This window comes from Rhincodon typus, chromosome 27 (assembly GCF_021869965.1).
Source record: "Rhincodon typus isolate 14 chromosome 27, sRhiTyp1.1, whole genome shotgun sequence".
In the NCBI taxonomy this organism is placed as follows: domain Eukaryota; kingdom Metazoa; phylum Chordata; class Chondrichthyes; order Orectolobiformes; family Rhincodontidae; genus Rhincodon; species Rhincodon typus.
In genome coordinates, this window is record NC_063358.1 from 29,499,551 (window position 1) to 29,571,639 (window position 72,089).

At 41.9% G+C, this 72,089-nt stretch overlaps 1 protein-coding gene across 2 annotated transcripts; it reads right to left on the reverse strand.

The window, feature by feature from the left end:
• Positions 1-7,348: 7,348 nt before the first annotated feature.
• LOC109930675 (gap junction beta-4 protein-like) lies at positions 7,349-37,201 on the reverse strand. 2 transcript variants are annotated; one of them, XM_020530131.2, is made up of 3 exons: positions 37,030-37,201; positions 18,717-18,887; positions 7,349-11,594 (listed from the first exon to the last, which is right to left on the reverse strand). In XM_020530131.2, the coding sequence occupies exon 3, from the start codon at positions 11,567-11,569 to the stop codon at positions 10,769-10,771; it is 801 nt and encodes a 266-aa protein (XP_020385720.1). In that variant the 5' UTR covers positions 11,570-11,594; positions 18,717-18,887; positions 37,030-37,201; the 3' UTR covers positions 7,349-10,768. The 2 variants fall into 2 exon arrangements, with proteins under 2 accessions (XP_020385720.1, XP_048469214.1); XM_048613257.1 differs by lacking the exon at positions 18,717-18,887.
• Between the last annotated feature and the right edge of the window lie 34,888 nt (positions 37,202-72,089).

Consider the following 72,089-nt stretch of genomic DNA (forward strand, 5'->3'; position numbering starts at 1 on the left):
GGCTTGATGATAATGGTAAAGTGAGGAATAGGTCAGATTAGGATGTCTGGTCAGCACAGACGAGTTGGACTGAAGGGTCTGTTTCCATGCTGTATGACTCTATAACTTTATAACTGTAGAGTGGAATAATGTTTATGGTGGAATACTATACTGCAGTTGTAGATAGTTAACAGTGCATCAGTAAAGGTCAAATGTGAGCAATCTTTTCATATGATTTTACTTCCGTCTGTTGGGGCACTTGAATCCTGTAAGCAAAAGTGCAGAATGTCACTGATTTGTGTTGTGTGATGTTCAGTTGACCCTAGTTCAATATCGAGAGATACGTGGGGGCAGTGAGGAATGGATTTAAGGCTGGCCTCATCTGTATGTATAAGAGGGTGATGTGTTGTATTAGAATGGAAGACAATAATCCTGAGTGCTAGGGAATGTGCTGAATGAGTGGAATATGCTGCATTGACAAACAGGAGAAGCTGGTGATTGGTGGGTGGGGAATATCTGTTGAAACTGTAGTACTGATGTTAAATGTCTGCATGTGGCCGTTAAACTCCCACATGCCCTACTGCGAATGCTCGGGGTCAGATTTTGGGAGCTCACCTTCTTGGACATTAATTTCCAAACCTTTCAGATGACATTCCTTGAGGGCCTCCTTGTACCTATGGAATCATGGTGTCTCTCTTCTTTTCCACTTCCAGTGCCACACGTCTTTCTGCCCTAATACTCCAATTCCATTCTCTTCAGTTACGATAGTGACAGTCAACAACAGCTTCCCTTCATTTACTGTTGAGGGATAGACTTCCTTTAAGTGTTAGAGAAGAGATGGAACAAGTATTAGCCTCACACACTATTTAGTTCCAGCTGTCAACTGTGTAGCCAGCCAGATGTGTGGGTTGTCTTGTGCTGCATGCTGAAATAATCAAAATAAGGAAATATCCTCAAAGTTTAGTGTGTGGCCCACCTCAAGCTGCCTCAAAATCTCTCTGGTTCACTAATATCCTTCAGGGAAGAAAATCTGCCATCCTCACCTGGTCTGGCCTACATGTGACTCCAGACCCACAGCAATGTGGTTGACTCTCAATTGCCCTCTGAAATGGCCATTCAGTTGTACTAATCACAACAAAGTCTCAAAAAAATAAAACCAGATGGATCACCTGGCATCGACTGAAGCATCGAAAAAGACAACAGCAGTAACAGCCCTGTCAACACTGCAAATTCCTCCTTAGTAGCATCTGGGGGCTAAAATTCGGAGACCTGTCTCACAGACTGGTCAAGCAATTGCCTAACATAGTCATACTCATGGAATCATACCTTACAGACAATCGCCCAGCCAGAGACCACCATCACCATCCCTGGATATGTCCTATCTCACCAGCAGGACAGACCCAGCAGAGAGGGCGGCACAGTGGTATACAGGCGGGAGGGAATTGCCTGGGAATCCTCAACGTTGACTCCAAACCCCATGAAGTCTCATGGCTTCATGTTAAACATGGGCAAGGAAACCTCTTGCTGATTACCACATACTGTCCTCCCTCAGCTGATGAATCAGTATTCCTCCATGTTGAACAACACTTGACGGAAGCACTGAGGATGGCAAGGGCACAAAATCTACTCTGGGTAGGGGATTTCAAGGACCACATGCAAGAGTGACTCAGCAGCAGCATTACTGATCGAGCTGATCGGAGCTGAAAGGTCATAGCTGCTAGACTGGGTCTGCAGCAGGTGGTGAGGGAAACAAGAGGGAAAAACATACTTGACCTCATCCTTACCAATCTGCCAGCTGCAGATGCATCTGTCCATGACAGTATCGGTAATTGTGACCACCGCACAGTCCTTGTGGAGACTAAGTCCCGCCTTCACGTTGAGAAATAAACTCCATCATATTGTGCGGCACTATCACCATGCTAAATGGGACAGACTTCGCTCAGATCTAGCCACACAAGACTGGGCATCCATGAGGCACTGTGGGCCATCAACAGCAGCAAAATTGTACTCCATCACAATCTGCAACCTCATGCCCCAGCATATCCCCCATTTAACCATTACCATCAAGCCAGGGGATCAACCCTGGTTCAATGAAGAGTGCAGGAAGGCATGCCAGGAACAGCATCAGGCATACCTGAAAATGAGGTATCAACGTGGTTGAGCTGCCAAGCAGGCCTATTTGCATGCCAAACAGCATAAGCAGCAAGTGATAGACAGAGCTAAGCGATCCCACAACCAATGGATCAGATCTAAGCTCTGCAGTCCTGCCACATCCAGTCATGAATGCTGCTGACCAATTAGACAACTCATTGAAGGAGGAGGCTCCATAAATATCGCCATCCTCAATGATGGAAGAGTCCAGCATATCAGTGCAAAAGATAAGGCTGAAGCTTTCACAGCAATCTTTAGCCACAAGGGCCGAGTGGATGATACACCTTGGCCTACTCCAGTGGTTCCCAGTCTTCAGCCAATTCAATTCACTCCACATGATATCAAGAAACAGTAGGAGGCACTGGGTACAGCAAAGGCTACGGGGTCTGACAAACTTCTGGTAATAATATTGAAGGCCTGTGCTCCAAAACTTGTTGCTTCCCTAGCAAAGCTCTTCCAATACAGTTACAACACTGATATCTACCAACAATGTGAAAAATTGCCCACCTATATCCTGTACACAAAAAGCGACAAATCCAACCTGGCCAATTACCACACCATCAGTCTACTATTGATCGTCAGTAAAGTGATGGAAGGTATCATCAACAGCGCTATCAAGCAGCACCTGCTCAGCAATAACCTGCTCAGTGACGCCCAGTTTAGGTTCCACCAGGATCACTCAGCTCCTGACCTAATTACAACCTTAGTTTGAAGATGGACAGAAGAGCTGAATTCCAGAGGGGAGGTGAGAGTGAGAGCGTTTGTCATAGGCTGCACTCGACTGAGTTTGGCCTCAAGGAGCCCTAACAAAACTTGAATCAATGGGTATTAGCAGGCAAACTCTGTGCTGGTTGGAGTCCTACCTGGCACATAGAAAGATGGTTGTGGTTTTTAGGGGTCAATCATCCCAGCTCCAGGACATCTCTGCAGGAGATCCTTAAGGTAGTTTCCTAGGCCCAACCATCTTTAGCTGCTTTATCAATGACGTTCCCTCCATTATAAGGTCAGAAATGGGGATGTTTGCTATTGATTGCATAATGTTCAGCATCATTTGTGGTTCCTCAGAAGCTGAAGCAGTCCATGTTCAAATGCAACAAATATCTGAACAATATCCAGGCTTGGGATGACAAGTGACAAGCATCATTCACGCCACTCAAATGCCAGACTATGACCATCACCAAGAAGAGACAATCTAACCACCTTCACTTAACATTCAATGGTATAACCATCACTGAATCCCCCACTCCAAACATCCTGGGGGTTACCATTGACCAGAAACTCAACTGCATTTGCCACAAAAACACAAGGTTACAAAAACAGGCTAGAGACTAGGAATCTGTGGTGAATAATTCACCTTCTGCTTTCCAAAGTCTGTCCATCCGCAAGGCACAAGTCAGGAGTATGATGAAATACTCTCCACTTGCCTGGATGGGTACAGCGTCAAAAATATTCAAGAAGCTGGACACCATCCAGGACAAAGCAGCCCACTAGATTGGCATCACATCCGTAAACATCCACTCCCTCCACCACCAACGCTCAGTAGCAGCAGTGTGTACTGCAGAACTCACCAAAGATCCTCAGACTGCACTTCCCAAAATCCCTACCACTTCCATCCAGAAGAACAAGGGCAGCAGATACATGGGAACCCCACCACCTTCAAGTTCCCCTCAAAGCCAGTCACCATCCTGACTTGGAAATATATTGCTGTTTCTTCAGTGTCACTGGGTCAAAATCCTGGAATTCCCTCCCTCGGGGCATTGTGGGTCAACCTACAGCTGGTGGACTGCAAAGGTTCAAGGAGGCAGCTCACCACCATCTTCTCAAGGGCAACTAGGGATGGGTAACAAATACTGGCCAGCCACAGTGCCCACAACCAACAAAACAAAAGAATTTTAAAAAAGGAGAATTGGACCAGGTAGATCATAAATCATGACTCCTGCATTCTAAAATACGTGCAAACAAAATTTTAGCTGCATCTGTTTTAGTGATTTTGGTTACAGATAAGTAGGGCTCCCCTATTCTTTGTCAATATAGAGTAATAAGATTTTTGTCTTTCTGACAGGTTGGATAATGCCTCAAAACTATGTCTTATCAGAAAGATATCTCCTCAGGTGAGAAAATACCAACACTGAGTCATAGTGATTGCTGTAATCAATGTTTGAGTGCATAGCTGGACATTGTGTTATTTTGTACTTACCAGCAGCAGAAGTAATCACTACTGTGGGGGTCTTCAGGGCTTTCGGGCACTGCCATTGTATTTAAAACCCATCTGTGCACCAGTTCAGTCATAGAAAATAGGAGCAGGAGTAAACCAGTGAGCCCTTCAAGCTCACTCTGCTATTTAATATGGTCATAGCTGATCATCCAACACAACACCCAATTGCTGCCGGTCACCAGCTGCCAGCTGTTTACATGTTGAGGGAGGGCAATGAGAAAGAGAAACTTCTGATGATACATAGATGGTATTGATGATATTCCATTGGAAAAAGAAACTCACACTGATAAATGCACTGCCACTTTGTGTCTTCATTAGAGATTCACTAAATTGATTCCAGAAGTGAGGGGTTTGTCTTATGAAGAGAGGTTGAGCAGTTTAGGCCTGTACTCTCTGGAGTTTAGAAGAATGAAAGGAGATCTAATTGAGATATATAAGATGCCAATGGGGATTGACAGTCGATTAATGTAAACGTAGAAAGGATGTGTCCTCTTGTGAGGCAATCTAGAATGAGATGCCATAGTTCTAAGATAAAGAATAGAAATTCAAAATAAAGATGAAGAGAAAATACTTCTCTCAAAGGGTTGTGAGTCTGTGGAATTCATGACCCTAGAGTGTGGTGGATGCTAGGACACTGAGTAAATTTAAGGAGGAGGTGGACAGATTTTCATATAATAATGTGTTGAAGGAGGATGTGGAGCAGGCAGGAAAGTGGAGTTGAGGCCAAAATGAGATCAGCCATGATTGTATTGAATGGCGGAGCAGGCTTGAGGGGCTGAATGGGCCATTCCTGCTCCTTGTTCTTATGTTCTTATCACCTGGCTGTCTAATAGTTCCAGTGACTGCAGCTTTAAGAATCAAGACACGCAGGCTACCTGTCTTTAGTGCCATGCTGTGTTGGAACCCTGTCTGAGGGAGTGCTACTCTTTCCTTAACACACATCATAACACAACATTTAAAAAAAAAATACTCATTCAGGTACATGAGTGGCACTGCCTGGACCAGCACTTATTGCCCACCCTTCATTGCCCTTGAGATCTTATCATTACTCAGGACTAACCAGGCCCACGTGTGTGACCAACTTGGAAAGTCAGCCCCAAATGATGAGTGATTAGACTCCTGACTTATCTTTGTGCAGCATCTGACTGACATACCATGTATCTCCTATCTCGCTGCACTAGACATGCAGGACTGACCATGGCCCATTCCCCAGACTATAATGATATGAAAACCTCAATCCTATCTGTCTCAAGTGCTCACCTAACTGTTGGAATGATATTGGCTAATGCCCTTCACTTACTGTGCAGGTATAACTTGAATGACAATCCCACTTGACTTGACTGAGATCTATTCCCCTTACACTTTGAGACATGGTCATTTGGTTGAAGCATGTGCAGTGTGTTTGCTATGTGAGTTTCTGGCACAGGCTGTCAGTGTGACATTGACATGGCATAGTGCCGTGCAGCACATGTCCGTGACTAATCACTGCCGACAAACATGAAAGCTGCTAGGGTTTGTGTCTGCATTAAGAAGCAAGTCAAGTTGGAAAGTCTGTGGGGCTATATGTTTCTGAACGAAACAGCAATGTGTGAAAAATGGAAGGCAAGGCAAGTCAGAGTTGCCGCAAACATCCAAATAGGAGAGACCAAATTGATGCTAAAAGCAAAATCAAAGAGTTTTGAGATGGATCCTGCTCCGGTCTATCAGATGTGTGCCTGCTCTTGTGCACAAAGTGGCCTGCTAGCGACCTTTGCAAAGCAAGGTGTCAGTTCCCTCCAAGGCACAGCATTGAAGTGGAAAACTATATTCTAAGTGAGTCAAAGTAATGCCTTGATGTGATGAGGCTTGTGCATCTCTGATGGTAGCCTTCATAGATGGTGGTACAAGCATTGCTGCAGTAGAGTATGTCCTGAGAGGTAGGGTGGCATGTTGACTCAGTGGTTGGTACTGCTGCCTCACAGCACTCGGGACTTGGGTTCGATTCCCCCCTTGGGTCGCTGTCTGTGTGGAGTTTGCATATCCTCCCTCTGTCTGTGTGCGTTTGCTCTGGTTTCCTCCCCTAGCCCAAACATGTGCATTTTAGGTGGATTGGCCATGCTAAATTGCTCACAGTGTCCAGGGGTGTGATGGCTAGGTGTATTGGCCATGGGAAATGCAGGACTAGAGGGATGGGTTGGATCTGAGTGGGATACTCTTTGGAGGTTCAGTGTGGACTCAATGGATCAAATAACCTGTTTCCACACTGTAGGGATTCTACGTTGGAGTCCAAGACAAAGGAGCATGTGGCGAGCTGGTTCTACTAGTCAACAGGTAACTTTGATTTTGAGAATTGTCACTGTCTAGTTTTTCTCCCTTGCTTGAGATAATAACAAATTGCATACAAATGAGGCAAAAAAAGGTAATAAGGATAAGTTAATACATGCAAGTGTATTTCTTGTCGCTCACTTGCGAGATTCCTGTCATGCTGTTTGAACCTTGCGTACAAAATTAAATATTATTTTTCTCAATCTCACAAATCTTGATTTTCTGATCTCACCATACTTTCTCAACTGACTCACCAGTGCCTACATCATTCAGTCATTTTAATTCTGGATGTGCAAATCCAGAAAACCAGGTAAAAATCTGATTCGATGTTGGCGAATTATATTGACCTATGATAGGTCAGTGCCACATAAGTAGTAGCAGCTGTCTCTTAGCGGGAAAAAGATCAATGATTAATTTCAGATTTTGTCCTTCAACTTGTCACTGGAATATAAACACCAGTAAATTGCAATGTAGTGACGGGGTTTTTAAAGTTAATTTGGCTGTACAATGACTTTGTGACAACTTGTGTTGTCTATGTGAACACGATTTACAAAACCCTGAAATACTGATCCCTTTTTACTCACAGCTTTAATACCAGCCCAGTTTAAAATTCTGTCTGGTTCATTACATAGTTATAATAAGACATACATAAATCTTGAGCCTTTAATGCAGCATACGCAAAATATTGTGACACAAAGCTTTGAAAAAGATTGACATTTTTAATAAGTTAAGTCATTTTCGAGTACAGTAAACAAAGGAAGAATACATCTTTTAAAGGGATTTTTTTTAGCTCAGGTTCAGTTCCTGCAACAAGTAGGAACAAGCCTGTTCAAAGCATTTCCCTGCAAGCCATCATATTTCAGCGAACATAATTAAACCTCTGTGAAATGAAAACTTTATCAATCATTGTACTGTTATTATTTTGCTGAATTGACTACAGTAAGTTTGCACGCTTTTTTTACCCAGAGAGTGTGTCCCTTTTAATGTGCAAAAATACCATTCTTTTTCGTTGATATTATTTGCACAAAGAAACTAATTGCCCAAAGAATATATCCCCACTATTTATTGTGGGTAAGGTGAATTGAACATTCCTGTTCACACTGCGAAGTTCACACTTATATAAAGTATTAATCATTGTAATAGTCTCAGGCAAATTAGAAGCTTCTGAAAGGGTTTCAAACAAAAACCCTGTTTTTAAACAGATAGATTTTAGCTCAATTCATTTCAATAAAAAGTTAATCTTTTCTTCTAAAGGACAGATCTCAATAAAAGCTCGAAAATCGGGAAGTTGACACCAGAATAATATTCAATGGAGATTTTTTTATTGCAATTTGGAAAGACTTTGCCATATTCTTCAGGCATTCCATTGCATATTGGAGCATAAGACCCGAGATTAAAGTTGCTTTATTCCCCTCAATACAATGAATGTCTGTGCTAAAAGGGACTGCATTACTACTGGTGGCACATGCATGTTGTGCATATATATAAAACACATGGATATACAAGATACAAGATACAAATCTCTAGTACATGTGCTATATGGTGAACCATTATGGGTTATCACGGTAGCGAATAAAGCACTATTCAAAATCTGTAATCAATGAAATGTTTAATTGATCTAGTATGTTCCAACTTTTTGACAGAACTATTTGGTATTACATTCTATAAATGATGGAATAAAATGTAAAACCAAGTATTACTGATCCATACCATTTTATAATGCATTATTTCATGACTTGTATTAATATTTGAAAATAATCCTGAAGAATCCCAAGCAAATTGAGCATATAGCCACAAATACAATGCATTGAAGTAGTTTAAAAATTTACGGCATGGAAACAAGTCCATGTCAGCAATTACCATCCACGCAAGTAAGTAGTTCTATTTACTGAATGCTATGTATTAATTTATTCACCCTGTTTCCATATTCCTCAATCCCTTTTCCTTCATCCACCTGTTTATGTTAATCTTTAATTTTGACACAATCTCTGCCTTGAACAAGAATCTTGAATATCAACTCCAAAGACTTAAGAATTTCTCCTGTTTTCTGTTCTAAACCTCTTGAATTTAATCCTGTGTCTATGGTCCCACATTCTTGAGCCCATAACTACTGCAAACAGTCTGATCCTATCTTTCTCCATGTGTTCATGTTACTAAATATTTCTGTTATAGCACCACATAGTTCTAAAGGTTTGGTAAATAAATATGCCCAGTGGTCTAACTAGTGGTAAATGTTCTGTTCAGTGCTGACTTGTTTAATCTTAATGGAAGGTGTTTGCTGACGGGAGGCATAGTGGGTTACAACAATTGACTTTAATGCAGTTTTGCACTCCCAAGTACGATGAAAAGTGGTGAGTAATTGCTAGGGGTGAGTCAATAGCAAACAAGCTTGACCTAGATCAAGAAAAATACAGATGTTTTTGATTTGTGAGTAGCAGCATATGCATTCAATTTGCAGTGTCAAATGACATCAAGAGCTGGAAACAATTTGGCACAGTTAAAAAAATCTAAAATTTACTATTGGATTCAGATTGAAACAATAATGCAACCAGCTGCTGAGCAGCTGCCCCACAAAGCTTTAGGACATGGGGTTGGGGGGTTTGGGGTGGAAGATGCAGTTCATATTCAGCCCATGTTAATGTATTGAAACATCAATGAAAGAACACATAACAGTGAAATGTTCAGGGAGTGCTTCTTAACAATCAGGAGTGTGCTACAAGTTTGGATAATCTCAGTTTTACAGGATTTTGTTGTGAAAACCATGTTCACGGTGCTGTTCTTGGTCTCCAATGGCATCTATGATTGTCCAAGTTGTAGCATTGTGGAGAAGCACTGGAGAACCACTGCGCAACAGATTCTGAGTTTAATTTCATGTCTGTTATTACAATACTGAAAAGATTCATTTAGCTCGTGGATTTGGTGCTGTCCCTCTTCATCAACATTCACTCTTTGGGATAGAAAGCTTCCGAGATATGGGAAGTGAGGTTAGTTTTCCAGCACTTTCTTAATAATCTTAATTGAAGGTGTTGGATTTGATGTGGGTTGGTAGTGGACCTTTGGTCTTCCTAAAGTTCCATGCTCTTCTAGATTTTGGTGTATACATTAACAAGCTGTTGAAATAGTTCTTAAGGGTGAGAACTAACTTGAGCATCATCAATATATTGTAATTCTATTACAGAAGTGGTATCTTTGCTTTGACTTTAGCTGGTAATGTTGAAGAACTTACCGTCAGCGTAACACAGTGTCAACAGATGTCAGGGAGGGCTGTCAAGTCATGAGCTGCAGCTTTAGTGCATTAAAAATCATAACTAGCATTGACAGCAAGTCAGTTTTGATGCTTGTTTTGACAGAGGAGTTGCTGTGTTCTGGAGACATTGCATAGTAAGGTTATAGCATGCTATCATGGAGGAGACAGATTGTATTTGTGAACTTCCTGCATTTGACCTGCTTTTGTAACAATGTCACTTATGTCACTGATCCAGGTGAGTTTCTATTCCATGCTAACAACCCTCCCATGAATGTTGGAGAGTTCAATGATGATAATATGCGTCAAGGCATGTTGGTTAGATTCTTAGATTCTTCCTTGTTGGAGGTGGTCAATGCTTTGCATGTCTCTCTTAATTCCATTATATAATTGCTTCAATAGTCTTCACTTATAACTCTGTCCCTTAAACTTCTCTCTTAATTGAAAAGATTTTGTATAATCTTCCTTCTTACTCTCCTCAACATCCTATAGTTTTATTTATGAACCTTGCTATTGGAATGCTCATCAGCTAGCATGGATCGACTGATCAAAAAAAAGGCCAGATTGAATTTAATCTGACATCAAAGTAATATCACTCTACCTGCTAATTAAATATTATGCTCAGCGACACAGAAAGTCAGTATTTTTTGGAGCAGAGACTGGAGATGAACTGGATAATGTGAAGACCTTCTAAAAGTGACTTATATTGTGATAAGGCAGCATTATTGTCATAAAAGATGGTGCCCGCTCGAGGATTGCTTGTTGAGTTCTAGTATTCATTAGATGGACAAAAATACTTTGCAAGAAGTTGCCGTACATAATTAGTTCAAATAGTTCTGCACATTCAAATGGAAATAACTTTTGACTTGGAATCTTCAGGAATTCAAATGAATGATAACATTTGGACTTTGATTTCCAGCAACTGACTTATCTTCTGGATTGACGTTTGCACTGGATGGCTTTTCAAATAAGGTGGTTGGGCCCCTTGTGGATTGACTTGAATGCCTTCGCTTGCCTGAGGAACAGCAACTGGATACAATTCTCTTACTTACAAGGTATGTGAACTCACAGACATTTATAAGAACACACAAGGCTGCAGTAACAACCATAAAAATAGTGAAGATTGTTTTCTCAGTCGGCCTGGCAATGAAGCAATCCACAGTGTTAGGGCAAGGGGCTAATTCGCATTTAACAAGGCGGGGCAATTCAAAGTCTTTATAGATGGTGTAAAGTATGTATAGGAACCCACTATCAATCCCTGCTTTAAATACAAGGCTGATAACGTAAGTCCACCACAGTCCTCCTATCTTTTTCCCTGTGTCATTGTAAATACTGCGACAGGTCTCCCCATTTTTCAGCTTGTTCTTCCTCTCCCTTTCTTCTCTATAAGCTACATGCATGACCACCAGCAGGGATGGAGTGGATACAAATATGAGCTGCAGAGCCCACAGTCGGATGTGGGAGACAGGAAAGTAGTAATCGAAGCAGACATTTTCACAACCAGGTTGCTTGACATTGCACTCAAAGTCTTTTTGGTCGTCTCCCCAAACTCTTTCTGCTGCTACCACGTAAACCAAGACTCGGAAGAGGAAGAGGACGGACAACCATATCCGGCCAAATCCTGTGGAGTATTTATTCACCCCACTGAGCAGGCCTTGAAGAAAAGCCCAATTCATTGTGTTAGGAGGTCTGCAATTATACCTGAAAGGAAGCAAAGAATAATCAAATATTATTGGATATGTAACAACTTTAAAACCATTGCATTCAGAATGACGACAAATGAGTTAATTTTAAAAATTAGCAATGCTTCAACAAAATTGCATCCTTTCAATGACTAATCTACTCACTGTCTCCCAAGAAGTGTGTTAATTCATGTATATGAAGAGGAAACAATTAAGAGGCAGCTGTCTTCCCAGGGTTGCCCTGATAAGAATGTGATTGACAAACCTCTTGGAGCAACATGGTAGTATCAAGTTGAGTTTTAAAAAGCTTTTCTTCACTAAGACTCTGTATCTCTCCATTGGAAGGAATGCACGTGAAAAGGTTCCTGTTTTTGTATGTCACCAAAGTTTCCAATGGTTTACTGCTTTTCAGAGACAGCCGTTACATCGGTTTTTCATCATAGCAGCAGTCTCCCAATTTCTGACATTAATTGGAACACAGATCCAATAAAAATCAAATTGCAGTTTGTAATCAGTTGAAGATGTACACTGGAACTTTCAGGAGACTGGCAGAGTGGACTGGTCATCCGTTAAACACACTACCCTATTTTTGATAAGTCAAAGAAAAAAAGAATCTATCCCAAGTGCCCAGAAATAGATATTTTTAATCAATCTGTTTAGATGTATTATGACACACTTTTGGAGCTAGTGGGACATGAGCTCAAGGTCTTCTAGCTCAGAGGTAGGGATACTACCACTGCACCACAAAAGTCCATAAGTGCCCATAAACATACTGCCTTTAAATTCAGCTCAGAACTAGCATCAGCAGGGTGGGAGCATTGCTAATCGAAGAAGTTTAGGATATATTCACAAATGTAAAACACTTTATGCGTGATGGAAGAGCCACATTTAAAGACATTTCAAGGCAGCTGCTGAGTGTAACGTTTGGCTGTACTGGAATTTACAAGGTACCCCATGACAGTCATTGCTCGAATAGTGGGCTGCATCACAAAAGCTCTGTTTTTTTAACTGGCAATTCACTCTAATTATAACATGGGTGCTGCAGTAGCTCAGTGGTTAGGACTACTGCCTCATGAAGCCAGGGACCCAGGTTCAATTCCAACCTTGGGTTTGTGTGTCTAGGGATGTAATTTCTAGGACCAAAGGACAAATTAAGTGGTGCTGTGGTTAGTATTGATAGCAACTCCATCAATAGCTATACAGCTGGATTTTGACTTCTAATAATGGCAAATCAGTAACCCATATTCCATCCCTTCTGATTTTGAATTCCATTGGCTTCAGAGCCCAGACTTACCTTAATGAGTAAGACATGCATCTCGATTTGCACATGGTGTAATAATATAGTCACAATAAATGCTGAAAGGCATTTTACTGGACAGTAACAAAAGAGTTTGAAGTCATTGTGAACTGAGATATTTTGGTCTACCTCATTAATCTGCTGGAATTCTTTGAGGAATAATTACATTTTTAGGGAGTCTATCTAGCAACAGGAACATACTTGGTTTATAGGAATTATTTAATCTACATGTAATAACTGAAAAGAAGATGACACCTCTTAGAATTAATGGTGTTTTATTTCTTTTAAAAGTTGACTTTACCACAGGAAGCAGAAAGTCCTCTTCAAAAAATGTAAAAATCTCTGGCTGAAAACTCTGATTAATCGAGTTCCTGGGGACAATCTGCTGAGTTGGATAAGGAAGAAACACACTTGGAAAATATTGCTTAAGAGGAAACGTAATCATCAGAATGTCTGGCTGTTTGATTCTGGTGTGGCCTTGATTTCTACATTAATATTGATTTTTTTAATCGAAATGTAAGCAATAGTTGACATAGTATCAGTAAGATCTGACGTACTGTTATACTGGTCCCACATTGCCAAAAACTTTGGGTGGAATCTTGTTGAAGTATGGGGGTAGGGTGGGATCTTGGTGGAAAGCCAGTGAGAGACTCATGCTGCCTCGTTTTGGGGAGGCCCAGGGAACTGCATGACAATTAGACGGTGAAGAGGTCACTTCCAGCCCTTACCTGGAATCAGTACCCTGGGGGCAAAAGTCTTGCCTACCAATTGGAGCCAATTGTTGGCTGCCAATGTTGCTGCTGGAAAGGTAGGCACTTGACTCCCAAAGTTGCAGTATTACCCAGTCCAAGGGTATATAATGTGATGGTGGGGGTGAGGTTCATTGAGATGCGTTGGTGGGGGTGGGGCCTGTGCGGGTTACAGTGAAAAGGGACGGATGGGGTTCAACAGCAAAAGCAGTGGCCTTCAATGGGTCCTTTCCATCCGGAGACAAATGTCTCAACTGAGATTCCCTCCTCCTGACCCTCACCACCACCACTGGTAGTGACACTTTGGTGATACAGCTTTAGCAAGAATGCATGCATTAGGCTAATACCAGAGCTGTGGGATGAGACTCTTCATCAGCTCAGTAATTGGCCACTTAAGGGCCTCAGTTGGTGGTGGGATGGGAGTTTAACCATGGGTCTTCACCCAGAATTTAACTCTAGTGGAGATGACAAGTGGCAATGTTTAGATACCTCACTGTCCCGTCTAATTACATGCCCTCCACACTCACCACCAGGGAGAGCAGGTTATTGTATCCTTTGTCTCAATCCATTTACACACTGATACGCAGGATTTCAATTTTAAAATCTGCCATTTGGTATATTTTTTGTTTAGAAATTAGAAGGCAATGGGGTGACTTAATTGGAATTTTTAGACTCATAAAGAAGTTTGAATATGTAGACTTAGAGGAATCATTTTCACTTTGTGGGAGACAAAACCTCAGGGGAATAAATTTAAGATAATCACTCACAGGTTCAATAAGGAATTCCAGAATGATAAATTTATTCATATGGATGGTTAGACTGTGGAACACACTGTAACACAATGTGGTTAAGGTGAATAGATTAGATGCATTTATGGTACAGTGAGGTCATTTGGCCCGTTGTGGCTGAGCCAGTTGAAAACCCCTGAATACAAGACCAAGAATGTATTGCTGCAGCTCTATAAGGCTCTGGTCAGACCACATTTGCAATATTGTAAGCATTCTTGGCACTGTATTTAGGGGACGATGTGTTGGCTTTGGAAGGGGTCCATACGAGGTTTACAAGAATGATACGAGGGATGAAGAGCTTTTCATATGAGGAGCAGTTGAGGACTCTGGGTCTGTACTCAATAGAGTTTAGAAAGATGGGGTGGGGGGTGTTCTCATTGAAACTTACAAAATACTGAGAGGCCTGGATAGAGTGGATATGGAGAAGATGTTTCCACTACTAGGAGAGACTAGGACCTGAAGGTGTAGCCTCAAAATGAAGGGCTGATCTTTTAGAACTGAGATGATGAAGAATTTCTTCGGCTAAAGGGTGGTTAATCTATGGAACTTATTGCCGCAGAGGGCTGTGGAGACCAAGTCATTGAGTATATTTAAGACAGAGGTAGATAGGTTCTTGATTGGTAAGGGCGTCAACGATTATGGATAGAAGGCAGGAGAGTGGTGTTCAGAAGCATATTAGGTGTGATCAAATGGCAGGAAGACTTGATGAGCCAAGTAGCCTAATTCTGCTCCCTTATCTAATGGTCTGATGAAAATATTATTTAGCCTAATCACACTTTCAAGCTTCTAATTGGTCCATTGTCAAATAACTCCATAGAGGGCAGTACCCCATCACCAAGTCTCCCTTTATTTACATGTGGAAAGTCCTTGCCACTGATCCAGCTCCCTCAGAGCCAGCTCTCAGTGAACAGGATGCTTGACATTCCTGTTTATATCTGTCAGCCAGGCCTCCCTGATTGAACCAGATTATCAGCCCCAATTAGGGAATTCATATTCTGTGAGATCCACCTGGTTGGTCTCATTACAATTACTGAACATAGTTCTGTGGGTTAAGCATATTCAAGTTTTTTTTTAAATATGATGACTAGTATGTATTCATCTGCAGGGAGTTGTTCTCTGCAAATGAGGAATAGTTTGGAGCTTTGGAGCTTGGGGAGCTTATAATTTACCCATTGTTTTTTCCCTGGCAATGTCTCGAAGAATCAGAGTCAATTTGAAAATAAATCAGCATCCTTTCTGGTGTGGTATAAGTTGTTGTGATTGTTTGAAATTTGACACTCTTGGCTTTGTCATGATTTCCACAAGAAGGGCCTGAAAAAGGGTCACTGGTCTCAAAATATTCATTGCATTTTCTCTTCACAGATGATGCCAGACCCGCTGAGTTTCTCCAGCAATTTCTGTTCTTGTTTCAATTTTCCAGCCTCCGCAGATCTTTGTTTTGTTTAGTCCTGACATGAAACCTGGTTCAATCCATGAGCTGAGCGCCTGTCATACTTGCACATTGCAATGCAAAGTGCTGGTGCACTCCAAACTGCAACTATCAGCAGGTCAGAGACTGGCCATAAGGTTAAAGTAAGGCTGGTACATATTCAATGCTAATGTCTGTGGGCATGGCATGCATACAGTCACTCCCTGTAGAGTGCCTTCTGAGATGTTGGTGTCCATGGTGACTGTCTGGGGGAACAAACACTGAGCAGGTACTCACATAGACTTTCACGTTAGGAAATCTTAGTGTCTCGTTTCTATCCAACATCTACTCAAATAACAAACTGCATGCTAATGAGGCAAACTTCAATGGTTATGAGGGTGATAATGAGCAATAAGTCCTGTTCATAGACTTCTTGGCGTTCTCAAGTGAGAAGCTCATCCCACCATCCGGCTGGAAAATGTGACTTTGTCTTCCTGATGTTGGGAAAGGCCGGGCACCTCGTGTAGTTCTCCCAGACTTCTCACTGTAGCCTACATTGCTCAGGGACTGAGAAAATTCTGCCTCCGGTGTTTCTACACATGCATTTCTCTTCTTCTTTACAGCCCCTCAAGCCTGATCCACCATTCAATGAGATCATGGCTGCCCTGTGGCCTCACTATATCTGCATTTGGCCTATATCCCTTACTACCTTTGCCTCGTACAAAAATGCATCCATTAAATTAAAAGCGAAGAACTGCAGATGCTGGAAAAATGGAAATTGCTGGAGAAACTCAGCAGGTCTGAGAGAGAAGCAAAGTTAACACTAGGGGTCCTGAACTGTTGACTCTGCTATCTCGCCTAACATTAGGGCATTCTACTATCTTTCCCAAAAGTCTGGCCCTAATTCTTAGACTATGCCTCCTGGTTTTAGAATCCCCAACCAGTGGAAATAGTTTATCCTTATCTAAATTGTCTGTTACAGTTAATATCTTGAGGAGTTTAATCAGATCACCCCCTAACCTTTTATATTTGAGAGAAAACCAGCCTAATTTGGATAATCTTTCCTCATGACTTAATCCCTAAAGTCCAGGTGTCATTCTTTAAACCTACATTGTACTCCCTCCAAGGCCAATATATCATTCATAAGGTGTGGAGCCCAGATCTGCTCATAGTATTCCAAGGATGTTGTATAACTGTAGCATAAATTCTGCATCCTTGTACTCCTAGATATAATGGCTAACATTCATTAACTTCTTTGATTATTTTCAGCACTGTTTGTGATATTTTAAAGATCTATGCACATGAAACCCCAAGTCTCTTTGGAAACCCACTCTATTTAACTTCATATCATCTAGAAAGCACCATGACCTATCCTTTATCAGTCCAAAATGTTTGCATTGAACTCCATCATTTTGTCTATTCGCTTAGTCTATCAATATCCTTTCATAATTTTATGCTATCATTGTCTACAATGCCACCTATTTTTGTGTCATCACCAAATTATTATTTAATGTACATTTTAATCCCAGTTCTCTACAACAGTAGATGCTCCTGTATTGAATTGGATTTCCTTCTATTCATTAACAGGATGAGGGCATCTCTGGCTAGGCAGCACTTATTGCCCAGCCCTAATTCAGTTCAGAGTCAACCACATTGCTGTGGGTCTGGAGTCACATGTAGGTCAGACCAGTTGAGAATGGCAGTTTCCTCCCTAAAGGACCATTAGTGAACCGGATGGGTTTCTCCTGACAATCGACTCATGGTCATCATTAAACTCTTAATTCCATATATTTTATCAAATTCAAATTCCACCATCTGCTGTGGCAGGATTCAAAACCCAGGTCTCTCGAACATTGTCTGGGTCTCTGGATTACAGTCCCATGATAATACCCATTAGGCCATCACCTTGCATATTTGTTTAAATGAGTGTGCCACATATCAGACCATTTCCCTCGGCTGTGCATGTCCTCTGACAGTCTCCTGAGTTCTGCTTCACAGTTTGCTGTGCCCTCTGGCAAACAGCAAAGTAAGACTAACTTGAAACACACTTTTTAAAAACACATCTGAGTGCCTTCGGCAAAAATCCAACCAAATCAGTTCCTGGTATGCCTGGAGAAAAAATTAGTCAGAGCTGCAGGCTTGCTAAAAGGAAAGACCATAAGTGAGTGGGCACACAATGACATGATAGGTTACTCATCCAGGAAATCCCTTAAACTTGTCATTGTTGATATCCAAATAGGTATCAGTTTCTAGAGACGGAACAAAACTCTTATTCGATTCAAAGGACAACTCATATGGGACAGGATTCCAGATTTAATCGTAACAACATTTTGATTGACAGTAATTCATTCCAATGGCTTTATAAATGAAAGTTGGCCTCTGCTAAACTTCGCCTCTGAACAATAAAAATTCAATACATGCATAACACATTCACTTTCTAATGGGACTAATGATTTCAGGTTTCTAGTTCTTATTCCACAGGCATCATACACCATCTAAAGTGCATTTAGCTTTTCTTGCTTACATATGTGATCTTTCAAATGCATTTGAAATGATTTCTTGGAAAGGAACAAGTACAGAAGCAAACCCTGCCACTGTGACATGTGTTCACAGGAATCCCACAATCCAGACGACTTCATTTTTTTGAATTTAAACATTGGGTGCTGAATCAACATATCAGTCATGCACCCTCATTTAAACAAAAAATTAAACTTTGTATAGGTTGCACTATTTTCTTGAGAAAGAACAATATAACCACAAGTTGCTTCAGCTTTTTAGCAAAAGACCAATCCACAAATTTGAGTTGTGAAAGTTCATATTTCAGCATTTACAATGTGGATTTTTGTTTAGTTAGTTTGAAACATTTAAAATATACTTTGATATATGAGAAAAAACATACCTGCAGAAGTACCACACGTTTTGCTCCGACAGTTCAACTTTGAAAGGTCTGTCAAACTTCGATCTTATGTGGGCTGTGTGTAATACCTCCCTCTGAGGAGAGATTGGTTTATTTGGAGTTGTACTGACTTGGAGTTCTGGGTGGGGCAAACTTTTGAGTATGACAGTGCAGCTGTGTGGCAAGTAAAAAGCAGAGGGAAAGTTAGAATTCCAACTGCAGAGGAAATACTTTAATCAAATGACACCACTGCTTTTTTCTCCAAGAAGATATTACTTGGCTGCTTTCCAATATTAACAGTCAGCCAATCACTTAGTTATTTTGGGCCAGCAAACGTGTGTGATAATTTAAAGAGATCAAGAATAAAAGAATAAAAGCATTTCTTTTGACCAGATGGCATATATCAGACAGGAATCTTGTCAATAACTGGCTTCCATCAGGTAGAAACATAAAGCACAGGTCAGGTTTAGTAATGTTGAAAGCAAGTAATTGTAATGGATGTCTTTACCCTGCCAGGGTGGATAGCTTTCTATGTAGAGGTCTAAGTTCAAACACCAGAAACTGTGCCTGTGTTGGGAAACTGGCAGAAACCCACTGATTTGCATTTAACCCAAACACGTGTGTTAGAAAAACTGTGTCACAAAAGAGCTTGTGTTAATTCTGCTTGCAAAGATTTTCTGGGCTTCCTGGCATTTGCCAGATGGGAAAGCTAAGGGGACCGTGAGGATTGTTAGGACTAAACAATTGACAGGCAAGAAAGGCCTTAAATACTGAATAGATCAGCCTGTTCCTGGCTTAATGAAAGGCTTTGTTGATAGGATGTGTTCTGAAAGTGTGCCTTCACTGTGTTGGAATTGATTTCCAATATCTTGGAATTCATTTCTATTCCATTGGAGTTTTTACCTTGATGGGTGGCTCAGTGGTTAGCAGTGCCACCTTCAGAGCTCCGAGGACCCAGGTTTCATTCCAACCTTGGGCGAATGTCTGTGTGGAGTTTGCACGTTCTCCCCGTGTCTGCATGGGTTTCCTCCAGGTGCTCTGGTTTCCTCCCAGAGTCTAAAGATTTGCAAGTTTAGTGGATTGGCCACGCTAAGTTGCCCATAGTGTTCAGGGATGTGTAGGTTAGGTGCATTAGTCACTGGAAATGCAGAGTTACAGGGATAGTGTAGAAGGATGGTTCTGGGTGGGTTGCCCTTCAGAGGGACAGTGTGGACCGAATGGCCTGTTTCCACACTGTGGGGATTCTATGATTCTACGTGCATTTTCCAGTTGCCAGAATTAAAGCAGATGTCAGCTGTATACGTGGATCCATTCCAAGCCTTTGAAGTGGAAGAACGGGAACCAGCACCAGCAAAAGCAGCAACAAACTCCTCCTGAATCACCTGGCATTCTGTAGGGACAGTCACACCCTACAAGGGATTTACAGGCACAGGATTAACTTCCTGGACATGACTAAACACACGCTTCAAGAAGCTCAGACTTACATGAGCTTTCGCTAACATTTTGCAGCCTTCCAGAAAATTCCTTTCCAAGTGGACCATGTAGGCAATCAAAGGAACAACAGCAATTAAAGCCATGAAGGCCATCAGTTTAACTGGGACAAGGTAACCATAGTAGCCCAAGCCAAACATTGACATGAACGGGAATTCCTAGAGGCATGATTCTCCACCCATAATGCAATCAACAAACACCTAGAATTGGACCCCATATACAAACACATACAGATCAAAGCCGGAAATGACACTACTCACCATAATGGACCAGACAGTATAAATTCCAAGTGGAGTAGAATAACATTGCTTAATCAGAGGCTCCACTGATGATGTCACCTAGCATGGTGATGAAACATCTGAACGAGAACAAGCCAGCTTTCAAGCAAGTCAATAACCTCACCCACAACCTGAGCTACAGATCTTTGCCAAAACTTTATATTAGGTTCTTAGCTTTGGATTCTATGCAAGGATCTGCTGGTGAAATAGAATCTCTCACTCTTATCTCCATACATGCATCTCCCAGGTGACAAATGCCACCTGTATCAGGGTTGGTACTCATATGTCTTTGTAGAGATGAGAATGAAAATTTTGTCACATCCCCTCTGCTGGCTAAATTCCCACAGTTTAAAGAGTTATGATTGCACACATTTGCCAAACAGACCATGTTCAAATTACCCAGGAGTATTCATCATATCTCAGGATACAACGGGATCTTGATCAGATGGGCCGATGGGCTGAGGAGTGACAAATGGAGTTTAATTTAGATAAATGTGGGATGCTGCATTTTGGTAAGGCAAATTAGGACTGGACTTACACATTTAAAGGTAGGATCTTGGGGCGTGTTGCCAAACTAAGAGTCATTGGACTGCAGGTTCATATTCCTTGAAAATAGAATCACAGGTAGGTAGGAGAGTGAAGAAAGTGTTTGTTACAATTGCCTTTATTGGTCAGTGCATTGAGTATGGGAGTTGGGATGTCACATTGTGGCTGTACAGGACATTGGTTAGATCACTTTTGGAATATTGTGTTCAATTCTGGCATCCCTGTTATAGGAAAGATGTTGTTCAACTTGAAAGGGTGCAGAAAAGATCTACAAGGAAATTGCTGGGGTTGGAGCTATAGGAACAGGCTGAAGAGGCTGGCGCTACTTTCCTTGGAGTGTTGGAGGCTGAGGGGTGACCTTATGGAGATTTTTAAAATCATGAGGGGCATGGATAGGGTGAATAGCCAAGGTCTTTTCCCTAGGATAAGGGTATCCAAAACCAAAGCATACAGGTTAAGGTGAGAGCGAAAAGATTTTAAAAGAACCTATGAGGCAAGTTTTTCACGCAGAGGGTGGTGCGTGTATGGAAAGAGCTGCCAGAGGAAGTGGTGGAGGCTGGTACAATTACAACATTTAAAAGGCATCTGGATGGGTACATCAATACGAAGGGTTTAGAGGTATTCAGGCCAAATACTGGCAAATAGGACTAGATCAGTTTAGGATATCTGATTGGCATGGTTGAGTTGGACTTAAGGATCTGTTTCTGTGCTGTATAACTCCATGACTCTGAAATAGATTCTATTTCACCAAGGTTTGGCTGATATATAACTACCAAAAGATCTTCATTCAATTACATTGCTCTATCCTGACCCATTGAAGTGGATGAATAGGAGGCAGCACCAGTAGAGCAACAGCAACCTTCTCTTTAATTGCCAGCTACTTCATTGGAATGAGCACGGTTGCTTTGGCTCAGAGGAGGTGATATATCCTACACAGGGTTTTCAGGCACAGGGTGTCTGCAGTACTGCAGGAAGAACTATCAAAATCAACTCATGATTGAAAAAAAATGTGCAAATTGAACAGACTGTTGCCTTTGCATTTCTAAATTTATTCTCAGGATCTTACTACCACTAGCAAAGTTGGTGCCCCTCACTACCCTGATGTGGTGCAACTGAACAAGTTTGTGGTCTATTCAAAGCATAGCCAAGAATCAACCAGATCAGTGTTGGACTGGAGTCACAGATAGGACAGATTGGAGAAGAATGGCAGGTTATCTGTCAATAGGTAATCATCAAACTTACCAGGGCATTGCCTGTTAAATTGTTTGTTCACATTAGAATTTTGAAAGTATGGATGGAATGACATAGAAATTTAGAAGACAGGAGCAGATATAGACCATTCAACCCCCTGAGCCTGCTCTACCATTCAATATGATCATGGCTAATCATTGAGCTCAATACCTTTGTCCTGCCCTTACCCCATAATCCTTGTTCACCATAGAGCTATTCCTATCTCTTTCCTGAAAACTCAAAATCTTTGGTCAAAACCACTTGCTGTGGTAATGAATTCTGTAGCCTCTGGTTCTGATGTTCTAATATTGTTCCCACTAGTTAGAATGGACTGAAAGTCAGGCTATGTAGTGGCAACACCCAAAGACACTATCTAGATACTGTTATATCCTGAAATCCTATCTGAACCCTTGAAGATGTGGACCACTTTAGGAGACTCCACTTGACTACGGTAAACATGCACAAGAAAATTTATCTTCAATGTGCCTCACAGCTTTCGATAGACTGAGGAAAATAGTTTTTGAGAACCAGGATCTTAAACCGGAGGGGTAATGATGGTATTTACGTATATGCTTCAGAGATGTGGTCAGCCTAGCCCAAACAACTCAAAGTGCTTGAGATGTGCCACCAACAGTGCCTTCACGTGATCCTCTAAAGTTAATGGCAGAAGACTCTGTCAAACAGCAGTATCCTCTCCTAAACCAATGCACCCTGCATCAATCAAAACCTGCTGCACTGGGCAGGACATGCTATTTGTATTCCTGAAACCAGATTCCTGCAGCAGTTGCTCTAAACAGAACCTGACTTCAATGAAGATTCCCAGAAGTAGGGTGGAAATGCTTGGGGTTAATGCAAAGAAAAGATCAAACAAATTGGCGATGCATGAGAACCTGGATTGTGATCACTGGAAATGGAAAAGGTTCATTTAGGCAGGCACTGGACATATCAAGAGACTTCATCAGGAACACAGAGAAGGGAGGACGCAGCATGAGAGAGAGTACACAAATCTCCAAACAACCCGAACCTCAACCCTATAAGTATTACTTTCCCCATATGTAGCAGAGTCTACAGTTCACACATTGGATTGGTCAGTCAGTTCAGAGCTCATTAACTTGGAGTGGAAATATAACATCCTTGATCCTAAAAGACTGAATGAAGGGGAGAAATCGAGATACTGTACTGTGAACGCTAAATGTATCCATTAATTTCTGGATCAAGATAAGACTGAACAAACAAACTTGCACCTATCGCACCTTTCATAATCTCAGCACATATTGTGTCATAATTTTCATTCAGGAAGATCAGCAGACAAATTGTATATAGTGACAACTCTGTTTCAGTGGTAACAAGGAGTGACTACCCCATGAAATCACACTATCAAATTCGAATTTCCTGCCTGATGTAAACCAAGTGACAATTAAGCAAGAGGCTTGCAAAATGCACACCTCCTTTCCTGTTATTCATTGTTGACATCAATGTTAAATTGCACGCACTAAAGATAATCAATCAATGCAGATGAAGTCTTGTTCTAAATTCTCACTTGTTTCCCTTGTGGGCCACGAGGGGTGAGGCATGTCATCGGAAGTTTCAATGTTCTGGGCAATTGGCCGGTAGCCAGTGCGTGGGAACTTCTGTCTATCTGGAGACCTCTGGTCCATCATGTAGCTTTGTGCTACATTATTCACCAGTTTCCATGAAATTTAACTATTATCTCCAATTAAAAATTAGACTCAATTCTGTCTTATGACCTTTCAGTAGACCTGAAGAAAGCTGCTCAGTCTGAAACATTTGCTCTATTTCTTTGTCCACAGATACTGTCTGACCTGCTGAGCATTTCCAGCACTATCTGAGATTCCCAGCGTTCTCAGTATTTGCTTTTCCACTAGACTCACATTCTACATAATTGATTTGATGAGTTTAGGTGTTAGATTGCAACAAAATAAGCAAGCATGAAGTTATTCATTTCGGACAAATAAAGGGTACTTTCTAGATAGTGTAAAATTAAATACAATAGATATTCAAAGACTCTTAGATGTTCAGGTGCAGAGATCTTTAAAATGTCACAAACAGGTACGGAAAATAATCAAGAAAGCTAAAAGAATACTGGCCATTAGAGGGCTGGAGTATAAGGATGCAAATGTTATGCTGCAGTTATACAAAACCCTGCTTAACCCCCGCTTGGAGTATCGTGAGCACATCTGGGCACCACAGCTTAGGAAAGATGTATTGACATTGGATGGAGTACAGCAAAGGTTTACAGGAATGATACCTGGACTTCAGGGGTTAAGTTTAGAGGAAAGATTATACAAATTACGGTTGTTTTCTCCAGAATTTAGAGAATTAAGGGGTGATGTGATAGAAGTCTTCAAGCTGGCACGATGGCTCAGTGGTTAGCACTGCTGCCTCACAGCACCAGGGACCCAGGTTTGATTCCACCCTTCAGTGACTGTCTGTGTGGAGTTTATACATTCTCTCTGTATGGGTTTCCTAATGTCCTATTGGAAAAGAAATCTTCCCACCTTACCTCGTCTTGCCAGATATGACTACATTACTACAATAATGTAGTTGACACTCAATTGAAATGAAAACCCTTCCTCAGAATATGTCACTGGACCCAAAATGTTAACATTGATTTTTCTTCACAGGTGCTGCCAGACCTGCTGAGCTTTTCCAGCAGCTTCTGTTTTTGTTCCTGATTTACAGCATCCGCGCTTCTTTTGATTGTCGTCTGAAATGGCCGATCAAGCCATTCTGTTCAAGGATGACTAGAGATGGATAACAAATGCTGGCCTGGACAATGATGTCCACATCCCATCAAAGAAAAGCAATGGTTTTAGGACCATTCCAATGCAAAGTTTCATACCGAGCTCTGTAAGGGGTTAGTGGGGTGAAAGACCAAATGCTTGGTCAAAAGATAGTTTTATTAAGCATCTTAGAGGAGGTAAAATAATTAGAAAGCTATGGAAGTTTAGTGAAGAAGTTTCTGAATGTGGAGCCTTTGCAGCTGAGTGTAATACAAATGTATGTGACAGCCCTGTTACCTAGCTCAGTTTGCACTGTGTCCCCTTCACTGTAAGAATTCCGTATCTAGGTGTGTTTAATTACCTTTATGTTATCAATTCTGTGTCACAAAAGAATTCGGTGCTGGTGATTTTCTGCAGAAGTATAATAACAAAAGCCAAACCTTGGAAAGCAATGCTGTAACTATGCAAACTTCAAGACAGGGATTTGGGTGGGTCAAATAAATAAACAGAAGTAATGGACTCATCTTCATGCCTGTACTTGTTCATACTGCACTTTTGTAAAGCTTGTCTTTCAGGCGCCAGTGCCTTCAAAGATGTGGTATGAGGAGTCAGGAAACAGAAAAAATACATTTAGTTGAATGTAACGGTAATTTTGATGGCATAGGGCAAAGATATTGGAGTTCAAAGAATCTACTATAAATTGCAAGTTTGAGGATTTTAAAATCTAGATCTTGTTCCCTTTTGTTCCAATAATAAAGTGCAAGGCATCATTGCTTATCAATGTTATACATGTTTTTAATCTTTTTGGTGTACAATCTTGTTTTCATGAAGTAATTACTGAATGAGGCTACTGAAAGAGATTTTCTCGCCATGCGATCTATTGTTTTATTCACACATGGGATGTGGGCGTCGCTGGCTGGCCAGCATTTATTGCTCAGCCCAACTTGCCCTCAAGAAGGTGGTAGTGAGCCACTTTCTTGCATGCTGCAGTCCACATGCTGTGGGTTGATCCACAATGCCATTAGAGTGGGAATTCCATGATTTTGACCCAGCGACAGCGAAGAAATGGTGATATATTTATAAGCCAGAATAGTGAGTGGCTTGGAGGGGAACTTGCAGCTGGTGGTGTTCCCATATATTTGCTTCCCTTGTCCTTCTTGATGGAAGTGATCGTGGGTTTGGAAGATGCTAAGGATATTTTTGGTGAATTTCTCCATCAAGGGCAGATGCCCGTTAATTGACAATACTCCCCATTGTTTCATTAAATAAATATTTAAATCCAGTTGTTAACTGTGCCATCACACTGTCATGCTCCGTGGTGACTTCAGTTCTCCTAGTGCTGTCATATTTTACCATCTCAGTTTGTGTGATTGATATTTACATGAGACATGTGAAGCTCATTGCTTCTGTTTTAGTTTACTTGTTTAGGAGATCGATTGCTGTTTTATTTCAGTTTTGGATCATTTCTGAACATCAGTAAAAAGGGATAATCACTTTGAACTTAAACACTACCCAAAAGTTAAAGGTGCCTTAATGTTCAAAGTTTAACATCAATGTGAAGAGCATTATCAACTTATCATGTGAGTCCAAAGTGGGGTCTCTGGAGCAAAGTGGTCTGTGACCCCTCACCCTCCTTAAAGTGGTAGCCTTACAGCATTCTGATTACACATTGTATGCACTGTAAATAGTGCAATACCGAGCCTGGTTTGGAAAGTACTCAGGATCTGGTAAACCACTGAACCCTTTGCAAACCCAATCACCCTCAGTTTAAATATTTAGAAAGTGAGAACTCTTTTTCTCCTAACTTTCCAAATATTTATATTTTTATTTTGGAAAGAGCTATGCCCACACCTATATCCAGAATTATGCTTGACTTTCTTCCAGGCAAACTTTTAAAAATACCAGCTAAGGAAGATTTGGAAGCTTTAATTGTTCTTCTGCCTAGCCAGAACCAGAAATGCAGCTTATTGGTCTCAGTTGGTAGCAGCAGAGAAAATGCACATACTCTCACACTATATTTATGTACTGACTGCCTCACTGCAAACTCAAGCGGGGCATTTTTTTATTCTCAAACTCATGCAGCGTATTACATAATTCACAAATGTACATCACCAAACAACCATTAAAGGACCAGAAGACTTTTAATTATATAGTATCTTTCAGGATGTTCTCAGCATCTGCACAATTAAGCTCTTTTTAAAATATAATCGTTGTGGTAACATATGAAACCCAGCAGCCTATTTGTGTACAACAGCAAGATCCCCTAAACTGGAATGCAATAATGATCAGTTAATGTTTTCATGATAGTGGCTGAGGAACACATATTGGCCAAGATGCTAGGACAACCTCATGCTCTTCTTTGATATGGGCATTATGGGTCCTTTTATATTTTCTAACTGAAGACAGCAGACAAGATTCTTGTTTAACTTCTCATTTCAAAAATGGCACTTTGGACAATGCAGCACTCTCTCAGTGTTACATTGGACTGTTAATCTGAATCATGTGCTCAAACCTTTGAAATAAGAACGTACACAGACTTCTGATTCCGAGGCTTAGAGCACTGTCTCCTGATTTCATTGATCTTATTGCTGACAAATCTTATCTGTTAGCAGCTATCCAGTCTTTGATATTAATTTCACGATTAGAACATGATAAGATTCTTTGCCCTCAGTTCTTCCGCTCGGCCATATACATGCACCTTCTTGGCTGTAAAGCTCAATAATTTACATTATTGTTGGTAAATTGAAAACGATGCAGTTCCATATGATAAAATATGCTTTAGCCTTCTATAGTTGAGTCTCCACAAAATTAATCTCATATCTTCTCTAAATACATTAAGAAACTTATCCCAGGACAACAAAGTGCTATTAATTAGACATCTGGTAATTGTATGTCTTCTGTTTAAAAATGTCAATTGCAACTTTCACACTCCTAGGATATTTCAAAAAGCATCAGAACTGAAATATGACCGCTGTTTTGTAGTCAAATGTTATTTTTCACACATGGCTACTGAATTATTTTTCTGATCATGAGATCACTAAATCATTGTGTACCTCTATTCTCTCTAACAAAAAGATTTCCCACCATCCCTGCCATCACCCCTATCAGTATTAGGAGTGTGTGTTCTAGCAAACATCTGGACAGTTTTGATGTAGACAGTCAGGTTAGGGCCTTGTCGTCCAATTGTGAAACTACACAACATTCCTGTTACTTAGGATTATCCTGATTTATACAGAAACAGCTCAGGAATGCATTAGATGCACCAGTGATAATATATGAAGGGAAGTACACAGAGCTAAAATATACCATAAGTGTTGGCAATGTTGATTTTGTTTTGTTTTAGTTATTGTAAACTTTAAATCTTTTCACGAAAAACAATTGAAACATATTTGTTGCACAGATTACCTGAGCTCCAAGAAAAAATGTGTTGGATTTTCCAAGGAGCGGCAATCACAAGCAGGTTGCCACTCAGCTCAGAAGAGCTTAGTATTTGTGACAGGGGATTTTGATAAGGGCTTCTTCAGAAATTCGGAGCTGTACTTCCATGCTGGCAGATCGCTCATGGTGCAGAATAGTTGGAGGAAGGCAAACTATGCCCATTTTCACATAGCAGTCAGTTGCTGCATTCTGAAATTTAAACGTTCAGCGTCACAGGCAGCATTTTTGACAGCTCCTGTGAAATGATAAGTACATCAGGTAAGAGTGAGGTTAGACTGATGGGTGCCAGATAAGTAGGGTGCCAAGTGGATAGTGTACCAAATAAGTAGCAAGTAGGGTGCCAAGTAGGTAGGGGTAGTTTGCCAGCTGGGTAACATATAATGTGAGTTACCAAAGCACAATTTGGCAAGTGGACCAGGTAAGTGACAGTGGATTTAGATTAGGTCAGGGTGGGTGGAAGATATGGGGTTCAGTGGGGGCTAGAATGATGATGCCAAGTTGCAGAGTAGGGGATGGGAGGCTTTCACAATAAGGGAAGGTGGAGTGGTGGGAAGAGAGTGGAGTTGGGGCCAGAGTGAGGGAATGTGTATCGGCTCTGTAGGCCACATAAGAGGGTGTTGAGTCCAGTGGTGGGGCAGGGGATTAGGTCTGGTGGCATGGGAAGAAGGAAGGGCTGAGACTGTTGGGACCTAATGGGAGGGAAGTGCTGGGTTAGCTTCTGGGGGTATAAGGGGCCTGGGTTTGGTACTGTTGACATTATGTGAGGTAATTGTAATAGGGGAGGGTAATTGTAATAGTTACCAGGGGTTAAACAAAGTTTTTGCTCGTCTAACGTTTACTGATTAACTATTTACTTAACTGCAGTGGAACCCTCTGAATTCTCCAATTTAAATTGTAATTTTAAACAGTTCCAGGTGTAGGGGAATTGACAAGTGGAATCTTTAATATTCTGGGCAATTCCTTTGGAGTCTGCTATGATGGGGATTCCACTGGGTCCCCATGTGTAACTTCCATCCATGCCTCAGAAGAAAATCTGATCCATTTCATTTAGAAATTCGACATACACCATCCAACAGTAACGAATTGATTGCAATATCGGAGGTAGAGGTTGTTAAAAAAAAATCATTGAACAGGTTTGTGAAGAGGCTGTTAATTGATAGAGAAGTTATATTTGTGGATGTTAACTTTATAATTAAGCCCTTCTGTTGGGCAGGCCTATGTTTTTAGATTCAGCAGCATAGCAACTCTATCTAAGTTAAGAAGGAGACAATTACAGTCCCATAACCACTGCAGAACTCTCCTTCCATTGAGCTTTCCTTTCTCTGTTTCTGAACCCTGTCAGGAAACGTTATGTGAAGCCTGATGTTGTCGTTTGAGTCATTCAGTCGATAAATTGATTCTATTGATTAGGTATATTCTGTGTCCCAAACACACCAAGCTGCATCACACTGACAATGTCATTTTTAACTGTTGGTGGCCTAATTGGCCAGGAGGTTGTTCAAAGTCCAATTAAAGGTGACAAGAGCCTTTCAAAAGGCGGGATCTGCTGCCTGCTGGGTGGCTGCTACTACTTTGTGATTAGAGCAGACAGACTCTGGGAAGGCCAGGGAGGTGGAATTTTAGAGTCCTTGCATGACAACATAAGAATCAGTGCTAATTCTACCAATTTTTGACCTCACAGGTTTGGTTTGGAAACAATTTATTTGGGCTTAGCAATTCACCCAGCAGCTGTGCTCTGACATACATAAGACTCATTGGTTCTCTGGAAAAGTATTTGAAAGTGTCATTCGGGAACTAAATTAACAAGGCACTTAAAGCAGCTTAGGAAACGGGAATTAGTGCCAAGCACATTCCCTGCTCCTTAACTGCTCACTGGCCATTCAAAATTCAAAACTGTCCAGAAGCCATCTGGATCCTGCAATGATCTCCTGGACTGCAATTTTCAAAGGCCGCCTGCAATGGGCCCTCTATCCCAAAGGGGTCCTTTGAAATCTAGACCAATATTGGCTGTCTGGGAACTCATCTACTTTACTGTAACTGGCACTGGTAGGAAGCACTTTCCAACATACAATACCCTACATGCTGACTTATCAGTTCAGCCAGGCAGCTGTGTCTTCACAAGGCAGAAGAGAAGGTTGCATCACAAAATTTGAAAGTTGACTTTAAAGACTTACATTTCGGGCAAGGAGCTTCCCATGTTGGGGGCAAATTTGGAAAATGTCAGTGTAGGATAGAGGGTTTCAGGTTCATTAAATTTTAGCGGAAAAAATTGGAAGGAACATACAATGATTTCATAACATGTGCTCTCGGTGGGGGATCCTCCCTACTGGAGATCTATTTGTAAAACTTCTCCTTTCCTGCCCAGGCTTTCAACCTGTGCAAAATATGACAAACAGATATTTGATATGAACTTGTTGTATTAAATATCCAGATTTTAACTAAATAGCATGAAATAGTTATTGACAGCAAGAAAAAGGTATGAATGTTAAAAAAAAACTTTAAAACATTCTTCATTTCAATTTAAACACTGGCATGGAAAAGCCCTTTCACGTCAGTTCATAATATTTTGCATGGCATCAATTGTTATAATATTTTTGATATTGCTATTGTCTGTATATGTGTGAAAGGCATTGGATCTACAGGGGCAATGTGAGGTCAAAACAGCCACTGTGCCAGATGCTATTGGCTTCCATTCATGGGTATACGTTCCCTTTGAAGTACAATGTTTTTAAGCCTCCCTGCATTTCAATTGGAAATGGAACTCATCTGCATAATTATTCATAATTCCAGATGCAACCTCAAATGAACAGGAAAATAACATTACAAATAGCATGGATGAAGTTGAATTTAAATAGCATAGATGAAGCGGGTGTCACAATAGCGTGTGGAGGGCTGGCAGAGGCAAAAGTTCAGAAGCTTGAGAGGAGTTTCAAACAGTCAGAAGTCTCCCATTGTTATTTAAATAACACAACCCCTGGAATTTAGGGTAGAGTCTAGGGTATGGCTGAACAACGCAAATTCCAGCTTCAGAAGTAACATTCACACTACACAAGGATCAAACAATAAGCACCTTCAAGGAAAGAAGATCTATCCATTTATCCTTGATGTTCAATGACATTACCATCACTAAATCCCCTACTATCCACATCCTGAAGGTTACTACTGACAGAAACCGAACAGGACAATACTGTGGAGGCAAGATTTCTGCGGCGAGGGTAAATCACTTCCTGATTCTCCAAAGCCTCTACAAAACACAAAACGGAGAACAATGGGATGCTTTCTACTTGTATGGATGGGTGCAGCTCCAACAACACTCAAGAAGCTTACCAGCATCCAGCACAATGCTGCCCATTTGATCAACATCCCTCACACATTCAACATACTCCCTCCACAACTGATGCACAGTGACAGAAGTGTGTGTCTCCTCAAGGGTCCTTTGACAGCAACTTCCAAACTTCCAACCTCTACTGTCTAGAAGGACAAAGGCAGCAAGTGCTTGGGAACTCATTACCTACAAGCTCCCTGCCTCCCTGCCCCAGGTCACATACCATCTGATTTTAGAGTTGTTTTTGTTGTTCTTTTGTTGCTTTTGGGTCAAACTTCTGGAACTCCTTTCCTCATACCACGTTGGTGCACCTATATCACATGGACTGCAATTGTTCAAGAAGGCAGCTCACCACCACTTCTTAACAGTGGGCAATAAATATTGGCCTTGTCAGTGACACTCATACCCCAGAAATGAATTAAATGTCTGAGATACAGCCTTTTTTTGATTAGAGCAATGATTCTCTGACTTAGAACATGAGAATCTGTAGGGACATTTCAGGATGCACAAAATATGGCTTTCTGGGTGGGTAATGTGGATGATTGCCATGGGCGTTAATGTTTGGGAGGTGCCATTATCAAGTGTAAGTAAATGAGTTGTGACTTGAGATGGGCTTGTTCCGAGCTGGGACTCCAGAACAGAGTCTCATGTGAACCTGGAGTAGGTTGGCTGTCTTACCTAGAAAGTGGGAGCATGTGGATAGACGCTTCCCAAGTATCATGTACCCATCTCACTGATATCTGTAAGTAAATGCCCTTCTTCTGAAAGGCATTATGTAACAATCCTTACATGCAGCAGTTTCATATTATAAAATATAATAATTATGATATCAAAAGTTGTGTTCCATTGCTAATCCATTTGATAATAAAGATTTCAACCAAAGAAGTATGGGAACCACTCTGTCAGAACAGTCATGTTGCGCAAAATATCTGAATTTTAATGCAATATTTTAGACCTTCCATTAAATATTGCATTCATCTTATTTGGTGTCAAAAACAACTTTCTGGACTCAATCAACTGTAGGCTCAAGTCCCATTTAGAGGTTCGGTCCTAGGGACAATTTAAGCTGACACTTCAATGTATTCCACACATACTTTCTCTTGGACAAGACATTAACTTGAAGCCTGACCTACTCAAGTGGATGTAAATGATCTCATGGCAGTATTCAAAGAAGACCAGCAACACTGTCCTGATCAGCATTAATCCATCAACTAACATCAGTCAAAATAGGTTATCTGGTCATTAATTTCATTTCTTTGTGTGGGACATCACTGTAAGCAAATTGGCTCAGATTTCATAAATGGTGATCCTTCAAAAATCCTTTACATGGTTATGGAGTACTTTGACCTACTTAAGAATGTGAAGGATTCTTTATAAATGAAAGTTATTTCACTCACTAAGACAATGGTAGACTATTCATTCCTTACATACTCTACATAAACCTATCTGCCAGAGAAAGGGAAAGTTGAACACAACAAATTCTGTTGATTCTATCAATGATTTGGAACTGATTTGCAATCCTGAATTCTGAATCACATGCAATGATAACTTAAAAAAGAGGTAAATAACTGCTCTTAAATTGCTGCAGGAGGCTTGGCTTCTTGATATTATTACAGTAGGTTTGGGTTATTTACCTCTCGCTGTTCCAGCAACTGGAAATGTGAAGAACAGAGACATAATTCTTAATAGTGAACAGGTAGTGTCAGCGCAGTAAGTACACAGGATACCTTTGGTTTTGCAGTCCTCTTGGTGGGTCCAGCCTGCAGTAAACAGTAATCTGGGCTTCCATTATCCATGATTATTCAAATTTTGTATGGCCAGAACCTTGAGGCAGTGTGCACTGACTATAACAGATGTATATATTGGGATGATTGCCAGGGGCATTAATGTTTGGGAGGTGCCATTATCAAGTGTAAGTGAATGAGTTGTGACTTGAGATGGGCTTATTCCGAGCTGGGACTCCAGAAGACAGTCTCATTTGAACCTGGAGTACGTTGGCTGTCTTACCTAGAAAGTGGGAGCATGTGGATAGACGCTTCACAAGTATCATGTACTCATCTCACTGATATCTTAAGGCAGTGTGCACTGACTATAACAGATGTATATATTGGGGTAGAGGCTTCCATTATTTTATTTTAATTGTTTTATTTATTCCTTCATGGGATTTGGGCATCACAGGCAAGCCCAGCATTTGATATCCATCCCCAATTGTCCTTGATCTGAGTGACTTGCTATGTCATTTCAGAGGGCAGATAGGAGAAAGCAACGTTGCTGTCAATCTGGAATAACATGTCAGCCAAACCAGGTATAGAGAACAGACTTCCTTCCCTACAGGATACCAGTAAACCAGATGGGTTTTTTTTGATAGAAGTTGGGGATCCTTTTTCCGAAAAAAACCTTGAGACTGACTGTTTTTCAAATATTACCAGCATTCAGAATCATTTACCTTGTCCTGTAAGATTTTTTACTAGTCATCTCAACCAAAAATATTCATTTAACTCTTAAAGTCACTGTACCCTAGGCTGTTGGGGAATGGATTCAGATTATTGTTATCAAAAAGCAATGGTATCTGTGAACATTTTTTTTCCATTATCTGTGCACTTATTTTTTTCTGTCTCCAGTTGTTATGAGACTAACCACTGAGGTCTGTTCGGGCCAAGTAAAGTTGTTTTTATAAAGGTCCGAAAGGATGCAAACAGACCTGTAGATATACTGTGTTTAGGTGTTTGGAATAAAACTTTGATTAAAACTTTTGTCCATTTGGGACAAAAAAAAAGTATATCCAAAAAGCTCAAGTTAAGTGACACTGTGGTTAATGCTTTGGCCTCACAGCATGAGGGACCTGGGTTCAATTCTAGCCTTGGGCAACTGTGTGTAGCTTGTATGTCCTCCTTCTGTCTACATGGGCTCCTGCTAGGTGGTCTGGCTTCCTCCCACAGTCCAAAGATATACAGATTAGGTGAATTAAACATGTTAAATGTGGGGTCTTGGGGATTGGGTGGGATGTGCTTCAGAGTGTTGGTGCAGACTTATTGGGTTGAATGGCCTCCATCTGCCCTATAGATAGATTCTATGATAAGTGCATCCACAGGTCTGTTTGTGTCAACTTCTGAAAAGAACTTCAGTTTTTATATCTTTTTGGTTTTTGGAGATACACATAAGGAAACTTAACCGATATTGTTTATCAACTTTTGCAGGCACAACTATGGAGCAGGTGGGACTTGTACCCAAACCTTCTGGCCCAGAAATAGGGACACTATCTGTGTGCCACAACAGCCCCACCAGATTGTTTTTTATAACAATCAACAATGGTTTCATGGTCACCATTAATAGCTTCCTAATCCAAGGTTATTCATTGAATTTAATTCCAACAGTAAGGTATAATTTGAGAATATGTTTTCAGACCATTAGCCTAGAGCTCTGGATTACTCATTCAGTGACATAGGTACAGCCCCACCATGTCCCCATGGTTCCTGTCAGGGGCCAAAGAGTGAAACTCACTGAGCATTATCATAGGCTTACTGCTTAAACTTTTCTTCATGACAAAAATGGGGATTTTTTTGAAATGATGGGCTGAACCAGGCCTCTCCACCTCCTTGTACAGGATCTGCATTGTTTGGTATTTCATTGGTGTCATCGTCTGGAATATGGTACCCCACCGCTCTTTTCTGGTCATTTTGTGACCTTCTCTCCTATACAGAACATTAAAGAGAGAAAGATAATGGGCTAAAATCCTCTATAACCAAACTCATCCGCCCCTGGCCATTAAAATGTAAATGTTTCAATGATGCTAGGTCCTCAACAGTACTGTGGCTTTGCATTATTTTGAAGGGTCAATAATTTGAGCCCTTCCATGTTCAGAAGTAACATGCACCCAGAGGATACTTGCACAGTCTGTCAGCTGAAGGATGCATGGTTGGAGGCTGATCCTGACTGCTTGGGATTGCAATTCATGTTTTTGGTATGTACAAGGTTGTTGAACCATATAAGACAATGCATCCAGGGAGCCTCTGATAACCATGGCTACTATCCCAGTCTACAGTTGCTTGGCATCTATGGGTGGCCTTCTCCTGCTACTGTCTGGTATCTGGACTTTGCTCCTCTCCTTCCCAGCCTGAAACATCACTTCAAGTTTATTATCTGGAATTTAGTGGCAGTCTTGCATCTGGTGCTAGGCCTTTGGCTTTTCAGCAATATTTAAATGATGCTGCAGACAAGGTCTAAACTCAAATTCAATCCTCTACTTGCTCCGTCAACACTATCACAATAGTAATCTATGACAGAGATAGTAGGAACTGCAGATGCTGGAGATAAGACCCTTCTGATGAAGGGTCGAGGCCCGAAACGTCAGCCTTCCTGCTCCTATGATGCTGCTTGGCCTGCTGTGTTCATCCAGCTCTACACCTTGTTATCTCAGTAATCTATGACAGTTGCCTTGGGGGAGCCGTAAACTATAAGCCCTTTCAACACTGGTTCAACTCCATGAATACTGGAAGATGGAGATTGTTCTGACCATACTTATCCCTGAAATGCAGCAAGGCATGTTGGGAGTGTAGGGTACAAGATCCTACGATGTGAACTAACTCTCAATCTTGAATAGCACCGTTTAAAATCAGAAACCTTGAAAATGAGGCTGGGTGACCTGGAATTAAGTCCCAGCCCACATTTTCACAACACCATGGAGGGTACCTGACAGTAGAAAATGTAGCCTGTTATTGTTTTCCATTTGCTACCCCTGATGAGTGAAAATTCAGCTCTTGGAGTTTATCATTTCCTTGTTGTAGTTGTGCAATAATGTGAGAGTGAGACATTGATCCTTGAGACTGACTACTCAATACCTTTCTTCCATCTGTGGTATGATTCAGGTTGTTTGGTTTAAGTGTGATTTGAAAAAGACATTTTCTACCCAATGACATGATCAAAAGGGGAATAGGCTGATGTTAAATTATAGTCCTTTTTCCCTTTTATACCCAAGATGGCAAGATGTTGTTTGATAGACTCCTTTCCCTTTTAACGTGCATCTTACTGAGAAAGGTCTTCCTCAAACCCTTGTTTTCAGATCCCAATATTTGAAATAACACCACAACAAAAACATTTTAAGGTGAAATTAAAGACAGGGTTTATTACAAAACATCGTGGGAGAATGACTTCACTATTTCATCCACCACATATCTACTCAGCAAATTAGGGAAGACAGGTCAAGAACAGAGACAAGTTACAAATTACAAGTTTTGGTAATCCAGAGAAACTAAAAATCAGCTCACATGAGTTACAGATTTCCAGGGTTCAGTGACCAATAATAGTTTTCTTGGTGAGCTGGGCCCAGTAATATTTTCATTTTTGCAGACAACACGTAGGCCTCTTCCCAGCCAGCAACTTGGAGATAAAGACAGAGTGTCAGCCAATTCAGCCTAGAATCCTGCTATCCCTCTAGAGTTCAATCAGCAACTGATGTGGAATCCTAGAGTTGTACCTTTAATCAATTTAACAATTTTCAATTTGTGACAAAGCCAGGTGTTTCAGATGCTGTGGCCCATCTTGGTGGGCTAATTGGAAGGTCATTAAGCTAACAATGAGGCTTTATCTCCCCAATCAGTGTTTCTATTGCTAGATAATGATATAACTGCTCAGTTTAGTGTAATGGGTCTTGACGTTTTCTGTCCGTCCACAGCTGACTGGATGTCAACGTCTCATCTCCAAGTTCTTGGTGTATGTATAGCTTGATGTCTATAGAATGCCAGGGTTTCAGAAATTTCTGGAAATATTATCATGTGATCAGCCTCAGAAACTATGAGTCCAGCAAGGTCATTTATTTTTAAAAGATACTGAATTTTAAACCAAAAAATATAGAAGGAAATGCAGTTTTCTTTGAGATTTCTCTTTATGCCCTCTGGCTGTGACAAAAATATCCTCATCACTGAGAACAGTACATAATGCAAGAAAATTGCCCGCAGGATGGTGTCCTATACAGCATTGGCATAGATTAGGTTTGGAACCAGGCTGCTTACAATTTTCCACGCCAGCTCCCTTTGTGAAACATGACACACCAATTAAGCATCACTTTCTACAAAACAAGACATACACCACAGAGAAATTATGTGGCATTTACATATAATGCCTTTCGATTAAATTATATATTAACTCAAGCCACAGATTTTAACACAAAGGACAATTATTTGCAGAAATAGCTATGATTCTAAATTATAATTTCTAGTGCTATAGCATAGCTATAATTTATATACAGAGATATAATGTAGAGTCTTGCATCAACACAACACATATTTTCCAGCTTTTCTTTACCATAGTTTAATTATTGATTTCAAAATCCTCCAACGATCTTGTAATCTACATTACCCTGTAACGTTTCAAATACCTGATTAAGGAAAATGAATAAAGTAAATTAAACTTTTAAAATCAAATTTGTTGTATAAAGAAAATATGCACTGAGATCAATGATTGTTTTATAGTAAGTTAATCTGATTAATGTTGTCATTATATACTCCAGTTCTTTTCTGTTATGTCATATGCAATGTTTATGGCCCAGTAAATATTTCTATGTAACTCACCATTTATTAGTTTGAATCTCTAGAGTTTCATATCAGTAAAGGCCTGAAGTAATACCTTTCTGAAAGGTATTATTGAGATAATATATATTGTATAGAATTATAAAACAGGACAGGACAAAATCAAATCATACCGCCACCAAGTCTGTGCCAGCGATTACATGAGCCAATAATTTCTCGTTTTTAGAAACTCTACAATTCTGTTTGAAAATATGTTATAGGCTTCATATGAATAATGGTTTGTGGCAGCGAATTCCATTTGTAACTCCCCTCTGCTACCATGTTGTGAATTTTGTATCCAGCAGGGTATTTGTACCTGACAGTGATGAAGTTGGAGATTCAGTTTGCTCCAGTTCCCCACCTACTCTACATAGTGCTTGCATCTAGCAAATTATGAAAGTGTCTTAGACACCATTCAGAATGTCTTAGACATCATTCCCCTGTTGATTTCCTGTTTTCCTTATGAAGAGTTGCCTCCTTTGCTTTGAAACACTAACCCACCCGCACACACTCAACTCCTGATAGTGAGCATTGATAATGGGACTTCAATCAGTGCAATAAGGTGAAATTGGCTCCCAGCACATCACAATGTTAGCAATAACTCTTGGCTATGGCTCAGAGATAAAAGTGATACCTTTTAGATATGAGGTTGTGGGTTCAAGTCCTGCTCCAGACAGGATTGCAACATCTCAGCTAACATTAAATACTGAGAAAGTTTTGTGAAGTTGCTCAGATGAAGCCTTTAAATAAGGTCCCATTGCTCTCCCAAACAGCTGCACGTGATTTCATAAAGTTATGTGAGGACCATGAGAGCCAATCCTAGTTTATTGATTGAAATATATGCCTCAACCAATAACATGCATGATAGAAATAAAATAAAACTAAAATCAATTGCACTAATTAGCTGGTTATTATCACACTGCAGAAATGGGCTGTCATTCTTCCTGTATTAAAACTTCAGTAGGAAAATGCTGACAGGAGAATCTAAAGAGCTCGTTGCAAGCAGCTGAACAGGAGACTTAAACAGAGATAAAAAGGTTCCGATCAATGTAAAAAAAAAACATATGCTAAAATCTGAACAGGTTGTGTAACTCAGAAAGTAATATAACAGAAGAGGAAGGAGCAATGGAACACGAGGAAATACAGTATTTTAAAGTATAATTGTGCTAAGTATTTTATTCCATATACAACTATCCTACATGTCTAATTTAGTGCATAATTGGACTGACTATTTAATTTAGTATGTAATTTAAATTGAATCAAACTATCACTTGAAATAAGTAAGTAAACAAATTATGCATTCAGATAATTCATTTAAAATCAAGCTGAATCTATCTGAAATACAATCTAGATCTTGTGTTCTTTTAACTGTAAAATGAAACTACTGCTAACAAGGAAGGAAAAATAATATTAATGTTCGTATTGTAGTATGTGGGGGAAAAAAAGAAAAAAATAGAACAGGACAATACAATAATAAGAAACAAAGAATTCAGGAAAGATGTACATGGAATAATTACAAAATCAAAAACAGAAGCTGCTGGAAAAGCTCAGCAAACTGAGGAAGGGTCGCCAGACTTGAAACATTAACTCTGACATTTTCTTTGCAGATGCTGCCAGACCTGCTGAGCTTTTCCAGCAACTTCTGTTTTTGTTCCTGATTTGCAGCATCTGCAGTCCTTTCGGTTTTTAATTACAAAAACAAAATGGAGCTACAGGGAAAAAATATTCCATCAACACATAAATAGAAATTAAACATGGAAAGAGGGTTGAATCTGAAAAGTAAGCACAAAATAAACTGACAGCTGATGTTAGCAAGAAGACAGAAATATTAAATAAATTATTTGCTTCAGTAATAACCAGGGTGCCTGACGAGGTGGACAAGTCATTGGAAGATAAGAGCAAAAAATATATAAAGACATTTAACACTGAAAAGGGGGAAATAGTTGACGAACAATTCAAACCCAGATAGGATTATGCTCCCGGACCAAATAGATTGCACCACATTTAATAAAAGAAGTAAGGGAAGAGATACCTGAGACACTACTGCACTCATATATATTAAATAAATCATTAGAAAAGGAAATAATGGAAACAGGTAGAATGGAAAGATTACATCTGACAGACAGCTAATATTATCTCTGTATTTTACAGAGGAAATAGAACAAGTCCAGTAAATTATACACTAAACTGAAAAAAAGAATTATGCATGTTGGAAATCAGAAATAAAAATATAATTTGCTGGAAAAGCTCAGCAGATCTGCAGTATCTGTGGAGAGAAAGCACAGTTAAAGGTTCAGGTCCAGCTGTCCCTAGCCCAACCCCCACACACCAGGCCTTGTCTTCACAAGGACTGTTACCACAACCACTTGACAACCACTTGTGATCCCTATTAGTAGCTATTATTTCTCCCAGGCTGACCATTACCCATTTACCAACTTTATTGAATACTTTCAAGGATAAACCTTAGTATTGTAATAATATAACAATAATGTACTATATTTCAATTTTTATAACACAGCAACATAGGAAATAGGATCAGGTGTGAGCCATCTGCCCAAGCTTCCTGAGCTATTCAAATATATTGTGGCTGATATTCTGCCTCAGTACTACCTTCCAACACTATTCCATTCTTTAATATTTAGGAATCTATTCATCTCTGTCTTCAACATACTCAATGACTGAACCTCCACAACTTCTAAGGTGAATAATTTCTAAGATTCACCACCATCTGAGTGAAGAAATATCTCAGCGTTTCAGTCCTAAATGATCTACATCTGATTCTGAGACTGCTTTCCTTGGTTCTTTTGTAAAATTAATGAGTTGCTGCCAAGACTAGAATTTTCTGCCCATACCTACCTGCCTTTTGGGTACATTTAAGAGTCAACTACATTGCTTTGGGTCTCGAATCATATGTAGGTCACATGAGGTAAAAAGGGCAAATTTTCCTTTTCAAAAGAACATTTGTTTATCAGGTGAGTTTTTTTAAATAACAGTCTATGTTCATTTAATGATTAAGAAAACTAATTTTCAATCCCAGATTTATAAAATTCACTGAATTTATATTCCGTCAGCTGTCATATTGCTTACATCGACTCTGAAGAGCCCTGTAAAAATATATGTTTCAATTAGATCACTTCTCGTCTTTTTAATTTCTAGAGAATACAAGCCTACCATCTCCTTGTAGGACAATCTCTTCTTCCCAGGAATTGTGTGGTGAACCTTTGTTGCACTCCCTCTAGTTTCATTGAAAAACTTTGAAATACTTTGCATGCAAGAACCGGGACCTAGCTCCCAGGCTAGACCACTGGAGTGTGAGAGTGTGCACCTCTCTAGCAGACTCAGAGGGTGCGGGATCAGGCTCTCCTTGGCACCTGCCAACCTCATCATGGAAGCAGATGATCACATGATTTCTGCACTGCTGCAACCTCTGGGCAATAAGGGCCATTACATCCCTATACCTAAAATTAAACAAAGAACTGCAGATGCTGGAGATGGTGGTGCATGTATGGAATGAGCTGTCAGAGGAACTGGTGGAGGCTGGTACAATTACAACATTTGAAAGGCATCTGGACAGGTGTATGAATAGGAAGGATTTAGAGGAATATTGGCCAAATGCTGGCAAATGGGACTAGATTAATTTAGGATGTCTGGTTGGCATGGATGAGTTGGTCCAAAGGGTCTATTTCCATACTGTACATCTCTATGATTCTCTAACTGTATGATCTAAAGTAAACAAAACCGAAATTGCTGGAGAAACTCAGCAGGTCTGACAGCATCTATGAACAGAAAACAGGGTTAATGTTTCAAGTTTATTCTGAAGAAGGGTTACTGAATTTGAAATGCTAACTCTGTTTTCTATCTACAGATTCTGCCAGACCTGCTAAGTTTCTCCAGCAATTTCCATTTTGTTTGTTTCAAATCTATATATTTGTCTGCCATTCCTGCTCCTCCTTCCGTATTTTGAAGGAAGTCTCTGATTGCTAACACCACAGGCTCCTTTCCTGCCTTGGGATGAGCAGGTTTCAGGTCTCAGGCAATCCTTTGTCTATCTGTGGCCAGGGATATCTCTTCCCCATCCAGCTATGGAGCTGCTGCATTGAGGTACTCACCAAATTGTGGTCCTACACTCTCTAAGACTAATGTTCCCACTGATAACTCATTATTTGGGCTTGTGGAGAATGTAGGGGGGCGGTCTTGCTGATGCTTCTCTTGAGTTTTCAGTACTCTTGTCCCCAGAGGTTTAGGAGGTAGCTTTTGGAAGATCTGGGCATCTCTCCAAAGTTGTACTCATGCTCAAACTGCCTGCAAGACAAAAGAGAGAAGGTGTCATTGTCATTATTTAGAATGAGACTGACCGTGGGGTTAGCCTTCCCATATGTGGATAAAGATTTTCTCTTTGCTTAGGATGAAGAACCTAATGTCCTGCACTCCTCCACTTGCACAGGCTTCCTCTGCCCAGTTATGTCTTGTCTTTGCTTTAATGAGAGGAAGGGGTGGAACTATGTGAGATGATAGTGGATGGCATGCTGCTGCTGCTGGTTTCAGCGAGGGAAAGGTTGTGAGGGGAATAGAGATGGTGAAGAGTCAGCACTGAATGCATGCAGGGTTACTTGGAGAGAATAGATATTGCTGGCAATAATGAGAATGGCAGACCGTGAGCCACGGTGAGGGGTATCTGAGATAGAGTGAGTGTGAGGTAGCAGAAAGTATGTGGCACTTACTGTGGCATGACAGGGAAAGTCATTGACATTCTGACAACGTTGGTGGACATTCCTTCAAACCATAGAGACTACACTGACCCAATGGCAAACTTGGAGCAGGCTGCAGGGTCCGGTGGCACGGCCTACTTTGCTGCTCCTCCAGGAAAAGGACAGCTCTCCTATTCACCAGCACTTTGACCCGGGCCTCTAGATCCCTTTATGAGAATTGTGGTCATCTTCCCCTTCTCCCAAATGTTCACAATTTGAAGGGCAGACTTGGAGTGCCAATGTTCGTCCAGGTGTCCATTGGCCTATTGAAGATGGCACAAGTGCAAGTGTTGTCAGTTTTCCAGCAGATATCAAGTGAGTGATGAGTTATTCTGGGAACTGTGTATGGTGAGTTGGGGCCAGAATTGGATGTGAGAGACATCATAAATGTAGAGTAGGTAATTAATGTGATGAGTTTGGTAAGGCACAACAAAAGGAATTGTAGAAATCCCTCCAAAAAGCCAAAGCAACTTGGACGTATCCAAAAACACTGTAAGATTTAGCTCAAGTTCGACATAGTTTCTTTAAGTTTTTGGAGTAGATTTATAGCTCGGGTTGTGGGTGTTGAGGTTGGCTGGCTCATCGAGCTGGTTTGTTGTTCTGCAGACGTTTCATTACCCTCTGGGTAATATCATCAGTGCAGCCTCCGATGAAGCGTCGGTGATTTCTCAGCTATTTTCTTATTTCCCAATTTTCCCTCTCTTCTTGTAATGGCCACACATATATCATTGCTAATGTTTTCCTCTTTATATACCTGCTAAGTTTTTATAATCCAATTTTATGCTTTTCACTAGTTTATCTTCATGTCCTACTTTTCTTTCTATATAAGTTTCTTGGTCCTCTATTACTGAATTCGAAAATGCCCATCCTCAGGCTTACTTCTTTTTAAGCAACATTTTCATTCTCTTAGAGATAGTAAGAAATGCCGATGCTGGAGTCAGAGATGACACAGTGTAGAGCTGAAGGAGTACAGCAGGCCAGGCAGCATCAGAGGAGCAGGAAAGTTGACGTTTTGGGTCGGGGCCCTTCTTCAGAAATGGGGGGTGTGGGGGGCAGGGAGCTCTGAAATAAATAGAGAGGACAGGTGGAGCTGGGGAAGGTAGGTGGGATGGTGATAGATGAGTGTAGGGAGGCAGTGGTGGGGATCGGTCAGTGAGGTGGAAGGAATGGATAGGTGGGAGAGAAGATGGACAGGTAGTGTCAGGTTTTGTCAGGCCAAGGAGACGGGGATGAGACGGAGGGTTGGTCATGGGATGAGGCCGGGGATGGGGAGATTTTAAACTAGTAAAGTCCACATTGAGACCATTGGGTTGTAGGCTCCCGAGGCAGAATATGAGGTGCTGTTCCTCCAGTTTCCAGGTAGTGTCATTGTGACACTGGAGGAGGCCCAGGATGGACAAGTCACCCAGGGAGTTGGAGGTGGAATTGAAATGGTTCGCGACTGGAAGGTGTTGCCATTTCTGCGAACAGAAGGCAGGTGTTCTACAAAGCGGTCTCCGAGCCTTCGCTTGGTCTCACCAATGTAGAGGAGGCCACATCGGGAGCAGTGTATGCAATAGACCACATTGGCGGATGTGTAGGTGAACCTCTGTCTGATGTGAAAGGTTTTTTTTGGTTCCTTGGATTGGGTTGGGGGGGAGGTGTTGGGGCAGATGTAGCACTTCCTGCGATTGCAGGGAAAGGTGTCGGGGGTGCCGATATCTATTTCAAGCCCACCGACTCCCACAGCTACCGAGACTACTCCTCTCACCCACCTTCTTGCAAGAATGCGATCCTCTACTCCCAATTCCTCCACTTCCGCTGCGTCTGCTCCCAAGATGGGGCATTCCACTCCTGAATATCCCAGATGTCCTCTTATTTCAAGGACTGCAACTTTCCCCCTTCGGTGGTTGAAAACGCTCTTGACTGCTCTCTTGTGTTTCCCGCACCTCTGCCCTCACATCACCTCCCCACAACAAAAACAAAGACTGAATGCCCCTTGTCCTCACGTATCACTCCATTAACCTTTGGATTCAACATATCATTCTCTGTCACTTACACCACCTGCAATCTGACCCAAAAACCAAAGATATAGTTTCCTCCCCACCCCCATCTGCCTTCCGTTGGGACCACTCTCTCCGCGACTCCCTCATCCGCTCCACACTCCTCACTAGCCCCACCACCCCCGGCACCTTTCTCTGCAACCGCAGGAAGTGCTACACCTGCCCTGACACCTCCCCACTGAACTCCATCCAAGGAACCAAACAAACATTTCTCATCAGACAGAGGTTCACCTGCATATCCACTAATGCAGTCCACTGAATCTGCTGCTCCCAGTATGGCCTCCTCTACACTGGTGAGACCAAGCACAGACTTGGAGACTGCTTTGTAGAGCACCTGCACTCTGTTCACAACAAACGACAACACCTTCCAGTTGCGAACCATTTCAACTCCTCCTCCCACTCCCTGGGCGACATGTTCATCCTGGGCCTCCTCCAGTGTCACAACGATGCCACCCAGAAACTGGAGGAACAGCATCTCATATTCCGCCTTGGGAGCCTACAACCCCATGGTCTCAATGTGGACTTTACCAGTTTCAAAATCTCCCCAAACCAGGCCTCATCCCATGACCAACCCTCCCTTTCATCCCCGCCTCCTTGACCTGGCACTACCTGTCCATCTTCTCTCCCACCTATCCTCCTCGCCATCCCGCTGACCAATCCCCACCACTGCCTACCTACACTCACCTATCACCAACCCACCTACATTCCCCAGCCCCACCCCTCCTCTCTCTATTTATTTCAGAGCCCCCTTCCCTCTCCCCATTTCTGAAGAAGGGTCCCGACCCGAAACATCAACTTTCCTGCTCCTCTGATGCTGCCTGGCCTGCTGTGCTCCTCCAGCTCCACACTGTGTTTTCATCTTCTTTCTGTGATCTAATAAAAGACTTTAAATAAGGTAGTATGTAGTAGATACACATAAACTCAAGGGACATGGTAACAAAATGAATACAGCAAGATACAGAACACAAAATAGAGAGTAGGGGTTAAAGGTAGATACCCTCATTGGCAAAGGGTAGAAATCCAAACAAGCATCAAGGTTTAATTCTAGAGGATAAAGACTGAAAAGCAGAATGAAGTATTTGAGGTCAATAGCATAGCTGCATTTATGCAGAAGTTAGATATATACTTTTAAATGAAGTGAGTGAAAGGATATTCTGATAGTGTGGGATGAAGTAGTTTGTGAGGAGGTTTATGTGGAGCACATATGCTGGCAAGGCCCATTCAGCAATATATAACATTTCATCAGTGACTAAACTTCAAAGTATTTCAATGGTTGTGAAGTTACCTGAAACGTCATAGGGCTACTAAAGGACATATATAAACATATAAATGCAAGTTATTTTTTTCTGTTACTCATTCTCTCACAGACTACTAGAGATGGTGAATTTATCATAAAGAACTTTTATTTTCTATTCATTTGTGGGATGGGGGCATCGCTGGCTGGCCATCCCTAGTTGCCCTTGAGAAGGTGGTGGTGAGCTGCCTTCTTGAACCGCTGCAGTCCCCAAGCTGTGGGTTGACCCACAATGCTATTAGGGAGGGAATTCCAGGATTTTGATCTAGTGACAGTGAAGGAATGGTGATATACTTCCAAGTCAGGATGGTGACTGACTTGGAGGGGAACTTGGAGGTGGTGGTGTTCCCATATGTTGGATGGTGTTGTCCTTCTAGATGGAAGTGGTCGTGGGTTTGGAAGGTGCTGTCTGAGGATCTTTGGTGAGTTTCTGCAGTGCATCTTGTAGATAGAACACACTGCTGCAACTGAGCGTTGGTGGTGGCGGGAGTGAATGCTTGTAGATGTAGTGCCAATCAAGTGGGCTGCTTTGTCCTGGATGGTGTCAAGCCTCTTGAGTGTTGTTGAGGCTGCACTCATTCAGGCAAGTGGGAAGTTTTCCATCACACTCCTGACTTGTGCCTTGTAGATGGTGGACAGGCTTTGTGGAGTCAGGAGGTGAGTTACTCCTCGCAGTATTCCTAGCTTTTGGCCTGCTCTTGCAGCCACTGTGTTAATGTGGTGTGTCCACTTGAGTTTCTGGTCAATGGTAACCTCCAGGATGTTGATAGTGGGGGTATTCAGTGATGGTAACACCATTGAATGTCAAGGGGCAGTGGTTAGATTGTCTCTTATTGGTGATGGTCATAGCCTGGCATTTGTGAGGCGGGATTGTTATGTGCCACTTGTCAGCCCAAGCCTGGATATTGTCCAGATCTTGTTGCATGTGAACATGGACTGTTTCAGTATCTGAGGAGTCATGAATGGTGCTGAACATCCCTTATTCTGACCTTATGATGGAGGGAAGGTCATTGATGAAGCAGCTGAAGATGGTTGGGCCTGGGACACTACCCTGAGGAACTCCTGTTGAGATGTTCTGGAGCTGAGATACTTGACTGCCAGCAACCACAACCATCTTCCCATGTGTCAGGTATGGCTGGCTGATACCCATTTTGGCAATTTTCCACATTGTTGGGTAGATACCAGTGTTGTAACTGTACTAGAACAGCTTGGCTAGGGGAGTGGCAAGTTCTGGAGCACAAGTCTTCAGTACTATTACCGGAATGTTGTCAAGGCTCATAGCCTTTGCAGTATCCAGTGTCTCCAACTGTTTCTTGATATCATGTGGAATGAATTAAATTGGCTGAAGACTGGTATCTGTAATGGAGAAGGCCGAGATGGATCATCCACTCGGCACTTCTGGCTGAAGATTGCTGTGAAAGCTTCAGCCTTATCTTTTGCACTGATGTGCTGGGCACTTCCATCATTGAGGATGGGGATATTTGTGGAGCCTCCTTCTTCAGTGAGTTGTTTAATTGTCCACCGCCATTTACGATTGGATGTGGCAGACTGCAGAGCTTAGATCTGATCCATTGGTTGTGGGATCGCTTAGCTCTGTCTATCGCTTGCTGCTTTCACTGTGTGGCGTGCAAGTAGTCCTGTTTGATGGCTTCACCAGGTTGATACCTCATCTTCAGGTATGCCTGGTGCTGCTCCTGGCACACCCTCCTGCACTCTCCATTGAACCAGGGTTGGTCCCCTGGCTCGATGGTAATGGTTGAGTGGGGAATATGCCAGGCCATGAGGTCACAGATTGTGCTGGAGTACAATTCTGCTGCTGTTGATGGCCCACAGCAGCTCATGGATGCCCAGTCTTGAGTTGCTAGATCTATGCGAAGTCTGTCCCATTTAGCACGGTGATAGTGCCACACAACACAATGGAGGTTGTTCTCAATGTGAAGGCGGGACTTTGTCTCCACGAGAACCGTGCAGTGGTCACTCCTACTGATACTGTCATGGACAGATGCAACTGCAGCTGGCAGGTTAGTAAAGATGAGGTCAAGTATGTTTTTCCCTCTTGGTTCCCTCACCACCTGCCGCAGACCCAGTCTAGCAGCTATGTCCTTTAGGACCTGACCAGCTCCATCAGTATTACTGCTGCCGAGTCACTCTTGGTGGTGGACGTTGAAATCCCCCACCCAGAGTACATTTTGTGCCCTTGCCCTCCTCAGTGCTTCCTCTAAGTGTAGTTCAACATGGAGGAATACTGATTCATCAGCTGAGGGGGGACAGTATGTGGTAATCAGCAGGTTTCTTTGCCCATGTTTAACCTGAAGCCATGTGTCTATAAAGCCTAAGAATGGCAAGTAAAGTAAGAAAAGGAAATGCAACAAACCTTTATTTAATGTCAGCTAATCTTCGGCCAATCCTTTCTGTTTAATTACCCAAGCTTACAGATTTTGTGTGCATGTCGATGCAACTGACATTCCTGTGGTCAATGTTGGCTGATTGTTTTTTTGTGCACAGTGACAAATTCAAAAACAATGAATAGTTTCAAACCAATTGTAAGCATCTTAGTAACAACTCACAAATATGTTGCAAAACATTTGTTGTGAATCTGATGTGTGAAACTTACTGATAGTTTAGCCAAGTAAAATAGGCGATAACTTTGCACAACAAACATTTCTGGGTCAGACGATTAAATCTGAAATATAAACATTTTTAAAGAAGAAAAATTGCAGGCAATTCATTTCACTGTAATGGTAAATAGAGACATTGTGCAATTGATTGCGAGCAATATGTCACAAATACTTTATTACTTCTTGTAAATATCTCATTGACTACCCTCTGCTGTTAGTTTATTATGTAGCTTAGAATAAATATGATGGAAGGTAAAAATTACAAAATTCATTTTGTAAAACATGTTCTGTGCAAGTTATAAAAATATAATGGGCTGCAGGAGCAATTTCATGACATTTAATCTTGTCAGAGTTTACTGCAATGATTCAAGCACTTCAATTATGTTAGATTCATTATTTTGTATCAGCTCCAATTTCCCATCTGTCCCTTTTGTGGCTTCACGAATGATGAAACTATGGTTCAATACTTTTTTAAACCCAACATTAAATAATCTTCAGCATGTTTTGTTTTATAAAAGCATTTACAATTTCATTAACAGAGAAAACTTTTGCCTGAAGGAAGAGGGAATGTCAAAGCAAAACTGCTACCATTTTGGATGGAACTTTGGTTTTTATGAGACAAAATGTGGAGGTACACCTAAAACGAGGAGAAGTCTCAACTCGGGAACAGGTTGGGTTTTCTTGCACAAATATGTCCTTCTCAGCTGTTAGTTAGAAATTCACAGATAAAATATCATGTTTTATCGATAGAGAAGCAAGAAATTCTGTCTTGCAGAGACCTTCCATGCTCAAAATTCCAGTCATTGTATTTGAAAGGCACCCAGAAAACTCTTCATTTTCTGCAATGCAGGAGAATTACTCAACCTCTGCTTATCACTTCCACCATCTTGTAGAGATGTCAGACCGCCCAGCAGACAGCAGTGTCATTGGGCAGTGATTCCTCTCAAGAGGTTCAGTTGAAACCTTTCCAGTGGAGCATCAGGAACATCTTAATAAAACCTAGTGACTCATGGCACTAACAAATGTTCATGTTATGCAACCGCTGGATCTCACTACAAAGCTGGGATAAAAAGAAGAATCCCTGCAACTACGTGCAATTCTACCAACACTCACAGCCCAGTTTTGAGCAGGAACCACTGTAAGGCTCAATGGGTACACCGACAAGGCCTTTGTACAACCCCCCCCCCCCCCCCCCCCACTAGCACTGATGCATTCGTCTTGTTGGGTAATGTTTGTAGTATAGGCTTGGGGTTGCATTCTGGTGGGCAAAGAGCTGACATGAGCCCAAAGATATAAGAGGAAGACAAACTGAGATCATATACTTCGATGCTGATGCTCTGGCTAGGAAACTGAACAGAAGGGTATTGGTGCACAGGGAATGAATTAATTTACAGTGCATTCTGAACAAAGTAACCTAACACTTAAAAGTTAAAAACCAACCATTCTTCCAAGGGCATAGATGCCTTTGTGCCATAATTGGCTCACAGTTCTGAGTGTCCATATGCATCCATTCCAAGTCATTCACATTAAATTTAGCTGCTATCCAGTCCTAGGAATGCAGGCATTGTTGTGTGTAGATTGCCAGAACAATCTGAGCATTCCAGTTGAATGTAGCCAGGGATCTAGGTGCCACAAGCATGCAGTCAATGGTACTTTGGATCCAAATGATGGCTGTAAATCTAACGGCTCAGGCACCTGGGCTCTTGAGGTCAATGGTGAACTGGACAAACTTCACTGCTTTCCTCTGAAGAGCAAATACGCTTGGGGCTGCTGATTGGAAAAGACCGCAAATTTCTAGTCGAGGTTCAAAAAGAGCCAGTGGCTAGCAAGTGCACTGCCACTGTAATCTCCAGCATCAAAGGCATATTGCTTCCTCCAAGTCTTATGGTTACAGATCTGCAAGGGACTGAGTCTTTTCACGAGTTTGTTGACCCAGTCGTGCTGTACCTCATACACTGTAACCATTTGTGCAAACAAATAGCTTGGTTGTGAAGTTGGTGAAAATATTTGTACTCCCAGGAGTTATTTGTTTTTATTCATTCATGCAATGTGGGCTTTGCTGACTGTGCCAATATTTATTGCCCATCTCTAGTTGCACTTGAGAAACTGGAGATGACCTGCTTTCTTGATCTGCTGCAGTCTATGTCCTGCAGGTATAACCAATGCTGTTAGGTCGGGAATTCCAGGATTTTGACCCAATGAGGTCAAGGATGGCAACATATTTCCAAGGCAGAATGTTAAGTAGCTTGGAGTGGGCCTCGCAGTTAGTGGTGCTCCCAAATGTGTGCCGTCTTTGTCCTGCTTAATGGAAATGGTCTGGGTTTGGAAAGTGCTGTGTGAGGAATCTTGGAGAATTTCTGCAGTGCATCTTGTAAATACTGCTGCTACTGAACATCAGTGATGGAGGGAGTGAGTGTTTCTAGATGGTGCCAATCAAACTGTCTGCTTTGCATGATGATGTCATGCTTCTTGAGTGTTGTTGGAGCTGGGCTCATTCAGGCAGGTGGGCAGTTTTCCTGACTTGTGCTTTTTTGATGCAGACATGGTTTGGGGAATCATGAAGTGTGTTATTAGCTTCAGGAATCCTAACCTCGGGACACTAGACCTGAAACGTTAACTCTGATTTTTTCTTCACAGATGCTGCCAGACCTGCTGAGCTTTTCCAGCAACTTCTGTTTTTGTTACTAGCCTCTGAGCTACTCTTGTGGCCGTTGCATTTATATGGCTAGTCCAGTTCAGCTTCTGGAGGAATTGCAGGAAGAGTTCTACCCTTAATACTTTCTACACAGGTTAATATAGATTTTATGGAATGGTTTGCTTACATAATGGCATGATATGGAGGTGCTGGTGTTGGTCAGGGGTGGACAACATCAGAAGGCACATGATACTAGGTTATAGTCCAACGGATTTATTTGAAATCACAAGTTTTCGGAGCGCAGCCCCTTTGTCGGGTGCATTGAGAGGACAGCACACAGACACAGAGTTTACAGGCAGAGAGATGATAAAGGGCAGAGAGATCCCTATTGTAATGCAATGATTGTAGAGCAATTCAGTTTATTTCCGTTATTTATCTGTCTTGAGCAACTTCCTAATCTGTGTCACATTGCTAAGGATAAGTCTAAGGATCCAAAGTGCAGAAAATGTGGCATGTTTGCCAATGTTTCTGAGATAACAACAACAACTTGCATTTGTGTAGCATCTTTGATGCAGAACAATGCCCCAAGGCATCATGTAGGATTGCTTCATAATTATCAGACCAGGATCAGTGAAGCTATGTACGGAGACCGTAGAATCTCTACCGTGTGGCAGCAGGCCATTTGACCCATTGAGCCCACACAGACCCTCTAAACAGCATCTCACCCAGACCCACACTCCATCCCTTTAACTCTACATTTCCCATGGCTAATCCTATGGCTAAGATTTTAAGACAGGTGACTAAAATCTGGTCAAGGAGGTAGGGGGTGAGACTTCCATGCTGAGCCAAGGACAGAGCTGAGGCTCCAGGTCTGCAGGTAGGTCTGGCACCTGAAGGACCAGCAGCATTGGCGGAGGGGACGGCACAGGATCACTGCGACCGAGGTCCGGCAGCATCGCCTGGATGAGCATCAGTTAGGCTCCAGGGGTGTAGGATTGGCCCAGGGCTTCATCTCGAGTACAACCTGTGGTTGAGGGAATGGCAGCAGGGTTGGTTTGCAACCAATAGCCGAAGCCCATTATAGAAACCCAAGCCGAGGAGCCAAAGAGAAACAACAAGGGGAGAAAATGATAAACTCTACTTTAGTAACATCTTTTAATATAATCAATAATTCAAAATGGTGCCGGAGCATGATGACACAACACTTTCGCTGAATTTTTAAAAAAATGTATGTTACAATAAATCAATCAATTCAGTTCAATTCCTGATAGAATATACTTGTGGATAGGATCATTTTTTCAGTTCTGCTGTGCACCATCTATAATATCTTACAAAAGTAGCCAATTAAAAAAGTTATTTTTGCATTTTACATCCACTTAAGGATGGCTATACAGTTACACAGGAGGCCTTATTAAACTGCTTTCTGCACGCACACTGACATACCCATGGTCCCTGCTGTGGCAGAAAGGGAGTATGGAGGCACCTCAAAATGGAGTTGCTCTCTGAGACCTGCGGGAAGTCTAAAAGATTGTTTATGGCCTCAACTATGGCTCCTCATCATGGCAGTTCAAGGGGCCATTTCCACATAGTTTCTGGGCCCTGGATCCAGTGGCAGACCAGTCCAACACTGGGATAATCCTTGCAGATTTTGAAAATTGACCCTAGGATGGAGATTGTTGGTGGACAGGAATGTACACCGGGGAGGCAATGGCCTAGTGGTATTATCACTGGACTGTTGATCCAGATAATGTTCTGGGGACTTGTGTTCAAATCCTGCTATGGCAGATAGTAGAATTTGAATTCAATAAATATCTGGAATTAAGAATCTAATGATGACCATAAAAACCCATCTGGTTCACTAATGTCTTTTAGGGAAGTTAAACTGCCATCCTTACCTGGTTGGCCTACATGTGACTCCAGACCCACAGCAATGTGGTTGACTCTTAACTGCCTTCTGGGCAATAAATACTGCCTAGCCAGCAACACCCTCATCCTGTGAAGGAATAAAGAAAACAAAACACTGGTGAGTAAATCTGCCTTATTGTTGTTTAGCTGTTGGAACAGGAAAGTCTGTCCCAAAATGATTTTTTTTTACTTAACAGTGCAGCTCAATACGTGGTCCATGTGTTCTGCAATAACTTCACTCATCAGCAAAGACTTTAACAAATTAACTTGTTTGATACCAGCTCCCAGGGTGGTGAGAAAGCTTGGTGGGCGAAGGATTAATTATGACAGAGGCTAAAAACCAGCTTCCACGCTGAATGTAACTACAGTATTAAGTTTGCAGAAGTTTGAAGGATAATTGAGCCCAAGTGATGGGGTGTCCTTTTGTGCATACTCATTAAAAGGTAAACGTACCAGCATTAAGTACAGGTTTCATATTATGTTGTTGGTAAGTGATAAGTAAGTGCCTTCAGAATTATGGTTACATGTGAATGGTGTGCATTAGGCAAAAGCATCAACTTGCTGGAGTTAGCATAACTGGCTGTTGCTTTTTCATATTTGTGACTGAAATAACTCCACTGAGGCCAGTATCCTGTCACCAAGTCACCCTTTATTTACACATGCAAAGTCCTTATCACTGATCCAGCTACCTCAGAGCTAGTTCTCAGAGTGAACAGACCCCTGACACTCCTGTTTATATCTGCCAGCCAGGGCTCCCTGATAGGAGCAGAATAAGAGCCCCAATCAGAGAAGTCATATCCTATTGGCTGACTTTGTTACAATCACTGCAGGGGGAATGTTGTTTCATAAAAGGTCATGTTTGAGATTGGGTTTCATCAGGCTAAAGGCACAAAGCAATAGTGCAGTATAGTCGAGGCAGGAGTGGAGTTCTGAGGGAGGTAAGGAAGGAAGCTGCCTGAGGCTGGGAGGGAAGGCCCGCACGCAGGGATGTGGAGGGGAGGGAAGAGCCTCATGGGTGTGCTGACCCTGTGGTTGGGTTGGTGGGAGGGAGTTTTCAACATGTCCACAGACAGATGGCCTAGCGGTATTGTCACTGGATTATTATTCCAGAGAGCCAGGTATTGTTCTGGGGACCTGGGTTCAAGTCTAGCCACAGCAAAAGGTAGAATGTGAATTTGATAAAAATCTGGGATTAAAAGTCTAATGATGACTGTAAGTCAATTGTTGAAAAGCCCCTCTGTCTCACTACTGTTCTTCAGGGAAAGAAATGTCTGTTTTTACCTGGTCTGGCCTATGTATGACTCCAAACACACAGCAATGTGGTTGACACTCAACTGCCCTCTGGGCAATTAGGGATGGGCAATGAATGATGCCCTCATCCTGTGAATGAATTTAAAAAAGGCAAAATGTGATGCTGTGGGACTCTGGTGATTAAACCAAGGGCACTCCACAGCAAAGGGATAGGTAGATGGAGATGGGTAAGTGAGATGCAGGAGAGTGGGAGATGTAGGATCATAGTCGGGTATCAGGTTGCGTTCTGAAAGGTTCAGGGCATCTAATGATCTAATAGGTAAAACAAAGGGTCAAGGGCAGGATCAGCATGGGAATGGCATCTTAAGTGTAGGCTCAATGGAAAAGGAAAATATGTGGAGGTTATTCAGTCCGTGGTAATATTGGGGAATTGTTCAAAGGTTAAGTAGGATACAATATGGTGTACCCATAGACCTAGATCATCTGAAGTCATTGGAAGCAAAGTGTAACATTGTAGTATAATAACCAATGCAGCAACTATCAACATGATGAAAAACAACACACATGAATGAATTTCAATTAACCATTTATTTACAAATGTATTTCATAGTTTTGACTGTAATAATTTCTTAATATCGCTACCTTTTATCCTCATTCTCAGGATATGGACATTGCTGGCTAGCTGGTAATATTTATTAGCCATTCCCTAATTGCCCCTGGCTAGCCTAGGTGAGGGCCCAGCTAGTACAGCTGTTGTGGAAGCTGCATGCTGACTGCCATTTCTTTATGCCAGAGATGATCTTGGCATCCATTCTCTGACAGTCCAAGGCCTGGAGGTCTCTGACCTGTTGGCGTCTCCTGTATAAGAGCACCCTCCTCACCCTAACTTGCTTGAGGTGAATGGGGTCACTCTTGGTGGGGAGATGGAACACTTTGTGTTTTTTTGATGAAGCCCCTTGGTTGCCTTATTGATGTGTGATGGCAACTACCTGACTCCTTGAGGAAGAGGGACTTCGTGGAGGTAGATTGACATGCCTCATCCTGCTCTTGCATTGCCATTGCTGCATTGCATCCATAGCCAGAGCAATGGAGTACAGAGGCAAGTACAAATCTGACAGCCACTGTGAGTTCTTTTGAATCTGTTATACCCTTTAGCAGGCAAAATAGAATATTATTTAAATGGAGAAAGATTGCAGAACGCTGCAGAACACAGGGATTTACGGGCCCTGATGCACATCTCACAGAAAGCTAGTATTCAAATTCAGTGGGTAATAGGGAAGGCAAATAGACCTTTGGCATTTATTTCAAAGGTAATGGTGCATAAAAATAGGGAGGTCTTGCTAAAGCCATACAAAGCATTGGTCAGATCACAGCTGGAATACTATAAATAATTTTGAATTGTAAGAAATAATATACTGACATTGGAAGCAGAGAAGTTTCAATAGTTTGATTCAAGGCAAGGAGGGACTGTCTAATGAGGAGACATTGAGTAGGTTGACCCTGTACTCATTGGAGTTTAGAAGCCTGAGAGGGGACCTTACTAAAACATATATGATTCTGAGGGTAGATATGGAGAAGTTATGTTTTCCCATGTGGGTGAGTCTAGGACCAGAGGATGTAATCTCAGAGTGATAAGTCATCCGATTAAGACAGAGATGAGGAGGATTTTTTCTTCTCTCAGATAAAATGTATGTAACGTCCTCCTCAGCTGGGGTCAGGATTCTGATGTCAGAGACTCCTCCTTCCATCTTGGGAGATATTCGCTTATTCTGAGCAGTTTACTCCTGCAGACAGACAGAATGATTGATTGCCATTCTGTTGATTCACGAGCACCTGAGGAGCATGCATGTCTGTGACAGGTGCTGAGTCAGTATAGATTTGATAGCCACATTGTCCTACAAGGGGCACAGCATTCACAATACAAGGTGGTTCACATATATTCAATCCATATGCTCCATCTTGTAATGGAACCTGCAACCCAAGCTCTTGTTGGATAGCCATATTCACTCACACACTTGCACTGCTTGATGCCCTTATTTACATGAGTTTCTATTGACTACATGGTGCCACTCTCACTGGTGGAGCAGTTCGCCCTTTTCCTGTAATGTACCCAGGTTCCAGAGTGGGCTCCATAGGCACTAATCCTCCCTTCCACTTCCTTCTATGTTGCTTGGTGAGACTGGTAGCTCTCCTGCTGCTATCCCTGGCCTTTCCCAATGGCATGGAAGATAATTTACAGCAAGGCTTCACTGAAGTGTAGCTCGCACATACCAAATAATCATGATCTACTGATGGACAGGAGATTGGAACAGATCCAGTTCTCAAAAGTACCGCAGACAGCAAGAATGATACTCCTGGCTTGCAGGGAATGAATTACTGTCCAGGAGCCCTCTAAATATTTTGTTTGAATTTTCTATCCCCTGAACTAACAGCGGTGCTGTCAAATTCCTGTTCCCCCCACCGTATGATTTGCAATGCTCCTTGCTCATGGACATTTTACCTTGCTGCTACTGGATTGATTGATTGTTGTCACATGGACTGAGAAACAGTGAAAAATGTTGCATTGGGTGCCATACAGGCAGATTGCAGCATACAAAGTGCATCAGGGTAGGAGAACATAGTGCAGGTTACAGTGTTTTGTGACAAAGAAGGTGCAGAGAGAAAGAAATCAACATTAACATTTGAGAAGGCCATTCAAAAGCCTGATAACAGCTGGAAGAAGCTGTTCTTGAATCTGTTCGTACGTGTATTTGAACTTTTATATCTTCTGCCAGACAGAAAAGGGTGGAAGCGAGTATAACAGGAGTAGTCTTTGATTATATTGGTGGCTTTGCTGAGGCAGCGGAAAGTATTGATGGAGTCAATGGATGGAAGGCTGGTTTGCGTGATGGACTGGCCTGTGTTCACAACTCTCTGTAGTTTCTTGTGGTCTTGGGAAGAGTAGTTGCCAAACCAAGCTGTGATACATCTAGATAGGGTGCTTGGTACATGATGACTCATTAGAAATCATTCCTTCCTACAATTGCTGCTATGGATTCAGAATAAATCTTGACTCATTGGCATTATAACCAATACCTTTGTCCAATGACTCGTTCCTACGAACCTAGGTGGAGACATCTATTGCTCAACTAGTGAGAGTGAGATTACCTTTCAGAGTTAAAAACGAAGAGAGATTAGGAATGTAGAGATGTATTTTAAAGGATTTACCCAGAGGAGAGGTTTTTCCATAGCATTGTATAGACACACTGCACAAAGTAATTTGAGGAGGTATGTGGGGTGGGGAGGGAGTGGAGTTTGTTATTGTTATCATGACTAAAATAATGCATTTATCAAGTGTGCAAGGAGAAGGGTGAAGTGATATCATTATTGGCACAAATATTTACAGAAGTCTGTTCGGTCCTGTATTGACTTTATCTGCATGAAGGAACATCTCACAGGCCCATGGTAGTATGTCTGAGACTCTGCAAATTAATTCAAGAGCTTATACCAGACATTCCTGAGGAAAGCCCAACCCCAATTTAAACCGGTTACTCATTATCCTAGTAGTCGGTCCAGTGCCAGAAAGTGAACAGCATGCCCTGGCTTTGTATGAAAGAGTGTGGAAATTTGCTTTCTGCATCCAGGTATTTGATCTCAAAGTCAGAAGCTTATTTTAGTTTTTAATCAAAGAGGTAATTACTGTTCGGAAACTTTTAATCAAGTTTCTCAAGTCTCTTTTAATCTTCAGAAGCTTCTTTCTGTTTGACTATTCAGTTGCTAAATCATTGCAATGCTGAACTTAATTGGGGGTGGGGGTTGGTGGGGTGGTGAGTAATTTATAAAACTCCCTAATTAGACGCTGTATTTCCAGCTTCAAATCGGCAGGCAAAACCCAGGCTTCAATGATACCTCAAGGCCTCACTGGAAAAGTGAGGCATTCCCACAGACACTTGAGAATCACTGGCCCAAAACCCTCCAAAGTGGAGGAAGAGCATCTGGGAATGTGTTAAACACTTTGAGACTCACTGTCGGGAAAAAGCAGAAGTCAGGCAAAAACAGAGAAAGGAGCACATTGCCACACCAATGCCTGACCAACCCCTTCCCATGAGCACCACTTTGCCCAAGTGTAAAAGAGCTGGCAGAAGCTGCATTGGTCTGTACAGCCACCTATGCACTCACCCTGAGAGTGGAAGGGAGACATCCTCATCTGCGAGGCCCAACCGATGATGATGATAACATTCCCATGCTGGAAACGCATTAACAGTAGAGTTTGGAATTCAGAGGAAACACATTCAGCATTGGATTTTCCTGGAAATTTGGCCATATTAGGTCTTAAAGGCATTGGAGAAGTGATGTAAGGAGCCTTAGCCTAACCTTAACGCGAACCTTAACCCCAGTATACCCAATAAAAACCAAAAGAACTGCGGATGCTGTAAATCAGAAACAAAAACAAAGTTGCTGGAAAAGCTCAGCAGGTCTGGCAGCATCCGTGAAGGAGAAAACAGAGTTAATATTTTGTGTCCGGTGACCCTTCCTCAGAACGGGTCAATATATCCACCTTCCGAATGCACAGTCATTAGAGGGCAATTGAAACAAAATGTAACTATTAACAACCATGAATGTGGATCACTCTGAAAGGTGAGTTTAAAAGAAAGGCAACTGAATTAAAAGATCTTGGCCACAAAATTTGACTCTGTTACACTCATCTTTTTGCTACTTTGGTCGCTTTTTCACATCGAAATTGGTGTACTGCATTGTGCAGGGAAGCAGCCCAGACCACATTTTGGGTCAGTTAGCAATGCCATGGCAAATGATGTTCACTGCAAGTATACACAGTGGGCAAAGGGGTCTTGTGGGGCAGTGGTAGTATCTGAGCCAGGAAGCCCACGTTCAAGTCCCAACTGTCTCCAGAGGTTTGTAATAACATCTCCAAACAGGTTGATTAGAAAATATCTACACAGTGGGCAAATCATGTCAGTAGGTGTGCAATGCTGATTTGACTCCAGCAACGTTACTTTTGATTTCATCACTCAAGATAATGCCTTCTCATTGGCTCATAACTGAGCATGAATTCAGCAACAGGAAGATCACACCATTCACATTATTTAAAGAGATAACCAGCCATTAATAGGTTATTTCCTGACTAACCTCTCACACCACGTTTGTAAATGTTATCTGGATTTTTAAACGATTTTTGATAAGGTATCCAACTGACGAGTAAGGTTCAAGCACCTGGAGGCAGCAAACATGTGGCAGAATTGATTCCTGGCTGATTTCAAGATAGCAAGCAGCGTGGCAGTAAGGGGCAATTATTCAGTGGCAGAAGGTATGAAGAGATGTCCTACAAGGTTCAACATTGGGTCCACTGCTGTTCATAACTTACATTAATGACTTAGAGTTTGGAATCAATTTTGAAATTTGTGCATGATACCCAATTGGGGGAGGTGAGTTCGTCTGAGGAGAACTGCAACAAGCTACATAAGGTCACTAACAAACTTGCAGAATGAGCAAATAATTGGCAAATGAAGTTCAACGCAGGTGAAGGTAAGTTAAAAGCTTTTTTAGTAGGAAGGACTTGGAAGGTGCAGTTGTGCTAGAGGAACAAAGGGATCCTGGTAGTGTGGATGAGCAGAGAGATCTCGGTGTCCATGTGCATAGATTCCTGAAAGTTGCCACCCAGGTTGATAGGGTTGTTAAGAAGGCGTACGGTGTGTTAGGTTTTATTGGTAGAGGGATTGAGTTTCGGAGCCATGAGGTCATGTTGCAGCTGTACAAAACTCTGGTGTGGCCGCACTTGGAGTATTGCGTACAGTTCTGGTCGCCGCATTATGGGAAGGATGTGGAAGCATTGGAAAGGGTGCAGAGGAGATTTACCAGGATGTTGCCTGGTATGGAGGGAAGGTCTTATGAGGAAAGGCTGAGGGACTTGAGGCTGTTTTCGTTAGAGAGAAGAAGGTTAAGAGGTGACTTAATGGAGACATACAAGATGATCAGAGGATTAGATAGGGTGGACAGTGAGAGCCTTTTTCCTCGGATGGTGATGGCTAGCACGAGGGGATATAGCTTTAAATTGAGGGATGATAGATATAGGACAGATGTCAGAGGTAGGTTCTTTACTCAGAGAGTAGTAAGGGCGTGGGATGCCCTGCCTGCAACAGTAGTAGACTCACCAACTTTAAGGGCATTTAAATGGTCATTGGATAAACATATGGATGATAATGGAATAGTATAGGTTAGATGGGCTTCAGATTGGTTTCACAGGTCGGCGCAACATCGAGGGCCGAAGGGCCTGTACTGCGCTGTAATGTTCTATGTTCTATGTTCTAAAGATATTTACCAAAAGTTGCACCACAGGTTAGCTTGGCCATTAAAAAAAAAGCAAAAAGAAACAGTCAGCTTTATTTCTAGAGGGGTGGAGTTGATAAATATGAAAGTTATTCCAAACACACATTTACCATGCTTAGAGTGTTGTGTGTGGTTCTTGCCATTAGATTACAAATATGATATAGATGCACTAGAGAGAGTGCAGAGATTTACAAGAATGATACCAGAACCTATTGTGAAGGCATATAGAAAGGGGTGATTTGCCTGATTCTCCCTAAATTTGAAAAACGTAAGGCCAGAAGGTGACCTAATAGTGATCTCTAAAGTTGTGAAAGGCTTTAGTGCTGTCCTTTCTGGGCAACAGCATAATTGCAGGCCATCAATATAACATAGTCACCAAGAATTCCAATAGGAACTTAAGGAGAAATGCCTACCTGTAGAATGGTGCAAGTGTGGAACTTGCTACCAGAGGGATTGGTTGAAGAGAATAATAAAAACACATTTAACAGGAAGTTAGACAAACATATAAGGAAGAAGGGAACAAATAGTTACTTTGGTGGATTTAAATGAGAGAAAAATTGGGAGGAGGCCCCAGCAATGATTAACTAGTTTTGGGGAGATCCTTTCACTGAGTTAATGGTCCACCAGGCACAACTGAAGTTTGTTTTACTGTATTTCACTGAAAATACCATGTAAAGCACAGTATCCTGTGTCATGGAGCTGCTCAGGATAGACGTAAACAAAAACCATTGCAGTTTTCTCCAGATGTTATTCGTAAAGTCACATTCCATGGGAGATGAATAACATTCTCTTCCCCGCCACAGCCTCTTCGAGGATAACATGTGGAGAGATTAATACTCCAAGCATGCAGAACGGCTCTAACAAGAAAGGCCTTTCTCACCACACGTCAAGCTACATTTTGATGCTTACTTGTCAGTTCCGACAATGAGACATTCTGCCAAATGATTTTGATAGTCTGCTCAGGGAACTGTCTACTAGATGCTACCATTTCCTTTCTTCTGCAAGCCTGAAGGTCAAAGATATTTCTTTTCATGAACATCTCCACAAGGGACAGGTGACATAACATGGTCCAACTCCTTAGAATGTTCTGCTGTAATATGCTCAGAACTGCCCTTCACAACGGATAGTTTTAACATCTTCATGTCGTGATACGTGGTGTTTGCACACTTGGGATCACACAAAGGTAGCTATCAGAATTAGGATGATATTCTTTCCACCTTCATCTTGACGTTTGTACATGGTGCCTGCGTTAACATGGTTCATCCTCAACCTCCAGTTAAAGAGGAAGGTGCCTCTAGTGAACATCATGGCAGAATGGGTCACACCCATGCCACAGATAACAACGCAGACAGTATCTCACCCTGATGACCAAGATCTTACCAAAAATGGAGAGGCAGTATCACTCTCACTTGCCTAGTTTTCAATTGACCATGGTTATTTCCTCCTTCAGACTTGTTTCCTTAGTGACAGGTTTTGCTCTGCTGCGTGCCCATCCAACTTAGAAAATCGTTGTGTACATCCATGTCAGTCACCGACAAATTAACTGCCAATGGTAGTTTGAATACCTGCTCTCAATGCCTTCTTCGCGTTTGTCAGCAGGATCCCCTGGCTCCCCATGAATATAGAGAGCTCTATTCTCCTGTTAGCCTCTTGCATCAAAGCCTCCACTGCTGTGCCAAAGAATCTTCCAGCCCATTTCCTGCCATTCTGTTGTTTTCCTCGGGTCAAAGCGACTTCTGGAGTGACATTCGGCCACAATATGCCTTGCCATTAAGAAATACAGGCTGGCCTGAACTGAGTGAGCACTCATGATATGTTGCACACCCAGCTCAGGCATGCAGTCACTCAATTATTGAAATGAACAAGCAGCATCTGAATTCAGACAATGTGCATTTAATTGCACATTGTGATCTGCGCAACCATTTTAGGGTGACACTGAATTTGTGATGCATTTCAAATGCTCTTTAATGGAGGTGACCCAGAGGTCTTCCTGTCTGACTGCAGAGCAAGCAAGCACCCCATGCCCCACCTTACGGGAAGGTTGCACTTTTAAGGGCAGTCAGGCACTTATGGCTGCATTTGCTGTCAATGCAACTCCAGAAGGCACACTCACACCACAAGCCTAGAACTGAAAAGTCATACTTTTGAGTTGAAAGGTGTATTTTGCGATCTGATTTTGATTGGGTGTGTTGGTAGAAGATACACCAATTATTCAGAGAATGAAATTTAATGCCCTACTCCAAGACGAGTATAGCATCAACCTGGCAGGAGGATATTTATTCAGCAGGTAATATTGGTTGAATAACCAGTGCTTTCCTGCCACCGCCCCAATGGTGGGAAATGCCAGCATGGACCTTTCCACTTAAGGGTCTCATTGCAAGAGAAGTGGGCAGTGGACTCACCATACAGAGTGCCCAAAAAAACAAAACCTACCACGCAATGAAGAGCTGCCAGCCTCTGATGGCCAAGTAGCTCTTGGCAGGTGAGACTTTCATCCCACGATCCTTGATCCCCTGGCAAGGCCTGATTAAGTGTCAGGTTTACTCATGTCATTGCACTTAGACAGGAGTTGTTGTTGTTACCATGATCATTGTGTGGCCAAACTGCACTGGAAGTGGAAGTTGGAACCAGAACTGGAAACAGCTGGTGAACACAATGATGCTGTGTCTCCCTGCCCTTCCATTCTCCCCTCCCCTCATTGCCCTCCTGTCCTATCCTCTCACCACTCTACTCGTCACCCTGCTCTACATTTCCTTCACTGTCGCGCATTTTGCAGGATTTGACATTGCCCTCAATGCCTTCTCCATTCACTTTACCATTCCACTTCTCCCTTACTTCATTCCTTACCTCATTTTCCCCTTCTCTTGCTACACTGCTTGCTGCCTTGTTCTCTTCTCCCTTCGCTGCCCCACTCTTCAATCTGTTCTCATCACCTCTTGGACCATTCCGCTGATTGCCCTATGATGGTGAGCCTGTGCTGGTTTCAAAATTTGATTTCTTGTCTCCATGGATCCCTTCGAAATGGGTTAATAAAGCACATCATTGAATTCAAAACATTGCATTTTAATAACAGAGCTAGCATGTGTGGTGAGTGAGCCCCCTGCAGTTGCCTTAGCCACAAACACTGACTTGAGTAATACTCGAGCAGAAAAAAGCAAGAAAGACTGATAATCTCAAAGTTTCCTGAAGAGCTTTTCTCCAAGTATTTCTGATATGTAGTCAATATTGTAAAGTCCTTAATAAGGGAGTCAATTAAAGCACAGCAATCTTCCATAACAAAATGTGATAATGACCAGATTCTGTGTTTTTATTGATTCAGAGATAGTAGGAACTGCAGATGCTGGAGAATCCGAGACAACAAGGTGCAGGGCTGGATGAACACAGCAGGCCAAGCAGCATCATAGGAGCAGAGAGGCTGACGTTTCGGGCCTAGACCCTTCATCAGAAAAGGGGGAGGGGAAGGGGGTTTTGAAATAAATAGGGAGAGAGTGGGAGGCGGATAGAAGAGGGATAGAGGAGAGGATAGGTGGAGAGGAAACAAACAGGTCGAAGAGGTGGGGATGGAGCCAGGAAAGGTGAGTGTAGGTAGGGAGTTAGGAAGGGGATAGGTCAGTCCAGGGAGGACGGACAGGTCAAGGGGACGGGATGAGGTTGGTCGGTAGGAGATGGAGGTGCGGCTTGAGGTGGGAGGAGGGGATAGGTGGGAGGAAGAACAGGTTAGGGAGGCAGGGACGAGCTGGACTGGTTTTGGGATGCGGTGGGGAGAGGGGAGATTTTGAAACTTGTGAAATCCACATTGATACCATTGGGCTGCAGGGTTCCCAAGCGGAATATGAGTTGCTGTTCCTGCAACCTTCGGGTGGCATCGTTGTGGCACTGCAGGAGGCCCAGGATGGACATGTCGTCTGAGGAATGGGAGGGGGAGTTGAAATGGTTCGCGACTGGGAGGTGCAGTTGTTTGTTGCGAACCAAGCGTAGGTGTTCTGCAAAGCGGTCCCCGAGTCTCCGCTTGGTTTCCCCGATGTAGAGGAAGCCACACCGGGTACAGCGGATGCAGTATACCACATTGGCAGATGTGCAGGTGAACATCTGCTTGATGTGGAAAGTCTTCTTGGGGCCTGGGATGGGGGTGAGGGAGGAGGTATGGGGGCAGGTGTAGCACTTCCTGCGGTTGCAGGGAAAAGTGCCGGGTGTGGTGGAGCTGGAGGGGAGTGTGGAGCGGACAAGGGAGTCACGGAGAGAGTTGTCCCTCCGGAAAGCAGATAAGGGTGGGGAGGGAAAGATGTCTTTGGTGGTGGGGTCGGATTGCAGATGGCGGAAGTGTCGGAGGATGATGCGTTGGATCCGGAGGTTGGTGGGGTGGTACGTGAGGACGAGGGGGATTCTTTTTTGGTTTTTATTGCGTGGACGGGGTGTGAGGGATGAGGTGCGGGAGATGTGGGAGACACGGTTGAGGGCGTTCTCGACCACCGAGGAGGGGAAGTTACGGTCCTTGAAAAACGAGGACAACTGAGATGTACGGGAGTGGAATGCCTCATCCTGGGAGCATTTTTGTAAAATTGACGATTAGTGAGCAGAGCACATTAGAAGATGCTAGTTGAGGTTCTAATGTTGGAGGGCCAATAGGAATCCCTCCAATAATGACAGATTGGCAGCTGCACTCTCTGAGGAGAGAGTTGTTGGTGCCACCACAAGACAGAGGTCATAGTCATAGAGTCGGTTTGTTCCAACTGGTCCGATCCAACCATGTTTCCAAACTAAACTAATCCAACCTGCCTGCACTTGGCCCATATCCCTCCAAACCTTTCCTATTCATGTACTTATCCAAATGTCTTTTAAACACTGTAACTGTACTTGCATCCATCACTTCCTCTGGCAGTACATTCCACAAATTAACCACTCTCTGTGTAAAAAACTTGCCCCTCATGTCCTTCTTAAATCTTTCTCCTCTCACTTTAAAAATGTGTTCCCTAGTTTGAACACCCCATCCCCAACCGCCACCCACCCCTCCCCACCTTCGGGAAAAGACCATTGCCATTCGCCTTGTTTGAGCCCCTCATGATTTTATAAACTTCTAAACACCCCTCAAACTGCTTTTCTCCAGTGAAAAAAGTCCCAGCCTATCCAGCCTATTTTTATAACTCACACCCTCCATTCCTAGCTACATCCTGGTAAATCTTTTCTGAACCCTCTCCAGTTTAATAACATCCTTCTAATAACAGGGCAACCAGAACTGGACAGTGTACTCCGGGAGACTCACCAACGTTCTGTACAACCTCAAAGGTCTGAGCAATGAAGGTAAGTGTGCTAAGTTTACCTGTGATACAAGTTTCAACAAATTATGTGTCTGAACCCCTGGGTCTCTCTATTCAACCAGGGCCCTACCATTAATTGTATAAGTCCTGCCTGAGTTTATTTTACCAAAATGCAATACCTTGCATTTAGCCAAATTAAACACCATCTGCCACGCCTCAGCCCGTTGGCCCAATGTACTAACCATGCCTCCTATATTCTTATCCAAATCTTTTATATAAATGACAAACAAAAGTGGATCCAGTACGAATTCCTGTGGAACACCAGTGGTCATAGGCCGCCAATCCAAAAAACAACCCTCCACCACCACCCTCTGTCTACTACCATAAAGCCAACTTTGTATCCAATTGGCAAGCTCACCCTGAATCCCATGTGATCGAACTTTACTAATTAATCTACCATGCGGATCCTCATGAAAGGCTTTGCAAAAGTCAAAGTAAACAGTGTCTACTGCTCTGCCCTCATCCATCTTTTTGGTTACTCCACAAAAAACTCAATCAAGTTTGTCACACATAATTTCCTTCGCACAATGCCATTGGATAGAGAGAGCATACCTCACAACAGAGATGCCTGCTGAAGAGAAGATTAAAATTAAATTTAAAAGTGATCACGACTGCTTGGCCATAATTGTGCAGAGGCAGCCCCTACACTGGATTACCAACGGCCGTGATGGATGTGGTGTTTCTCGAATGGGTTAAAATGCAGTCTCCCCACCCTCCCACACACTTTGGCCGGGAGGCTATCGTATTAAGTTGGCCTTGTTTTGGTTGCAGTGTGAGGACTAACTGAGTATTGGTGCACTAGAAGAACATTAATAAGTCCCCGAAGTATCTCAATTTCCCACTACCTTCTGTTTTCTTTTTTCAATCTAATGACCCCGAAATGGCTTTGGGGCAGAACCAGGCTCCCAAAGTGGTAACCAACCCGTGTCATACGATTACATTCATGCCAACCTGAATTTCCGCACCAATTGACCTGCAAAAATCCTGCCTATTATGACTCCTTTTCTAGAAGCAGCACATGATGCTGATGATAATCTCTCTGCAAGCAAGCTAAAGTCGTAATAGTTCTATCGGACCATAAGACTGCTATTTCATCGGAGAGGGGTGACTGGTGGTGGTTTAAACTGAGGGTCACCACACATTAGGGGAGGGGAGAAGTTGAGAAAGAGAGTCCTTCATGGTAACCTCAGTCATTAATTAAAAGTCTTTGGTAAATAAAAAAATGTTTTCAGAGTAAATGACATTCCATTCCTTGCATCTTTTAGCAGTAATGATACTATTTGCTTTGTGAAAAAGAGGGTTTGATAGTAAAAACAAAATATAAGAGAAGCAAATGACAAGGAAGTGAATGGATTGCATTGCTAATGCCCAATGAACAGTAGTCTCCCAAGTATTAATCTTTGTTCTCTGGGACCCTACTTTCAATTTATTTTGTAAATAAACAAGGGAGAAGTTTCTTTATGTATTAAAGATGACATGAATAGTCATTCTTATCAGTTTCATTTTGTCTTTCTGCTAGGACACAAACCTGATTTGGTAACCAATATTTAATGCAATAATTTATGGTCCAATTCTGCTCCCAAATCTTATTGTTTTATTAATTTAGAATAGCATCACGGTCGGTAGAGACATGATGGGCTGAAGGGACTGTTCCTGTGCTGTTCTATCTTATGTTCCATGTTAAGTTCTGAGAGAAAAGAGGAATAAGTGAAGATTTTAGTCAGCAAAGTTGTAACTTTGAAACGAAAACTGAAGTTGCTGGAGGAACTCAGCAGGTCTAACAGCATCTGTCAAGAGAAAGCAGAGTTAGTATTTAAAGTCCAGTGACCCTTCTTCAGAGTTGATAGTAGTTAGAAAAAGGTGTCATATATGCTGCGGACAGGGGGTAGGGTGGGGGTGGGATGGGGTGGTGGGGAAGGAACAGAGAAGAAGTACTTCTGCAAGGTGGGCATACCTAGAAGAGATGTGGCAGTGAGTTAAATGCTAAAATAAAACAAAGAACTGTAGATGCTGGATTGAGCATATGAAGTTTAACACCCAATGTGTTACAAAGTGGAGGTTGGCCCCCTTCAGAGAACTAAAATCGAAACACATAAAGAGGAGCACCTCACCCTTTAATCTGTTAAAAAGGAGTGTGAAAAGTGGTTTAACCTGCCATTCAGCAACTTCTAGGGGTTAACTAAAAGAAATCCCTGACACTCAGTTTAAAATCAAGTAACAGTTTATTTATCCAACTCTAACAGCAAACAAATTCACTAACCTATTAACAAATCCAATAAATCCCTTCTAACTACTAACTATTCCCGAATGAAACAAGAATCTAATGGTATACTATTCCAATAAATATAAGTCCTACTTATATAAAATAAAAAAAAAAAGAAATTAGTGTCTTGAGATTACAGCCAGGTTACATGTCTTCTGGAATGTTCTGTGCCTTTTTTGTCAAATGTTCTATCAGGAACACCTTATCAATTCTTTCTTCTGTCAGGAATCTTAACTAGTTGTGCCATAGGTACCTTTGATTTAGATGGTACTTTCTCTAAAACTTAAAGAAGACTGTGAGAGCTCATGATTCTCTCTTGAGAGCTAATAGCTGTTAACTCTGGCAGATGGCAGTTGGTTCTCCTGTCTTTGTCCAACTGTCCTCTTCTTTTATACCCCTGATGACACATAAATTTCTTACAACAAGATTGGTCCTATTTAGTCAAACAATCAGATTTAAATTTAGTTCTTTTTGGAATCAAAGTGCCTGGTTCAAATTGATTGGCTAAACTCAAGACTTGTTGCTTTGATAACAAAACAAAACTGCTGCTTGGCCTTCTAACTATATGGTGTTTTGACACAAATGTTTCAATTAGAGTGCTCTTTGTGGACCTGCAAATTCACAAACTGCTGCCCACAGACATCCTGTTTGAGTCTCTAAGCATAGAAAAAGCATATAATCTTTTAAAGGGACCATGCACAGCTTCCCCCGCCTCCACCACTAGCTCTACTGTAGTCTCCTTTGAATGTTAACCCCCTTGACTAGTGGGTACCTGCATTATAATATTCCAGCTCTAGATCTCATGAGAGGTGCTGAGATAAATTTTTACAATGACCTGTGTTCATAACAATATGATGGTATCAAAGTCTAGGCTAAACTTTCTATGTACTTTATGCACTTAAATGGAATATTGTGACAGAAGTGGTGCATATAATATATGTATAGATATATATATATATATATATACACCATATAAAACCAGGAACCTAATTTTGGCTAGTTACAGTGAGCTTTTCTGTGCTTTCAAATGACTCATCTCAGAAAAAAGGTGTGGATTTTACCTTCTTGAGCCTCATTTCACTGTAACATCGCTTTTGTTCAATATGGGATTTTGTGTAATTTTCAACACTATAGCAGATGTCTGCAGAGCAGGCAAGTATGTGGAATTGGGCACACCTGGTCATCCCATTGGGATCCCTATGATTGTAAATGAAACTGTATTAAAAAAAGGGCCTAACATTTCTGAACGGGATTAAAAAGAGCATTCCTTTTCCAATCCCTCAAGGAATTAACAAACAAGCTTCAAACTCATCCTTTAGAATCATTTCTGCTCTTGATTCATTTCCACCATTGGCTGACTCGCTCTAACCTCCAATTAATCATTCCACTTGGGTGCAGATAATTGAAATCCATAATGCATATGCCAGAAATGGCTTTATTGCATGATGTTTTACAGTCGGTGTCTCTTTTAGAGATATTCTCATGTTATTATGTAGCACAGCGTGTGACCTGAGGATATAAAGGTCCTGTCCTCCATCTTATCCTGCAGATCACTTGAAACACAACATGCAACAAGAACATAGTGCATTGTTTCAACTATTAGCTCAATATTATCACAAATACTTAGGTCATTGAGAAATCAAATGCTTATCTGTAATAGTAAGCTGCATTAAGATCCTGTGAGTTTCTTTATTGTCACAATATCCCTTAAGTTTTGAGGGAAAGTATAAACATTTCTGCATCTGATAAAACACTCTGCTGAAGGCAAACTCATATCAGACCTCAAACTTTGAGTTTGCATTCTTATCATCTGTGGTACAAATTGCATGAAGTTAGGTCCTGGTCTCTCTAGAGAGGTTAAGTGGTAGTTAACTACCCACATACCTAGTTTCCACTGGAAAGGTAGGGTCTATAATAACGATCAACTGTAGGGCTCCTTTTGCTGAGCTGTGTAAATGCCTAACAGCTTTGCACAGAAGTGTCTATTATTTTGATAAAAGTAATAACCCATCTATATTAAAGATATTATTAAAATGGCTGACAGAATTATATCAAATGAATATAATAACATATTACAGGCTGCAATTTCAACATGCAAGTGTCTATCATTTGAGATAGATGGCTACAATGTTGATGGATTTCAATAATTTTGATGATCTAATCATCAAGCCATCAAAGCACTAATGTGATAATATATTCTATTTTATAGGACTTAACAGGAAGAGGATATTTAAGTAGGATTCCTTCTCCTTAAACCCCTTTCTGCAGTCAAGCCTGTAGCCATGACCTCCCAGTTTGCTGGCCCATTATACTCTTTCCTTAGGTAAATTTGAAAAAGATGTTGCAATGATTTTCAAGATAAAAGAGTTACGTAAATTCAAGCTATTGTTATCGCAATCTGTTGTGAAGAGGAACGCCCAGCAATTAGATGTTAACTAAATGATGGAATGTGCCATGCGGTAAGAAACTTAAGTTGACATGACCTTAGATATGTGAAATGATGTTGGAAACAGAAAAGTAACAGGAGTTTCTGTCATTAGTACTGTGTAAATTTGGCTGGGTTTACCCATAGGTTTACTGTGGTTTTAGTGAAAGACCATTGGAAAAGTGCCAGTGATTATGATGGGAACTGTGACGATAAAGTATTATCTCCTTTCTCCCTGGAGCAAAGACCTGAACCATCCCCACCCACCACCACCTTCCTCCGCTTGGCTGAGCTTGTTCTCACCCTCAACAACTTCTCTTTTAACTCCTCTCATTTTATTCAGGTCAGATGGTACCCGCATGGGCCCCAGTTTTGCCTGTCTCTTCGTGGGGTACATGGAACATTCATTGTTCCATTCCTTTTCTGAACCCTACCCATAACTCGTTCTCCGATATATTGATGATATCATTGGTGTTGCTTCCCTCTCTCGTGCGGAATTGGAAAGCTCATTGATTTTGCTTCCAATTTCCACCATGTCCTCACTTTCACCTGGTCTATCTCTGACTCCTCCGTTCCCTTCCTCGAGATCTCTGTTTCCATTTCTGGGGATAAACTGCCCTATAATACCCACTATAAACCCACTGACTTCCACAGCTACCTGGACTAAACATCCTCACACCCTGCTTCCTGTAAAGACTCCATCCCATTCTCTCAGTTCCTCTGTCTCTGTCACATATGTTCAGATGAGACTAACTTTGACAAGGGAGCCTCTGTAATGTCCACCTTCTTCCTCAACCGAGGATTCTCTAGTACCGTTGTTGACAGGGCCCTCAATCGGGTCCGACCCATCTCCTGCACTTCCGCCCTCACCCCTTCTCTTCCCTCCCGCAACAGCGATAGGTTCCCCTCGTCCTTATCTACCATCCCACCAGCATCAACAT